Source organism: Balaenoptera acutorostrata, chromosome 19 (assembly GCF_949987535.1).
Source record: "Balaenoptera acutorostrata chromosome 19, mBalAcu1.1, whole genome shotgun sequence".
Taxonomy (NCBI): Eukaryota; Metazoa; Chordata; class Mammalia; order Artiodactyla; family Balaenopteridae; genus Balaenoptera; species Balaenoptera acutorostrata.
In genome coordinates this window covers 4,641,802-4,712,137 of record NC_080082.1, presented here as the reverse complement: position 1 = coordinate 4,712,137, position 70,336 = coordinate 4,641,802, and the positions used below count along the sequence as shown (strand labels likewise).

General features: G+C 48.1%; 3 protein-coding genes and 1 long non-coding RNA gene across 9 annotated transcripts in view; 2 read left to right on the top strand and 2 right to left on the bottom strand.

Moving 5' to 3' along the window:
* The window catches only part of ATP2C2 (ATPase secretory pathway Ca2+ transporting 2), an 80,263-nt gene extending 62,532 nt beyond the window's left edge, over positions 1–17,731 (top strand). The window contains exons 12-27 of the mRNA XM_057534404.1: positions 1,711–1,835; positions 1,984–2,081; positions 2,682–2,783; positions 3,954–4,043; positions 4,972–5,073; positions 6,850–7,006; positions 8,316–8,486; positions 9,272–9,369; positions 9,466–9,516; positions 11,060–11,226; positions 11,676–11,744; positions 11,822–11,938; positions 13,161–13,308; positions 15,599–15,697; positions 15,792–15,933; positions 17,406–17,731. Coding sequence (XP_057390387.1) covers positions 1,711–1,835; positions 1,984–2,081; positions 2,682–2,783; positions 3,954–4,043; positions 4,972–5,073; positions 6,850–7,006; positions 8,316–8,486; positions 9,272–9,369; positions 9,466–9,516; positions 11,060–11,226; positions 11,676–11,744; positions 11,822–11,938; positions 13,161–13,308; positions 15,599–15,697; positions 15,792–15,933; positions 17,406–17,524 — 1,855 coding nt within the window. The 3' untranslated portion in view covers positions 17,525–17,731. The remainder of the gene's footprint in view (positions 1–1,710; positions 1,836–1,983; positions 2,082–2,681; positions 2,784–3,953; positions 4,044–4,971; positions 5,074–6,849; positions 7,007–8,315; positions 8,487–9,271; positions 9,370–9,465; positions 9,517–11,059; positions 11,227–11,675; positions 11,745–11,821; positions 11,939–13,160; positions 13,309–15,598; positions 15,698–15,791; positions 15,934–17,405) is intronic.
* On the bottom strand, positions 14,731–28,472 carry LOC103008067 (uncharacterized). Of its 2 annotated transcripts, XR_451016.2 has the most exons (5): positions 18,412–28,472; positions 17,642–17,716; positions 16,716–16,834; positions 16,352–16,539; positions 14,731–16,066 (listed from the first exon to the last, which is right to left on the bottom strand). It is a non-coding gene; the product is annotated as an uncharacterized LOC103008067 (long non-coding RNA). The 2 variants fall into 2 exon arrangements; XR_009006106.1 differs by lacking the exon at positions 16,716–16,834 and having other exon boundaries at positions 18,412–28,446.
* A 3,181-nt stretch (positions 28,473–31,653) lies between these two features.
* On the bottom strand, positions 31,654–66,105 carry MEAK7 (MTOR associated protein, eak-7 homolog). Of its 5 annotated transcripts, none has more exons than XM_057534918.1 (10): positions 66,053–66,088; positions 62,366–62,400; positions 54,386–54,453; positions 52,853–53,030; positions 50,545–50,775; positions 50,038–50,182; positions 39,316–39,738; positions 34,808–34,926; positions 33,170–33,349; positions 31,654–32,699 (listed from the first exon to the last, which is right to left on the bottom strand). In XM_057534918.1, the coding sequence occupies exons 4-10, from the start codon at positions 53,003–53,005 to the stop codon at positions 32,586–32,588; spliced, it is 1,365 nt and encodes a 454-aa protein (XP_057390901.1). In that variant the 5' UTR covers positions 53,006–53,030; positions 54,386–54,453; positions 62,366–62,400; positions 66,053–66,088; the 3' UTR covers positions 31,654–32,585. The 5 variants fall into 5 exon arrangements, with proteins under 5 accessions (XP_057390901.1, XP_057390902.1, XP_057390900.1 ...); XM_057534919.1 differs by lacking the exon at positions 66,053–66,088 and adding an exon at positions 66,011–66,035; XM_057534917.1 differs by lacking the exon at positions 62,366–62,400 and having other exon boundaries at positions 66,053–66,105.
* Positions 54,119–54,609, top strand: LOC130705781 (c-Myc-binding protein-like). Its single transcript, XM_057534922.1, has one exon. The coding sequence runs from the start codon at positions 54,119–54,121 to the stop codon at positions 54,428–54,430; it is 312 nt and encodes a 103-aa protein (XP_057390905.1). The 3' UTR covers positions 54,431–54,609.
* Positions 66,106–70,336: the final 4,231 nt, after the last annotated feature.

Genomic DNA, 70,336 nt, shown 5'->3' with positions numbered 1-70,336 from the left:
GGTCATTTCACTTGTGACTTTGAAAGGATGGGGTTCTTCAGTTTTTAGCAGAAGAAAATCACTCAAAACCTCTCAGTCATAAGGTAGAAATGGCAGGAAAGCTGGTGAGGAAGAGATTCTCCAAAATAAATAGCATGAGAATCATTCTTTTAAAAACTTGATCCTACTTCCCTCTGCCTTGAGCGACATTCAAGTTGACCCAAGGTCTACTTGCTTTTCCTGGTCTATTGTAATCTTTATGAGTTTGCCAATTAATTTTTTATTATTATGAAAGCCTCCAGGCACACACAATGCCCTTCTCATGCCATGTAGGAGGAAAGTGCCCGTGAGAACCCTTTGCAAATGTTTGCTTAGCTGGCCTTGTCAGCCTGTGCCGTAAAACCAAGGAAGCCTTCTTGCTGTCACCGTAGAAACCGGGCACAGTCCCTTGACCAAATTCCGTCACCTTGGTTTATATAACTTACCGCTGAATGCTCCGTGGTCTCCAGGTGAAAGGCCGCCATTCATATACCGTATTTCTTTGATTCTGAGACACATTCTTTTTCACCTTCTACCTTCCCTGAAGTCAGACTGCTTCTCACAAGTGAGGTGATAAGAAAGCATCCCGGCACCGTTAATGGGCAGCATGTTTTTCCTTTCTGAGAGGTGCACAGGATAATGGTGCCCTTCCCAATCAGCAGCGCCTTAGATCTGATGAAATACGGTAGCCGCGCGTGGCTTCGGTTGAATGGTCATCCTCGGTGGCGGGGCTTTCTGATTAGTAACCAACCTACGTAGAGCGCTCACTATGTGCTAGGCCAGGGTGGGTCCGGGCTCTTGCACTTGCAATGTATTCACTCATTGCTGTGTGTTCACTCAGCAAATATTTACTGACTACCTGCGGGACCGTGCTGTGCAAAGGGTGAACCACGGTGGGGCGTGGCGTGGTAATGCTCACCCCACAGCTCTGCACAGTCTGCCCCCCACTCTCCAGCCTCCCCCATCGGCCTGAGGTCACTGGCAAGACACAGACCCTGCCCACAGGAAGGGGATCCTGTGCTCAGTCCCAATGCAGATTCCCAAGGGAGAAGCTCATTGGTTCAGCTCGAGTCACATGTTCTCCTCTAACCCAATCAACCTTGGCTGTGGGAGGGCAGGGCCACGTGGTACAGAAAGAGTTGGGGGGGGGTCCTAAGCAGATGAGCAGACAGCACAACAACCTGCTTAGGCAAAGGCGTCGCCGTGCCACTTCACCTCCCCCAACTTTTATTTCCTTGTCTGGTTTTCTCACAGGAAGTGTCTAAACCATTAGACCAATTTAAAGGAAAATTCAGGGGACCCAGGGAGGACCCTCTGAACCTAGTAATTCCACTTCCCACTTAGTGCCTGATTCCGGAAATTGCTTTCATAGGGCCCAAGACTTTTGTCTCTAATAGCTGACAACAATTTAAATGCAAAAGCACTTAAATAGGCAAAACAATGGACAGACTAATTCACACTAAAGTGTGGATGTCTGGTAGGAAAGCAGGGTTTTGCAGGGGGAAAGCTCAGAGCAGTGGATGCTGAAGAAGGAGGCAGGTGTGTCATGGGACTGGGAGCACAGAATAGAACAGAGAAGGTGGGGAAACCACGGACAAGCTTCACCGGGTAAACACGTTGCCAACGCCAGTTGGGATTCACGTCATCGTTAAGTGCGTGCTAGAGGTGATCCGCCTGGCCTTTTCGATCCAGCCTGGCTGTGGCCGCCATTCCCGAGGGTCTGCCCATCGTCGTCACAGTTACGCTGGTCCTGGGAGTGCTGCGGATGGCCAGGAAGCGGGTCATTGTGAAGAAGCTGCCGATCGTGGAGACTTTAGGTGAGGGAATCCAGCTGGTTGGATTCTTACAAATTGGACTGCATGGGCATTTCAGTGCCGTGATAATTCAACCTGGGTGTTTCCTAAGCCTGAGAGCTGGTGGTGACGACTTCTTGTTCCTATAAACTCTGGTGTCTTCTTGTGCCAGGTTGCTGCAACGTCATCTGTTCCGATAAGACGGGAACTCTGACTGCCAATGAAATGACTGTCACCCAACTTGTGACGTCTGACGGGCTCCACGCTGAGGTGAGCCCGTGTGAATTTATAAGGTTCAGGTCCAGGTTGTGCCCTGCCAGACCCCTTCCTTCCCAGAGAAAGCACACGGGATCTTCCAGAGAACAGTAAGGAAGAAACAAATATGGGTTATCGGACAATCTCCTTGCTACAAATAGCAGCGAGTAACGTGACGGATGGAAGGCACCACCCTCGGGTTGGCACGATGCTACACCCTTGTTTTTCACGTTGTCCGTGTTTCCTGTCATATCACAGCCACAGAGTAATCGCAGCAGAGATTACTGCAAAGGCTACGCTATTTGCCATCGGCTCTACAAGAAAGAGCTTGCCCGCCCCGGTTCTATAACATAAGCACCCTTGTATGCTAATACTTGGTTTTCATAACCATAATTTTTACTGGCTGAAGAATGCCCTGTTGCAGTTTACTGAAGCACGGCACTTGGTGAGGTATCTGATTAATACGTAATCCTGCAGGGGACATTTCATGCTTGAAGACGTGTTCGTGGTGGGACCGTGACCTTGGGAATGGATCCCCAGAAAGGGATATGGGTCAACCGGGGAAGCGTCTTTTTGCTTCCTAGTGACACCCCGTTTTTTGCCTTTGCCCTGTAGGTCAGTGGAGTTGGCTACAACGGCCAAGGGACTGTCTGTCTTTTACCCTCAAAGGAAGTCATTAAGCAGTTTTCCAACGTCTCAGTGGGGAAATTAGTGGAGGTAAGTGTCAAAAGCGCCACCGTGGAAGTAAACATGCATTTAAAACAGAGCTAATGGGGACTCTCTCCAGAAAGAGAGACAGCAGTTGGGCCAACTGGTTCTCGGTGATGACCGGGCCACGCCCCAGGGGTCAGGTTGTCACGGCGGCCCAGATACAGATGGAAATATGGGACGTAAGGGAAGAGCTGGGAGCCCCTTCCTCCCCCCTTGCTTGCTGGACAGGGAAGGGGCTCCGTGGATGTTGGGAAACAAGCACGGGATGAACGCTGCCTGCTGTGACCATCAGTACTTGTAATGTGAGCCATACCCATCCTCGCAGGAGCTCACGTCCCCTCCCCACGGGAAGTTTGACCACCATCCCCTCCGCGCAGGTCCCACCTCCACGGTGACAATTAACACAGCCCTGAGAGGGCCGTCCCATTATCTCAGTTGTGCAGATTAAGAAACGGGAGCTCGGGACTTCCCTGGCGGTCCAGTGGTTAAGACGCCGTGCTCCCAATGCAGGGGGCACAGGTTCGGTCCCTGGTTGGAGAACTAAGATACAGCATGCCGGCATGCACAGCACCGGCCAAAGAAAAAAAAGGAACGGGGGCTCAGAGAGGTAGCGTGAGTGCCCAAGGTCCCTCAGTGAGTGGGAGGGAGCCGGGATTCACCCCCGTGCTCTTTTTGTCCATTTGTTTCTACTTCTCTTTTTTCAGTTATTATTTTAAATTGAGATGTAGGTCGCACACCACAGAATTCACCCTTTTAAAGTGTACAGTTCAGTGGGTTTTAGTATACTCACAAGGTTGTGCAGCCATCACCGCTATCTAATTCCAGGACGCTCCGTCGCCCCAATCAGAAACCCCGTCCCCACTAGTGGGCACTGGCCATCACCCCACACGCGTGACCCCCCCAAGTCTGCCTGCCTTCCCACTGTAGTTCCTCATGACAGCTTTGTGACGACCAACATTCAGCAGAGTCAGTAAATATTAATCGTGTGGATTTTGAAGATCGGGGACTGATGTATTTTGAAGAGTAAACTTGTCCCTGGCCCTGACGCCAGCCCCAGCTCAGAAAATGGGTCCAGCGTTCAGGGCTGGACCTTTTCACGTGCCTGAGTAAGCCCGGGACCCCGGCGGGTGCAGCTCCAAATACTAACAAACGACCTTCGGAAACCTCTCCTTCCAGGCAGGCTGTGTCGCCAACAACGCCATCATCAGAAAAAACGCGATGATGGGGCAGCCAACGGAAGGCGCCTTGATGGCCCTGGCCATGAAGGTAGGAGGTCTGTGAGGTCTGCGTGGGGAATTCTTTCACTCGGAGCTACACTGGCAGCAGAATTCGAGGTCCTGTCTGCGTGAGGGAGGTCCTCACGTGGCCTTGTGCTCTTCTTAGAAGGACACCAGTCATACCGGCATGGGCTCCCCCTCGCCACCTCATCTGAACTTCGTTACACCTCCGAAGACCCTATTTCCAAATCAGATCCTGTTGGCAGGCACTGGGGAATTACACATTCCATATGTCTTTGAGGGACACAGTGCAACAGATGACACTCCCCTAAGGAGACTTTTTAGATGTTGTTTTCCCTAATCACTCCCCCCATGAGATTTTAATACCGCAGATATTACGGAAAGACCCAAACGAACTTTTTTGTCAGCCCAGTAGTATGCATCTGTTCCTGTACTGTATGGGTGTCTGTGCTTTATACATAAAAGGAGTAGATTTTTTTTCACCCCCTAAGAACCCATTTTCACCCCTTGGGGGGCAATGGGATGCACAGGTTAGGATTGGTTTACAACTGAGGAAACCAAGGCTCAGAGCTGTCAAGGAACTGGCCTGAAAGCCATCAAAGAGCGAGTGAATGTGAGGCCTGGCAGGGACCCCAGGTGGTGACCACAGGCACCCCACTTCCCAGGGCTCCTTTTGCCGCCTTTTCAAGTCTGAAACATTCGTCCCGGCAGAAACCGCACAGGTTCCAGCTAGAAGCTGTGGCAGAGGCCATCAGGCTCTGCCCCTGGGACAAGAGAAAAGAGATTTCTTTTCGGGTGGGACGTTTGAAAGCAAATGGCTTTTCTCTGTGAGCTAAACGCTTGGATTTCTCATCTGCCTGAGGTGGTTTGAATAATGAATAATTTAAATGGACTGAGCTTTGCGTAGAGATTGGTTTAGGATAACTCACTGAAAACGTCCCATTTTATTTTCCTAGATGGGCTTAAGTGATATTAAAGATTCATACATGCGAAAAAAAGAGATTCCATTCAGTTCGGAGCAGAAGTGGATGGCGGTCCAATGCAGCCCCAAGAATGAGGTGAGTGTGCCTCTCTGCCCCCTTTCCAGCAGAGCGAAGTGCAGACATCAGAAGAGTTTAAAGTTCCTGGCTACTTCTCTGAGCTTCCAAATAGGTGAAAATACAGTTGATGGCAGTTAAACCTTTGATTACGTTGGGTCCTCTTCTGAGATCGCCATCTGAGTCTCTGGTTCTCAAAGTGGGGTCCCTGAACCCGCAGGAGCATCACCTTGGAATTTGTTTGAAATGCAGATTCTCAGGCTCCACCCCCAGACCCACTGAATCAGAAATTCCAGGGCTGGGACCCAGTCATCTGTGTCTGCTGGGGATTCTGATGCAAGTTCACGTGCGAGACTCCCTGGCCTACAGCACAATGACTGAGTAATTACTACCGGAGGGACCGCATGTTCCTACCTATGACACTGACCCCGTTGCTAACTTAGGGTCCTTTTTTCGCATCCCTGTGCTGAGTTCTTTACACATATGATCTCATGTAACTGTCACCACGGGGGAACGAGCCGTCATCCCGAAGGGGGATCCAGGACACACACCCCAGCATCCACCGTAGACGGTGTAGACAGTGAGCTTGCACGTGTGCGCACACATAGGTTCTAGGCCACCAGGGGAACAGGTACCAAATTCTTACCGGCTGTGCCTGGGTGGGGACTCAGCCCACGTTTTCCCCCCACTTTTTTCTTTTTAAATTTTCTGTAGCTTTTCAGATTTTCTACAATGAAAAAACTTTTTTTTTTAAGAGATTTTTATTGCCTTCTACCTTTTTCTCCAAACTTTCTGCTCTTTCTGGAAGCTGTCACGTCTTGCCTATGCTGAGATTTCCCATCTCATTCACAGTGGCGGGTAGCTCGGCCAGCTTATCCCAGGTCTTTGCCATGAGTGGACAGGCATATAAATTCCAGGTGCTTAAGAGGGGTTTTGGATTTTTTTTTAATGTTTTAATACCTTCAAATCTTATTTTCCCCCCAAAGGCAATGGTAATATATTTTCATTGAAAAAAATTATAGAAATGTAACTTCAAAAATGGAAGCTCCCGACAATTCTGCCCCTCTTTTCTCCCTACCCACTCCCCGCCCACGCTAACACCCCTTCGCAGTCAGAGATAGAGTGTTCCAGATTCTACATGTGCAAATGCAACACGTGGGGTGGTAGTTTCAAAAGAAGGTCATGCCGTTTACAGTGTGTGTAATTTGCTCTTTTCCCTTAAATGATGTCTTGGCCAGCTTTCCGTGTCAGTTTGCACACGTTCATTCACTGCCCACCGTGAGCAGGAAGGCGCTGTGCTCGTGCCGGGGATTATAGTGTGACCCCACACTGACGAGGCACCTGGAGCTTACGGTCTAGGGGAGACGGAGCTGAACAAATACACAGGAAACGGGTCGGCTGCTCATTTGAGTTCATGAGCCAAGTTCACGGTGCCTGCTTGCTTGGAAGTCTCCCTGAAACAGACATCTAGTGGTCAGTCGCACACTTAAAGGCACAGCGCTGCCTGGGATATGACCAGTTGGTGAAACGTGTGGACGCTCTGAGTGACATTAACCAGGGAGCCCAATGTAGGGCAGGCCTGCTTTGGGTCAGAGATCGGCCTCACCCCTCTCTGGGCTGCAAGGTATTCCATCACGTGGATTTCCTGTAACTTCTCTAACCTGTCCTGTATTGGTGAACAGTGACGGTCTGGGATAAATAACCCTGCCGTGAACATCTCTGTGTGGATGAGGTGACGGTCACCAAGAGCTGAAGCAGCCAGTGTCAGCCGATTTTTTCCCTCTTGTCTTTTCCAAGGAGCAGGAAGACATCTACTTCATGAAGGGGGCCTTCGAGGAAGTGATTCGTTACTGTACCACGTACAACCATGGGGGTATCCCCCTGCCGCTGACGCCCCAGCAGCGAGCCTTCTGCCAGCAGGAGGAGAAGAGGATGGGGTCTCTCGGCCTGCGGGGTCAGTGCCTGTGGTCCCAGCCCCAAGCTCTAAGTTTGCACATAACACTGACTTCTCAAGTGTATTAACGCAGGGTCCCAAGTCAACGCAGTGATGGTCAGAGTGGTGTCAGGCAGGGTGCTAATGCAGGCAAAGCCAGGGTGGGCTCTCTTGGGCAGATGAAAGATAGGGCGCCCCCCACCCATCTCAGCTGCCAGATGACACCCATTATCCCAGACGCCGCTCATGTGTGCAAGAAGAGGTTCCGAGTTTTCTAAGACAGGTGAACGGGCCGCCCCTGAAACGATGATGTTCCCGATTGGTCGTCTTGCTCACAGCTCGCTGTCAGCAAAACCCAAAGCTCTTGTGAATTAATACGGACTTTTCATTCCGTGGCCATTTCCAATTTTCTGCACCAGGGCCAATGCCTTCCCCGATGGGCTGAACATTAAACCTCATGTTTCCCGTAGTGTCATATGTCAGCCTGTCCGTTTTCAGAGAAAATGTCTAAAAACACTCTGGAACACGTGTATTCCCTCAGGGGAAAGTGAGAAGCGTTGGCTTGCTGTATTGGTTTCAATTGCCCTAGTTTTCCCCTTCAGGGGACAGTAATTATAAACTGACCAGCCTGTAAGGGGAGGACATGTCAGGACAGAGCTGAGCTTAGCTGAGCAGGGCAGGGAGGGTCGCTTTGAGAAAGGGGGGGATGGTACCCACATCGCTGGCACAGCCCCCTGCGTCACTGGTACAGTGTCATGACTGAGGGGTCACAGCTGGAACTTGGCCATAGCTCCCCTCCAGTATCAGTAAGGTGACAAAGTAAGGTCAGTTCCCGCACCACCCCCTCTCAGAGCACCTGTCCCAGAGAGCCGGGTCTGGCTTCTGTGCCACTGACACAGAGCCCTCTGACCCGTGCTGCCTCCTGCACGTTTTTCTTGACCTTGATGGCTGTTGCCCCGAGTCTGCTGGCAATGACAGAGGAGGGCAGAGCAATGAGAGATAGGCCGTCAGAAATGCGCGCTTATGTGCCAGCCCGCAGGTGTTCTCGTGGCCACTCCCCTTGGGGGCTGCACCGCCAGTGGACAGAGGTCCGTCTCCCGCTGGGCAAGTTGTTGCTGCTTGCCCTGCTCTCCATCGTGGGTGAGCCGTCGGGAGCCGCTGCCCTGCATGGGCCTGACGACCACCGGGAAGATCGTCCCTTCCCTTTGCGGTCCAGGGACTTAGTGCCCAAGCCCCTCGCGGATATAAGAGGGTCTGGGACACGGTGGGGCTGGGGCTGACTGGGGATGAAAATCTTCTCAACCTTCTGTGGGTCTTGCTCTGTCCGCAGTGCTGGCCCTGGCTTCTGGGCCCGAGCTGGGGAAGCTGACGTTCCTGGGTCTCATCGGAATCATCGACCCTCCGAGGGCCGGCGTGGAGGAGGCGGTCCACGTTCTCTCTGATTCGGGCTTGTCCGTGAAAATGATAACGGGAGACGCTCTGGAGACGGCCTTGGCGATAGGTAACCAGGGAATGGGGTGGAGGGTGAGGGTCGCCACCCGTGCTTACTCCTCGAGGGACCTGGTCAGGAGAGCTCGCACCTACCTTCCACGTGCTTGGAAGAGATTCTGAGGTTCGAGGACCAGCATCCCACCTTCCGAGTGGGTGTTTGTCTCTAAAATGTTGGCAGGTTCTCCTAAAGAGGAAGAGACCTCGTGTGCACTGAGAACATTCTCTGTCCTGGGGCCTTCCATCCATGATCTCACCTCATCTCCACAGGCAGCGTCATTGCCAGTGCACACTTCCAGTCTGGCTTCTGCCAGTAGCGGTGTCCCCTTGGCAAATCATTGAGCCACTCTGACCCTCGGGCTTTTCATCAGCAGAGGGCTAGCCACCTTCCTCCTCCTCCTCTTTTTATTACTGTTAGCAGGGTTGCCACACCTTGGTTTTCTCCCCCCCTCTGTCTTGAGGCAGCCTGACACCATGGAAAGATCACAGACTCTGGAATCAGACAGAAAGAACCATGTCAGGTCCAGTATTAGCACTTACTAGCCCTATGGCCTTGGGAAAGTCACCGCTCTCTCAGTTTCCTCATCTTTAGAGTGGGGATAAGAGGCCTTTGTTGCCAGTTCATTCTGTGGATGGAATTAAGGTCAGATACCATAGCAGGTGCTCTCTAATTGGGGCCACCGTGGTTTTGTTTCTCCCTGTGGCCAAGGCGGGGCCTGATGTCAGGTAGGTGGAGTGAGGGGCAAGTGCAGGGACCACAGTCTCAGGCCCTCAGAAGGGACTGTCCACACCTTGCAGGAAGAAACATCGGCCTGTGCAACGGGAAGCTGAGCGCCATGTCCGGGGAAGAGGTGGAAAGTGCCGAGCAGGGCGCGCTGGCCGAGCGCGTCGGGAAGGTGGGGTCCTCCCGAGGCTTGCCGCCGAGGGGCGTGGGGTGAAGGTGCCACCTCCTCATTCACTGATGCTCGGCCCTCTCCCGTCTCCGTATCCAGGTGTCTGTCTTCTTCAGGACCAGCCCAAAGCACAAACTCAAAATCATCAAGGTCAGTTGTGTGCCTCTCTGGTCCCTCAGGGCACAGCCCAGGGCGGTGGCGGCTCTGCTCACAAGGTGGTCCAGGGCCCGGCGGTGGCCGCCTCCTCTGCACTGGCCTCTGGGGAGGGGAGAACTGGGGGCCCCGTGCCACGTGTACCAAAAGCGGGGAGCGGGAATTGGGTGGTGCCAAGGGAGAAACGCAGAGGCCAGCCTTCGTTAGTCGGGTGCTCCTTGGCATATTCCTGTTATTTAACTCCAGGCCTTAGTTTCCTCATCTGTAAAATGGGGATAATGTGAATGACAGAATGACACCAGCTAATTCACAAGGCAGGAGAGGATGAAACGAAGCCAGGGGACTTCCCTGGCGGTCCAGTGATTAAGGCTCCACGCTTCCAATGCAGCGGGTGCGGGTTCAATCCCTGGTCGGGGAACTAAGATCCCACATGCTGCACGGCGTGGCCAAAAAAAAAAAAAAAAAAAAAAGAAACGAAGCTGGGCCAGTGAAGCCCTTGGCAGTTGCCTGGCCCACCGCAGGTGCCTTCTGATGGTGCATCAAAAACGAAAGTGCTAGAACGAGAGACTCCTGTGTGGTTTTCCTGCACACGGATGCTTTGAAAAGTTGCTCTTTAACACTTGTGTTTTTCTTTTGTGTTATTTTGGGGTTTTTTAGTTCTACAGAGTAAATCTCTGTGCCAGTCATTCCTCAAAGAAAATATTAATACTTATTGGGTACCACATGGATTCAGGGGACGAGTTGATTATTATTTGTTAATGGTTGTTGACTGAAAAAAAAAAAGCACACCGTGAGAGTTGTGAGTTAAGTTTTACTGGGGGCAAAATGAGGACTACAGCTGGGGAGACGGCGTCTCAGCTCTGAGGAACCACTCCGAAGGTGTGGGGGTGGGATGTGTATGTGAGTTCCGTGAAGGGGGTACTGCAGTCATGCACACATTTTGGCAGAAGGTTGCCCCTGGCCACGAGGAGCAGATGTCTCCGTTAGTGACTTTAGTGCTTTTCTAGGTATGAAAAGTTGTAAGAATCTGGGCTCATAAAATCTGCTCCTGAAAACAGCTAACTATCTGAAGGCTTGTTCTGCCAGTTTTTCCTTCATTCCTGATCTCCGCCCTGAACTCCTTTCAGGGGGTGTGGAAGGTCAGCGGCTGCAGTGGCCAATGACTTCATCCTTGTAGAACCAGATGGCAAGTGACAGTTTTTAGGTGGCATGGTGACGGATGACACATTCATGCCTTCGCTCTGGGCCGGACACTGTCCCCTCTGTGTTCTTAGTTTAGGGCTCACAACAGTCCTGATAAGGAGGGACCGTGTTCCCACTTTGCAGATAGAGAAGCTGAGGTTAGGTTCAGGGCTTGCCCAGTGCCCACAGCTCATATGGGGGCAACTGGGATTCAGACCCGGGCCAGCTGACCCCAGTGCCCTCTAGAGAGGGGCCTTTGCCATGAACCACTCAGTGTGAGAGGCGGGGCAGGAGGAGGGAAGGATCTGGAAGGAAGGTCCTCAGGCTGCAGGCCTCCACTGGCCTCCTCTTTCCAAAGGCTTTGCAGGAGTCGGGGGCGATCGTGGCCATGACAGGGGACGGGGTGAACGACGCGGTCGCCCTGAAGTCAGCGGACATCGGGATTGCCATGGGGCAGACAGGGACGGACGTCAGCAAGGAGGCCGCCAACATGATCCTGGTGGACGATGACTTCTCAGCCATCATGTAAGCTGCTCTTTAGGTGTTCTTTTAGTGGCAAAAAGGCCTGGGGTGGCAGCCCCCTGCTCTGCTGTGGTGGACATACACGGTGTCCCCAGGCCCACCCCCCCTCATGGAAAGCAGGGCCACGGGGGCCCCTTCTCCTTGCTGGATCACCGAGGGGCCGGCAGGAGGCACTTCGGGAGCCTTGGGTGAGGGCTGGGGTCCCAGGGCTCAGACGACAGAATGGTCTACGGTCTTTGGACAGAAGGGCGATCGTGGCGTGGGGACCAGTCCCCAGCGGCTGATGGCACCTGTCAGGACATCAGCACCCTCTACTGGTGATTCCCTGAGAATGCCAGCAAGGAGAAACGTGACCTCTGGTGACACCGTCGCTTCCTTTAGCAGGTGACGGAGCTGGCTGACCCTTCTCGTCTGGCCCTCTTTGTGCATAAATGCTTTCTCCTCTCTTGCAGGAATGCGGTGGAGGAAGGCAAGGGGATTTTTCATAACATCAAGAACTTTGTCCGATTTCAGCTGAGCACGTAAGTCGAGGCCAGCGTCCCCCCCGTGTGCCAGGTCTGGGAGCAGCTGGTGACAGTGCCCTGTGTGTGCCCTGCAGGAGCATCTCGGCCTTGAGCCTCATCACTCTGTCCACCGTGTGCAACCTGCCCAGCCCCCTCAACGCCATGCAGATCCTGTGGATCAACATCATCATGGATGGGCCGCCGGCACAGAGGTAAGGCAGCGGGCTGGCGGGAGCGTGCAGGGGAGACGGCGAGGGGAGTGCACCAAGCGCAGGAGGAGGCGTCTGGTGGGCGGGCAGGGGGACAACGAACTTTCTGCTCCTCTGCCTGGAATGCTCCCCCTGAGCTACCTGCATGGCTCGAGCCCTCTCTTCATTCGGGTCACTGCCTCCGAGAAGTCCTCCCTGATTTCTCTAGCAGCAGCCTCCTCCCAACCAGTCACCTTAACCTGCTTTATTTTTGCCTAGAGGGGAACATATTTCCTTGTTTATCTGATCGGAATCCATCTCCCCTTTAGAATGTCAGCTTCCTGGGGGCAAGGTTTTTGCTTTGTTCCCTGCAGGATCCCCGACTCCTACAATGGTGCCTGGCACACACTAGGTGCCCAGGACGTTATTGGCTGGATGAATGAGGAGGGAGCGTGAGGCTAACAGAATGAATGATGCAGGAGGAAGGATGGGCTCTGGAGGCAGGGGGGCCGGTGTGCGCAAGCGAGGCACTTCCCTGTGTGTGAGCACATAGTGGGTGTTGCTCTTGGTGCAGCTGAATTGTTAGTTATTAATCTAATCACCACCGGTGACGGCTTTGCTCCCCGCCACGCCCAGCGAGAGGGCCACCTCTTATACGTGCTCTCCCTGGGAACGGGGCCGCGAGCAAAGCTGGACCCCAGCCGTATCCGCCCAGCGTGGGCATCCCCAGCCAGCTCCCTCCTTGGTGCTCCACACCATCCACTGCGGGCCTGGCCCCGATCGCGCTGCCTTGGAGTTGGCTGAAGGCAGGTCCCCTCAGTTGCTGGGGGGCTCTTTAGTGGGCGGGGCCTGGATCCCATTTCCCCAGGCCAGCTGGGACGAGGCCAGGCCCGAGCTGGGGGCGGGGGTCTCCGAGGTGACGGGGAACGACCGGGCACCATTCAGGACCACGTGGTTGGCCACAGGCATGGTCTTCTGTCACCGCACTCATGGCTGGGGATGCGGGAGGGCGGCGGAGCTGCCGGGCTGCCGGTGGGGTCCAGGCTGGGGCGGCGGGCCCCCAGGAAGGAGCAGAGGACGTGAGGCAGGAGGGGCCGGGGACAACCTGGAGGCACTGCCCATGCCCGTCCAGGCCTTCGATGTGGACCTTTGTGTGTTACTTCGCCGGGTGGCCTCGCGCATTTAACCACTGCACGTCTCTTCAGTGGTTTATTTCAAAGCGTCCGGTTTTTTTTGTTCCGAGCAGCTTGGGGGTAGAGCCGGTCGACAGGGACACCCTCAGGCAGCCACCACGGAACATCAAGGACGTGATACTCGGCAGAGCCCTCATCCTGAAGATCCTCCTGTCGGCCGCCACCATCATCAGTGGGACCCTCTTCATCTTCTGGAAAGAGGTGGGGGAGTCCTCACGGGCTTGGCCAGCGGGTCTGCGTGGTGGCAGACGCGGGGCGGGGGTGTGGTCCTGGCCCCCGGGGCGCAGGCGCCGTGGCTGGGGGAGACACACATCCACGTGCAGGGGAGGGCGGGGAGGGATTGGGAGACGACTGCAGAGGTGGGACCGGGCGGAGGGGACGTGAGGCCTCACAGGCAGAGAAAAGGCGGCAGATTCCTTCCTAAATGGGACACAGTGCCTCTCCTGCTTTCTATTATCCCCAGGAAACAATGTGACATCTACTAAAAAACTCCTGTCTTATTCCCAGGAGGTGACTATTTGGGAGATTTTTTATTTAATTTTTATTTTATATTGGGGTAGAGTTGATTTGCAATGTTGTGTTAGTTTCAGGTGTACAGCCAAGTGATTCAGGTATACATATACATGTATCCATTCTTTTTCAGAATTTTTTTCCTTATAGGTTATTACAGAATACTGAGTTCCCTGTGCTACACAGTAGGTCCTTGTTGATTATTTACATGTAGTAGTAGTGTGTATAAATTAATCCCAAACTCCCAATCTATCTTCCCTGCCAACAATTCCCCTTTAGTAACCGTAAGTTTGTTTTCAAAGTCTGTGAGTCTCTGTTTTGTAAATAAGTTCATTTGTATCATTTTTTTTTTTTTTAGATTCCACATATAAGTGATATCATATGGTATTTGTCTCTGTCTGGCTTACTTCACTTAGTATGATAATCTCCAGGTCCATCCATGTTGCTGCAAATGGCATTATTTCATTCTTTGTTTATGGCTGAGTAATATTCCATTGTATATATGTGCCACATCTTCTTTATGCATTCCTCTGTTGATGGACGTTAAGGCTGCTTCCATGTCTTGGCTTTTGTGAGTAGTGCTGCTGTGAACATAGGGGTGCAGGTATCTTTCTTTTAGAATTATAGCTTTGTCTGGGTAATTCTATTTTTAGTTTTTTAAGGAACCTCCATACTATTCTCCATAGTGGCTGCATCAATTTACATTCCCACCAACAGTTCAAGAGGGTTCCCTTTTCTCCACACCCTCTCCAGCATTTATTGTTTGTAGGCTTTTTTTTTTTTTTTTTTTAATTCTACTTTTTTTTTTTTTTTTAATCTATTTATTTATTTATTTATGGCTGTGTTGGGTCTTCGTTTCTGTGCGAGGGCTTTCTCCAGTTGCGGCAAGCGGGGGCCACTCCTCATCGCGGTGCGCGGGTCTCTCACCATCGCGGCCCCTCTTGTTGCGGAGCACAGGCTCCAGACGCGCAGGCTCAGTAATTGTGGCTCACGGGCCCAGCCGCTCCGCGGCATGTGGGATCTTCCCAGACCAGGGCTCGAACCCGCGTCCCCCGCATTAGCAGGCAGACTCTCAACCACTGCGCCACCAGGGAAGCCCCTGTTTGTAGGCTTTTTGATGATGGCCCTTCTGACCTGTGTGAGGTGATACCTCATTGTAGTTTTGATTTGCATTTCTCTAATAATTAGTGATGTTGAGCAGCTTTTTACGTGCTTTTTGGCCATCTGTATGTCCTCTTTGGAGAAATGTCTATTTAGGTCTTCTGCCCATTTTTTGACTGGGTTGTTTTGTTGATATTGAGCTGTATGAGCTGTTTGTATATTTTGGAGATTAAGCCCTTGTCAGTTGCCTCATTTGCAAATATTTTCTCCCATTCTGTGGGTTGTCTTTGTTTTTATTTTCATTACTCTAGGAGGTGGATCAAAGAAGATATTTCTCTGATTTATGTCAGAGTGTTCTGCCTATGTTTTCCTCTAGGGGTTTGATAGTGTCTGGCCTTACATTTAGGTCTTTAATCCATCTGGAGTTTATTTTTGTGGATGGTGTTAGGGAGTGTTCTAATTTCATTCTTTTACATGTAGCTGTCCAGTTTTCCCAGCACCACTTATTGAAGAGGCCGTCTGTTCTCACTGTAGGGGATCTTATTATGGGTCACCTTTCCATGGCCTGCAGGTTCAGGCAGCCCCTGTGCTGAGACGGCCAGTGAGCTGGAGAGAGAATTAGGCGGGTGACCGTCCAGGCGTTTAAACCCCAGCTCGCCCATGTGCGGGAGGGGGGATGGGGCGCCGGACACCCCCCAGATCTCAGTTTTTCTCAGGGGTGTCCCCCACGCCACCCCCGCGGAGCAGCTGGGCTCTTTCTTGCATCCTCAACGGCCCGGAAGGTGGGAGAAGCACAGATCTGTCTGTTCTGACACAGGGGTCCTGAGGGCGGGGTCCCCGCCCCCCCTGCACCTTCTCACCCGGTGCACTCGTGTTCCAGATGCCCGAAGACAAGGCAAGCACCCCACGCACCACGACCATGACCTTCACCTGTTTCGTGCTCTTCGACCTCTTCAACGCCTTGACCTGCCGCTCCCAGGTGAGGCCCCGCTGCCCCCGGCAGCACCGGCTCATGCTTTCCTGGCCCTAGTCTCGGGGCGGCTCCTGTGCCCCAACTGTGCCCTTCTCCGCAGACCAAGCTGATATTCGAGATCGGCTTCCTCAGGAACCGCACGTTCCTCTACTCCGTGCTCGGGTCTGTCCTGGGGCAGCTGGCGGTGATATACCTGCCGCCCCTGCAGAAGGTCTTCCAGACGGAGAACCTGGGGGCGCTCGGTGAGTGGGAGGGGTCACCCGGGACCGCAGCCGTCCTCGCCGCACGCGCGGGGCAGCTGCAGACCTTTCCGGGGCGTGAAGTCCGCGCATGGGGCCATCCTGTCTGCAAAGGACTGGGCTCGTTCCTGGACATCTGCACGGGGTAGGAGGGGGCGACGTGATGGGGGGAGTGGAGAAGGCGGGAAACACGGGCGTACCTGCTAGGAGTCAGGGGAGGGCACAGGGGTCTCAACATCCCGGCCCACCCCGCCTCCCTGCCCCAGAGCGAGGGGCTCAGAGCAGGTACGGTGAGGCCCAGGGGCGGCGCCAGGATCGACCACAGTCTGGGCTCAAGCCTGTGACGTGCTGCCCCAGCTTAGGAGTGAGTTTACCCGGTTGGGGGTTTTAACAGGGCCTGTGTCACTGGGACCCCACTTACCTGGAGGTAGGAGTGGGCCAGCTGGCAGTTCCTGCTGAAAGGGCCACACGCCATGACCACAGCTCTCTGGGCCCCAAGCACACATGCCACGTGGGGGAGCCCGGGGACTCCCCTGCGTCTTCAGCAGGCTTCTGGCAGATCCACGGTCTCTCTTCGGAAGGTGCGCCGGGTGGCTTGGCCTCCTGTGCCTGAAACGGTGGTGACAGGGACCGAAGTGGGAGGAGGCGGCCTGGAGAGCTGCAGGGAGGGCACCAGGGTGACCGCCGACCCAGCTCTCCATCGGCAATCCCACACCCCACCGGGGAGCTGAGGGTAAGGGGGCTGGTGAGGTAGCCCCCAAGGTAGAGCACCGGGTGGGACGCACCCCAGGATCATGAAACGGTCAGCAGCATCCGAGGTGGTGGAGACAAGGGCACTGAAACCCTTTGGGCAAGACTGGGAACCCTCAGCTTTTTCTTCCCCAAAATCTAAAGAGCAGGGCCCCTGTGGGTACGGAGAAAAGAAAAAAACCTAAAAATGTTTTCTTACAGATGTTTCCATGCACTGGGAATTCAGGAAGCTTACCGAGTCTAAAGAAAGTGCAGGGCCTGCGCCGGGCACCATGTCTGTCACGAATCGTTGACAGCAGGGAGCCAAGAAAAGGCTCAGGGGGAGAATTCAGGGGTCAACCCTCCAGAACGAGCCGGAGGGGGGCTGGACTTGGAGCCCGAGCCGTGGTCGGGGGCGTCCGCCCCAGGAAGGGTCTCCTTACAGCGGAAGCTTGCATCATGCCCGCCCCCCAGCTCTGAGCCGCCTGCAAAGACCAGCTGGTCCTTGTGGAGCTGGCGCTGCAGGGTTTTGGATGCTGGGCTGGGGAAATCTCTGTCCCATCAGGGGAGTGGAAAGTCTGGTCCTCAGCTCCCGGGTCCTGGCCCCTCACCTCTGTAACTGAGAACGAACCAAGCACGGGCAACAGCACTCCGCAGCCCCCTGGGCTCCAGTGCTGGGCAGCACGGGGCTGGGGACTAGAGGGGCCAGCTTGCGCTGACCTTTTTCTCTCTTCCCCTGTTGGCAGATCTATTGCTTTTAACCGGATTGGCCTCCTCCGTGTTTGTTTTGTCAGAGCTCTTCAAACTATGTGAAAAATTCTGCTCCACAGCCAAGAAAGCCCAGATCCACCAGGAAGATGTGTAGTGGACCCCGACCCATGTAAAATCCCCTAAATCTATATTTTTATGTGACTGTGGCCCTCCCCCTGCCCCGCCTCTTCCGAGAGGTGCTTTCAGGACACCATGGCGTCAGGTCACTCACCTGGCTATTCCTGGGAAACCGGCCGGGAGCTTGGGCCCAGCCTTGCATCCATCCACCACTCTGTCCCGCCAGGCCCTGGGACAAACAAACAGTGAAGCACCTGCACAGAAACACCTCACTATTTATTAAATCACAATGATTTTTATTAACCACGTCTGGTTACGTATTTGTGCCCTAGCTTGGTGCCCTGCAGCCCCTGGTAGGGTGGGAAGACGGGGGCGGGGGTGGGGGAGAGGGCAGGACCCAGGCTTCTGGTCACACTGAGGCCCCATCTCCTCATCCATAAAAGGGGGGCTTCGGGTATTTTTAAGTGCGGTGCCTGGGGCCTGATGAGTATTTTGATGGATTTAATCAGCCCTTTCCTACACGTGGCCAGGTGGGAAACGCACAACCTCATGTTCATGACCACGTATGTGGCGAGAGGCAGTCACATCCTGAGCAGCCTAAACAAAGGCCTCAGCTTTTGAGGCTGAACAGGACGTGGCCTTTCCCTCCAGAATCAGGAACCAGAATATGTCCCCCCAGCCTGAGGCTTGTTTCCCACTGGCCCCAAGACTGTTCTTAACACGTGTCCGCCCTTCCAGCTGAAAGATGGCAGAGCAGGGAGGTCTGTGGCCAGGCAAAAACAACCACGGAGAACCAGAAATGCAACTCCATCTTCCATGAAATTAGGCCACAGCTATAACCCCCCCGACGCAGGGTTTTCCAGAGAAATCGAACCAACAGGATGGCGAGGAGAGAAGGACGTTTGTGTTAAGGAGTTGGCTTACGTGATTGTCAGGGCCAGGGAGTCTGACATTTCTAGGGCTGGCCGACAGGCTGGAGACTCAGGAAGGAGTTGTTGGTATTGCAGGGCTCGGGTCTGGGTTCCTTTCTTCTCGGGGACCTCAGTCTTCTAGCCTTCAACTGATTGGACGAGGCCCGTCCACATGATGGTCATCTGCTTCATTCAGAGTCTACTAGTTTAAATGTTAATCACATCTAAAAAATCCCAGAGACATCTAGGCACCATGGCCTAGCCCAACTGACACACAAAAGTGAATCATTACACCCAGCCACAGGAGCTGTGAGACAGGCTGCCCCAGGTGGTAACACCAGGCCAGACAGGGCGAAGAAGGTCAAAGTGGACCCCTGAAGCTCCCAGGCAAAGCCCACATTCCTCCAAAGTAAGATTCACAGCCTCACTAGGTTCCTTGGCCCCAAGTGACACCAGAGCTAAATGAGGAGACACACACATAAGCCATCCCCACACGAAGAGGGAGGGGGCTGGCTGGGGAAGACCCGTTTGGGGCAGGGGTGATACCTGCCCACAGCTACCAACCTTTAGCAACTGCCTAGACGTAAAGGCCAAATAACGTCACACACACACAGCCTGCTACCGGGCTCCTCTCTGAGTCAGGGACACTCCCTGCTGCTCCCTCCCTTTTCAGGATTCTTCAGCAAATTGCTGGCCCAAACAATAGGTTTCTCATTAAAAAAATAATAAAAAAAATAACTGGGGTCGATTGATACTTGCAATAGAAACAACAAAAAAGTATTCTTAACCCTTATACCATACAGAACAAGCCAGGATAAACTGCAAATGTAAAAGGTAAAACAGTAAAGCTTTTGGAAGAAAAAATAGGGATAGGTAAATTTTTACCAAATAAGACACAAAGAGCTAGCCACTAAGTGTTATATATACTGGATCGATTGGACTACATGCAAGTGAAGACCCTCTTCTCATCAAGGATATAATAGAACAGGACGGTTAAGCAGCTTAGCTCCATTTATTTTTATAGAACTCCACCCATCAACAGCAGGGGGCCGTTCACCAAAAAAAAAACAGTAAAGAAAGAGCAGAGGGGCTTCCCTGGTGCCGCAGTGGTTGAGAATCTGCCTGCCAATGCAGGGGACACGGGTTCGAGCCCTGGTCTGGGAGGATCCCACATGCCACGGAGCAACTAGGCCCGTGAGCCACAATTACTGAGCCTGCGCGTCTGGAGCCTGTGCTCCGCAACAAGAGAGGCCGCGATAGTGAGAGGCCCGCGCACCGCGATGAAGAGTGGCCCCCGCTTGCCACAACTGGAGAAAGCCCTCGCACAGAAACGAAGACCCAACACAGCCATAAATAAATAAATAATAAATAAACAAAGTAAACAATGCGTTAAAAAAAAGAAAACAATGAAGTCAAAGGCAAAAATAGAAAAAAAAAAAAAGCCAGTTCTTTGGAAAAAAAAAGTGTCAGTCTTGCTAGAGGTTCATCAAAGGAAAAAGAAGATACAAACTACCAATATTAGGAATGAGAGATGGTACATCATACAGATCCCTCAAGATATTCCAAAAATGAACACTAAGAACAGCTTTATGCACTTAAACTCAACAAGTTAGATGAAATAAACCAATTCCTTGAAAACCACAAACTACTAAAACTCACTGAAGATGAAATAATACATAATCTCAGTAGTTGTATAACTAACAAAGACACTGAAGTTATCATTAAAACCATCCCCCCAAAAGGAAATCACCAAAGCCAGATGGTTTCACTGGTAAATTTTACTACACGTTTAAAGAAGTAACAATCCTGGCACAATCCCTTCCAGGAAATAAGAGGAGGGAACACTTCTCAACTCATTTTATGAAGCCAACATTACCCTGATATCAAAACCATACAAACACAGTACCATAGACCAACATCCCTCATGAACACAGAGACAAGAATCCTCAATGAAATATTAGCAAATTGGATCCAGCCATATATAAGGAGTACAAGACACCATGAGCAAGTGGGGTTAATCCAAGGATGAAAAGCTAGGTCAATATTCAATAATCAATGCAATCCACCATATTAATAGTCTAGAGAAGGAAAATGACATGGTCATATCAATTGAAGCAGGAAAAGCATTCATAATATTCAAACCCCATTCAGGATAAAAACTCAATGAACTAGGAATAGAAGGAAACTTCTTGAACCAAATGAAAAGTATCTAGAAAAAATAAAAAACAAAAAACCCTGTAGTCAACATCATACTTAATGATGAAAGACTGAATGCTTTCCCCATAACATTAAGAGCAAAGCAAAGATGTCCAGCCTCACCACTCCTATTCAGCATAATACTGGAATTCCTAGTCAGTGCAATATGGCAAGAAAAGAAAATTAAAAGGCACTGGAAAAGAGATTTAAAAGGGGAAAATAAAACTGTCCCTATTCACATGACACTGTGTACGTAGAAACTCGCAAGGAATCTAAACACAAAAACCTTTCCAGAACCAGTGAGTCTAGGGAAGCCACAGATACAAGGTTAACAAACAAAAAATCACTGGTATTTCTATATACTAGCACTGAACAATTGGAAACTGAAATTTTAAACGTAATACACCATTTACAATGAAGCAAATTGAAATACTTAAGTATAAACTAACAAAACATGTTTAGGATCTGTTTGTGTGCTGCAAACTACAAAATGCCAATGAGAGAAATCAGAGAAAACCTAAAAAAATGGGGAGACATACTGTGTTCATGCCTTGGAAGGCTCAATATAGTAAAGATATCAGTTCTCCATAAATTGGTCTATAGATTTAACACAATTTCTATCAAAATCTCAGCAGGATCTTTTTTTAAGACATAGACAATCTTATTCTAAAATTTATATGAAAGGACAAAGGAACTATAAAATAGCTAAAACAATTCTGAAAAAGAGGCAAAAAGTTGGAAGAAACATACTTCCTGGTTTTAAGACTTACTATATAGCTACAGTAATCAAGACAGGGCAACACTGGTAAAGTAATAGATGCACAGATCAATGTCAGAATAGAGACCAAAAACAGTCCCACAGAAGTATAGCCAATTTATTTTTGACAAAAAGCCAACAGCAATTCAAGGGAGAAAAAATATTCATTTCAACAAATGGCGCTGGAACAACTGGACATCCATAGCAAAAAAGAACCTCTTACACTTTCTACAAAAATTAACCGAAAATGGGCAATAGACCAAACCATAGAAGAAACCAAAAGAGAAAATCTTTGGAATTGAGGATTAGGCAAAGAATTCTTAGACATGACACCAAAAGTACTATCTATAAAAGAAAAGAAAAATTGATAAATTGAATCTCACAAATTTAAAAAATTTTACTCATGAAAGTTACAGTTAAGAGAATTTTTTAGAACCTACACACTGAAAGAAAAACATTTTCAAATCACATATCTAACAAAGGACTTGGAGCCAGAATATTTTTTAAATCTCAAAACTTAACAGTTAAATTTTAGAAAAAGGGCAGAAATCTTGAACTGAGTCTTCACTAAAGAGGACACACCCATGGTAAATAAGCACAAGAAAAGATGTTCAACATCATTAACCAGTAGGGAAAGGCAACCTTAACCCACAATGAGATACACTACACACCTATTAAAGTGGCTAAAATAAAATACTGACAATACTAAGTGATGACAAGGATGCAAAGCATCTGGAACTCTTACATGTTGCTGATAAATGCTACATGTAAATGCTACATGTAAATGCTACAGCCTCTCTGGAGAACTTGGCAACATCCTGTAAACTTTAGCATACACCTAGCACATGACCCGTCAATCCTACTCCCAGGTATTGATCCTAAAGATGACTTATCACACAAAAATCTGTGCATGAAAGTTCATGGCAGGTTTATTTACAAGAGCCAAATCTTAGAAATAACCCAAATGTCCTTAAGAGGGTGAATAGATAAAGAAACTGGTACAACCATACACTGGAATTCTCCCCAGCAATGAGAAGGAACATACACAGAACAACTTGGATGGATCTCATGGGTATTATGCTGAGTGACAGTATCCAGTCTTAAAAGGTTACATACTAAATGGTTCCATTTACATAGATCCCCAAGGTGACAAAATTATAATGATGGAAAATGGATTTGAGGTTGCTAAGGGTAGGATTAAGAGGGTGTGACTGCAGAGGGAGAACCTGAAGGAGTTTGGGGGTGATGGGACAGTTGTGTATCCCAATTGTAGTGGTTTCACTGATCTACACATGTAATAAAATTTCATATAACTTGTGGCAGGGGTCCCCAAGACTACCCTCCGGCTCAGTGATTCTCTAGAAGGACTCACCGGAAGAGGACAACCAGAGGCTCTGTGTTTTGAACCCTCCCAGATTCTTCCCTTTGTCTGGTCCTCATTTGTATCCTTTCCCTGTAATAAATATGACCATCAGTATGATAGGTTTCCATGAGTTTTGTTTTTTTTTTTTAGCAAATTATCCAACCTGAGGGTGGTTTGGGGAATTCCCTGAACTTGCAATTGGTTTCAGAAGTCTTGGGTAGACTTTGCCATCTGGAGGACTGTGCCCTTAACTTCAAGTAGGCCTCAAATCAGGTACTATGGAAAAACTGGTGAAATTCACATAAGGTTTGAGCTGTTTAGTTCATAGTATTGCATTAACTCTGATTTCCTGGTTTTGATTATTTGGTCTGTGGTTATTTAAGATGTTTTCATTGGGGGAAACTGGGTGATGGGTACACAGGAGATCTCTGCACTATTTTTACAACTTCTATGTCAATCTAAAATTATTTCAAAATAAAGTTCAAGGAAAAAAAAAAGACTCAAAAAAATTGAGCAAAAATATACCAGGCAAATACAGACAACAACTCACGCAACAGGGGTGACACTACTAATTGTCAGATGAGATTTTAAAAATCCAGGCCAAAAGCATTCAGTGAGACAAAGAAGGGAATTTAATAAGACATAACCACCACCGAAAATCTAATAGGCCTGGGTATGTACCAACACAACATCCAAATTCATAGAGCACAGTAGAGAAAATTTAGGAAAAACACAGAAACTTCACTAGGAGACTCTTAACTGACCACAAGCAAGGAAATTGATCTCAAAAAGTAGATACAGGTGACCTCGCTCATCACTAACCTGCCATGTAAGGACACCACTGAAACCTCGATTGATTCCAGGAAGTAGATGTGATACAGTCAACCTCTCTAATCACTGTTCAACAAAACCACAAAAGAAGCTGTGGAGGGGGCTTCCCTGGTGGCGCAGTGGTTGAGAATCCGCCTGCCAATGCAGGGGACACGGGTTCGAGCCCTGGTCTGGGAAGATCCCACATGCCGCGGAGCAACTAGGCCCGTGAGCCACAACTACTGAGCCTGCGTGACTGGAGCCTGTGCTCCGCAACAAGAGAGGCCGCGATAGTGAGAGGCCCACGCACTGCGATGAAGAGTGGCCCGTGCTTGCCACAACTAGAGAAAGCCCTCGCACAGAAACGAAGATCCAACACAGCCAAAAATAAATAAATGAATGAATGAATGAATGAAGCTGTGGAGAAATTCTCTAGCATACCAAAATTGTAAAACTCGTGGGCCCAAGAGAAAATCAAAATGGAACTGCAGAAAACCTGGAAGCTCATCACACACACGCCAATCAGAATCTGTAAATGCAATGATCACGCCGCAATGTAAAGCAGAGCTCATAGAAAAAAAGTAGTAGCCCCATATAGTCTCATTTACTCTCTCTTTTTATTCAGTCATTTAATAATCAACTCAAAAAAATGAAAATGAAAAATAAACATAAAAAAGCAGCAAAAATAATATAAAAACAATATTAACTACAAAACAAAATTGGTAGAACCTAATCTAGGAAAAAAAAATGAAAGGAAAACACAGAAAAAAATCTACAACTACGAAAAATTTCAAATATTTCAGTCAATCTATGTAAATTAATTTGAAGACTTAAATGATGTGGAAAATTTACTAAGAAATATAAAAAATCAACAAAACTGATCCGAGCAGAGATTTCAGACAACCCAAATGATTAAAAAAAAAAAAAAAAAAGGATAAGGTTATCAATAGTTAACCCCTTCCCCCCACCACCAAACCAAGAAATACCAGATGAATTCTACCCAAACTTTAAGGAACTCCTTTCATTTGCATTTTCTAGAACCTGGAAGAAAGAAAGATTCTAAATTATTTTTGTAAGGCCAGCACAATTTTAAAGTGTGACTTACATAAAATCTGACCAAAACAAAACAAGAAACCACAGACCAACTCATTTATATACACTGCCACAAAAACACTAAACATGTGCCAACTGAATGAACACATTAAGAGTGACAGTTTCAGGCACAAAGATGGGGACTTCCCTGGTGGCACAGTGGTTAATAATCCACCTGCCAATGCAGGAGACACGGGTTCAAGCCCTGGTCCAGGAAGATCCCACATGCCACAGAGCAACTAAGCCCGTGCACCACTACTACTGAGCCTGCGCTCTAGAGCCCGCGAGCCACAACTACTGAAGCCCATCCTCTGCAACAAGAGAAGCCACCACAATGAGAAGTCTGCACACTGTAACTAAGAGTAGCCCCCGCTCACTGCAACTAGAGAAAGCCCACACACAGCAATGAAGACCCAATGCAGCCATAAATTAATTAATTAATTAATTAATTTAAAAAAAAATTTTTTTTAAAAGCACAAAGATGGCTCAGTATTTGGAACCTTAATATTTGGAAGAATTTGGTATTTCTTATTAATAACTCTGAAGAAAAACATGGATGCTAAAAAAACAGCTTTTTATAAAATTGAACATCTACTCTTGACACTCTTAATAACAAATATAAATGGGTACTTTCTTTGCATGAAAAGTGTATACTTATATATATACAAAACATCTCAAAACAAAAGCCAGCATCACACTTACTGTATAAAAGACTAGATGCATTTCCATTCAAGTCAGGAATAAGAAGGATGCATCGTTATTGTTAAAATTCGGAAAGTATTTGCTGATACAATTAATCAAGAGGAAGAAATGAAAGGTCTAGAAAGCAGGTAGGGAAATTATCCTTATTTCCAGGTATGCCATCATAATAGCTGCAATCAACACAGTGTACATCTTAAACTATACAATCTTATGTGTCAATTATATCTCAATAAAGCTGGGGGGGAAAAAAATCACACAAGCCAAAAGGTAACAGAAAGATGCTTTAAAGTACCAGGGGAAAAATGTCAAAATATCTTAAAAAAAAAAAAAAAAAAAAGCAAAAACAATCCTTCAAAAAAAAAGGCAAGGACTTCCCTGGTGGCGCAGTGCTTAAGAACCCACCTGCCAATGCAAGGGACACGGGTTTGATCCCTGGTCCGGGAAGATCCCACATGTCACAGAGCAACTAAGCCCGCACACCACAACTACTGAGCCCACGCATCACAACTACTGAAGCCCATGTGCCCTAGAGCCCGCACACCACAACTACTGAGCCCGCATGCCTAGAGCCCATGCTCCACAACAAGAGAAGCCGCCGCAATGAGAAGCCCACATCAAAGAGTAGCCCCCACTCGCAGCAACTAGAGAAAGCCGTGCGCAGCAACGAAAACCCAATGCAGCCAAAAAAAAATAAAGGCAAAAATTTTTTTCAGACAAAAAGAATCATAATAGCTGCAAACTCCCAGAGAATTCATAGATAATCAGAAACAATGAACAGCAGTGGTTCTGTGTGAGGTCCCCAGACCAGCCTCAGCAGCAGCACCTGGGAATTTATAAGCAATGTAAATTCTCTAGTCCCTCCCCAGAACTACTGAATCAAACTCTGGGAGTGGAGGTCCCCAGTCTGTAGTTTAAGAAGCCCTCTAGGTGATTCTGATGCAGGCTCAAGGTCGAGAACCACTGGATAAGAGAATTCAGCAAGGTAACGGGGTACCACACTATGCAGAAAAACCAAGAGCTTTCCAAAGTTCAAAGAATCATCAGTTGGTGTTGTGGGGGGAGGGGGGAAGTCCACTCACAGTGCCAGCAATGACAACAAAAATTTACATAGCAAACTGAGATGTTCCTGTTCTTGGATAGGAAGAATCAGCATTAGCCAATGTCAGTTCTGCCTACGTTCATCAATATTTAATGCCATCTTGAAAATACTATCCAAAAAAAAGAAAAAGAAAATACTATCAAACTTCTTAGAAGTAGTCAAAGTGCTACCAAAGATCAGACAAAATAAGCAGGCAAGCATTTGAAGGAAAAACAAAACAAAACAAACAAAAATACCCAGTAGTAATAAAGGAATAGCTCTTACATCTTTTTATCATAAAACTCTGATAATTAAAACATGAGACAGAGACCTTCAGTGAGAAAGTAGCATTTTAAGTCAGTGGGAAAGAGACACACCATTTAATATAAAATGTACTGGAGGGCTTCCCTGGTGGCGCAGTGGTTGAGAATCTGCCTGCCAATGCAGGGGACATGGGTTCAAGCCCTGGTCTGGGAAGATCCCACATGCCGCAGAGCAACTAGGCCCGTGAGCCACAATTACTGAGCCTGCGCATCTGGAGCCTGTGCTCCACAACAAGAGAGGCCGCGATAGTGAAAGGCCCGCGCAGCGCAATGAAGAGTGGTCTCCACTTGCTGCAACTAGAGAAAGCCCTCGCACAGAAACAAAGACCCAACACAGCCAAAAATAAATAAATAAATAAAAATTTTAAAAAACTGTACTGGAATTCATTTGGGGGTAAGATAGAGGTATATTTTAAAATACAGTTTGAGCCAAAGCAATCTTGAGAAAGAAAAACAGAACTGGAGGAATCAGGCCCCAAGACTTCAGACTATACTTCAAAGCTACAGTAATCAAAACAGTATGGTACTGGCACAAAAAACAGAAATGTAGATCAATGGAACAGGATAGAAAGCCCATGCATCTATGGTGAATTAATCTATGACAAAAGAGGCAAAACTATACAATGGAGAAAAGACAGTCTCTTCAATAAGTGGTGCTGGGAAAACTGGACAGCTACATGTAAAAGAATGAAATTAGAACATTCTCTAACACCATACACAAAAATAAACTCAAAATGGATTAAAGACCTAAATGTAATACCGGATACTATAAAACTCTTAGAGGAAAACATAGGCAGGACACTCTTTGACATAAATCACAGCAATATCTTTTTTGATCTGTCTCCTAGAGTAATAGAAATAAAAACAAAAATAAACAAATGAGACCTAATTAAACTCAAAAGCTTTTGCATAGCAAAGGAAACCATAAACAAAATGAAAAGACAACCCACAGAATGGGAGAAAATATTTGCAAACGAAGCAACCGACAAGGGCTTAATCTCCAACATACAAACAGCTCATGAAGCTCAATATCAAAAAAATGAACAACCCAATCAAAAAATGGGCAGAAGACCTAAATAGACATTTCTCCAAAGAAGACATACAGATGGCCAACAGGCACACGAAAAGATGCTCAACATTGCTAATTATTAGAGAAATGCAAATCAAAACTACAATGAGGTACCACCTCACACAGGTCAGAATGGCCATCATCAAAAAGCCTACAAACAATAAATGCTGGAGAGGGTATAGAGAAAAGAGAACCTTCTTACACTGTTGGTGGGAATGTAAACTGGTAGAGCTACTATGGAGAACAGTATGGAGGTTCCTTAAAAAACTAAAAATAGACTTGCTATATGATCCAACAATCCCACTACTGGGCATATATCGGGGAAAACCATGGTTCGGAAGGATACATGCACCCCAATGTTCATTGCAGCACTATTTACAGAAGCCAAGACATGGAAGCCACCTAAATGTCCATCGACAGAGGAATGGATAAAGAAGATGTGGTACATACATACAATGGAATATTACTCAGCCATTAAAAAAAAAGAAATAATGCCATTTGGAGCAACATGGATGGACCTGGTGACTATCATACTAAGTGAAGTAAGCCAGACAGAGAAAGACAAATATCATATGATATCACTTATATGAGGAATCTTTAAAAAATGATACAAATGAATTTATTTACAAAACAGAAACAGACTCACAGACTTTGAAAACAAACTTATGGTTGCCAAAGGGGAAAGGCAGTGGGGGGGATAAACTGGAAGTTTAGGATTGACATGTACACACTACTATATGTAAAATAGATAACCAACAAGGACCTACTGTACAGCACAGGGAACTCTACTCAATATTCTATAATAACATAAATGTGAAAAGAAGTTGGAAAAGAACAGATATATGTATATGTATAACCGAATCACTTTGCTGTACACCTGAAACTAACACAACATTGTAAATCAACTATAGTTCAATATAAAATAAAAAAATTTTAAAAAGAGAATCAAAAAAACAAATAAAAAATTAAAATACATTTTGAATGAATCAAAGATTCAGAAGTATAAATGGAAAGCACAGTAGTAGTAGAAGAAAACATGGTATTTCTTTTTGTTTAATCTCAGAGTGGAGAAAAACTTCCTAAGCAAACCACAGATCTCAGAAGCTGGCAAATATGATGACATCAAATGCAAAATTTATGTACGGAAAAATAAAGGCAGACAAACCAGAAAAAACATTTACCACACGTGGCCAATGCCATTTTGCTTAATTCAAAAGAGCACTCTTGGAATTCCCTGGTGGCGCAGTGGTTAAGAATCCGCCTGCCAATGCAGGGGACACGGGTTCAAGCCCTGGTCTGGGAAGATCCCACATGCCGTGGGGCAACTAAGCCCGTGCACCACAACTACTGAGCCTGCGCTCTAGAGCCCGCAAGCCACAACTACACAGCCCACGTGCCACAACTACTGAAGCCCGCACGCCTAGAGCCCATGCTCTGCAACAAGAGAAGCCACCGCAACAAGAAGCCCGCACACTGCAACGAAGAGTAGCCCCCGCTCGCCACAACTAGAGAAAGCCTGCGCGTGAAGCAATGAAGACCCAACGTAGCCAAAAATAAGTAAGTAAATAAATAAAGTTTATTAAAAAAAAAAAAAAAGAGCACTCTTGCAAACCAACAATACCCACACCCTAGGAAACCAGGTGAGGGATAGGACACACACCATTCTTGAGAAATGAAGCTCTTCACTGTCATTCATAAGAGAAATAGAAAAAGAAATTACAGTTTTCAAGCATCAGGTAAACAAAAACTAAATTTTAATATGGTATTGGTGAAAACATGGCAAACAGGCATTCCAGGTCTCAAAAGTATAAATCTAGCTTGAAAGAGGTTCATTTATTAATATCCAAATAAAAAAGCATGTACCTTTTGATCCAGCAATTCAGCTTCGAAGAGTTTATCCGCCAGACAAAACCACACCAAGATGTATATAAACGATATTCCTTCCAGTAACAATTCGCTACAAACAGACCGTTCCCCAGCCGGGGATGGCTGAACACCAGAAAGGATGGGGCCCCCATCTCATGGGACATTACACAGACAGTGAGAATAAATGGGTACATACAGAGCAATTTCCGCCCAAAAAAAGGGTGAGGGACAGACCAGCGTGTACAACACATTACCTCTTGGGAACAAAATGCTAGAGCGGAGGCAGGAGGAAGGCTTAGCTTTCAAGTTACATCCTTTTGTACTTTGACCTTTTTTGTTGTGTATGCATAAGCTAATTCTTTAATTAAAAAAAAAAAATATGGTGGGTCTATCCACAGATGAATGGATAAAGAATATGTGGTGTGCATATATATACATACATATGAATATGTGGTTTATGTGTACATATATATATATAATGGAATATTACTCAGCCATAAAAAAGAATGAAATTTTGCCATTTGCAGCAACATGGATGGACTTGGAGGGCATTAGGCTAAATGAAGTAAGTCAGACAGAGAAGGACAAATACTGTCTGATATCACTTATATGTGAAATCTAAAAAATACAACAAACTAGTGAATAAAACAAAAAAGAAGCAGACTCACAAATACAGAGACCAAACTAGTGGTTACCAGTGGGGAGGGGCAATATGGCGGGGGAGGGGAAATTATGGGATTATGTAAGATCATGTGTGTGAAACCTTTTAAAATTGTAAAGCACTGGAGAATTTAAAGACTCTTTCATTCAATAAAAGAAAAAAATTTCCAGAAAAAAACATAGTGGGGAAAAAAGTAACCGCCATGCTGTACCATGAACAGCGCTTTTTCACCCCTTCCTTCCAGCGCCTATCAGGGGCCCTTATGTGTCTTCACCTCCAGGAAGACCGCTAGCCCTTACAACCTGAATTCTTATTCCCATTTTATCAAAGAACAAACCCATCACATGTTAAGACTAGCATCACGGGTTTCTCAGGCCCAGGAGGAGCGTGGTTCCTCGGGTCCTGTGGCCCCGGGCACGGCTGACACCCAACTGGTCTGTGTGCTCCGGACCACACGTGCTGGGGAATCCCACGGCTGCCCCACACCCCCTGCGAGGGCCGAACACCCCAGGTTACCAAGCGCCTGGGCTGGGCGCCCAGCTCCCCTCGTGGATGTGTGCTGTCTTAGGAAACCGTCAGGCCCCCAGCTATGACCTGCACTCTTGTTAGAAGAGGCACGAGGCAGAAAACAGGCCGGCAGACACATCCAGCCTCTCTGACAGCCACAGAGAGAGGCGGCAGTAAGCGGTCTTCAACGGACCTTTTATTAGTGAGGTATTATTTCACTGCATTTTTCTAAAAAAATATTCTGTAACACACTGAAGACTCGGGGCCTAATTCTTCAGATTACGGTAAGGATATTTGAGGATCCTAATATCCTGATCTGCTTCCCATCAATTAAGAAGTCACAAGATGTACCTGAGAAGCCATTAAAAACTGGCTTTGTATAAGGAAAATCAATCATGACCGAGTGTGCATGTCACTGTCTGAGCACGCACTTCTCTTCCGAAGGCCTTCCGCTCAGGGCTCAGTGCAAAGTTTGATGAGCCTCCCAGTAGAAAATGCAGAACCTGTAAAATGCAAACAGCTCGGTTTACTATGGCTTATAATTGGGGGCAACTCAATAACAAGGCAGCATTTTCGTCAGATCTGCAGAAGGGCAATGTGTAGCAAAGGAGAAAGTTCCGCTGAGCGGGATTCTCAGTGTGTCCGGAGATTCTTCAGGCCGCCTCCGAGGGATGCAGGGACTGCAAGGGACACAGCAGCTCTGCCTGAGGTCCAGCCCACCAACATCTTTGCTAGCACTTTAGGATCACTGTTTGTTTAAAGCAAGTCCACGCTGTCAAAGTACCCAACATCCCCTCGGGAAGCAGCACCGGGGGGGGGGGGGGGGGGGGGGTGATGCTGGGAGGTCAGGAGCCCGGGCCAGTCCTCTCAAGTTACTCACCACTAATTCCTGCGACAGGCCATACGTGTTTTAACAGGACTCTTAGCCTCAGGGCCCCGAATGTCCCCACGTTTAAATTAGTAAGAGAACCACAACTTTGCTTCTCTGTAGACCTCCTGGTTTTCCCATTTGCTCATAGCAGAGATTCACTTAACTCATCACTGACCGGGGGATTTTTGCAGAAACTAACGCCTGTGGATGGCGATTTGTTATGTAAATGAATACTGAAACGTCTCCGGTCAATGATGTTTGGGTAACAAAAGACGTATTAATACGCCTCTGGTCAGTAATGCGTTAAAAACAGCTGAGAAAGGCAGATACTGAACCTTACTGAAGACCCGTGTCACTGTTGTCTTCAAAATCTCCAACTATTACCCCCATTAGTACACTCTTGTGCTTTTTTTTTTTCCCCCCAAAATACAGAAATTCCACGTCAGAGGAAGCTGTTCCCCAAAGCGTCGAGATCCCCATCCGAGCACCTATGCCCTTTACCAGTCGAAATGGGACATCGAGGCTTTTAACTGGGAGGCCTGAGCAGAGGCCAAGTGACCCTCAGTGAGTGGACCCCCCCCCCGCCCCCACAGCAAGAACTCAAATCTCCAACCACTGCTAATTCCAGCCGGCCTCAAACATCTCAGCATCGTCTTTGGATTTCATCTGTACAAAACGAGCAAAGTCTAAGAATCGAGTTGGTAATTGGACACTCAGGATTTCGGGGGAGACACACCCAGCAATCGACATACGGCATCAGAGGACGTGTACTCTGTTTCAATTAGGCACCTCCAGGACCACCTAGACGTGACCAGCACGCTCTGGGCTAAAGTAAAGCACAGTCTGCAGGCCATGCTCCAGCTCCAGGAAGGCCCGTGCTGGGGGCTCCTCCTCACTGGTCATCAGGCACCTCCCGGAGCCCTTCGCTGTGGCGAATCCGCCCACTGACTTCCAGCAGGGCCCGGGCCGCGGGGTCCACGTCCAGAACGCTCTTAGTGTTCTTGGCCTTGGGAAGAAGGGAAGGATGGGTGGGTACAGTGACCAAACTAGGCAGTGACGTCCTGCTGCTGTCAAGTTTATCAGAGGGGAATTTCCTACTGTTGCCACAAGGGAAATGTGGTAGAGGCTCTTCCCCGAGCCCCACTGAGTCCCCCCGCCCCGGGATGCCATTGTTGGGAGGTGACGAGGCGCAGGGGCCCCAATGGCGACTCATCGTCGAACCCCGGAACTAGAAGGAACCCTAGACCCTCCTCATCTTGCAGACAAGCCCCCACCCCCCCGGGATCCCACCTCCCTGGGGTGTTTTTCTCTACTAAACCTCCACAGACCCCAGACAGGATCCTCTGCTCTGCTGTACACCCCCTGGCATCCCTCTGGCCAGCAACGGCTGCTGGAAACAAATTGGAATAAACCACCTCCAGATGGAGGAGTAAAAGGGACAAAGCCGAGAAAGGGGAGAAACGCCCCCATGCTCACCAGCTGTGTCACCGAAGCATCTCCTACCGCCCACACCTCCATCTTCTCGAACCGGAAGTCCTCCTGGGCTGAGAGCTGAGGGCTGTTGTATGTGGTGCACGTGGGCTTGGCCTTGCTGTGTCCTTTCCCGAAATCGACATCGATCCACAGGCCAAAATAATTGTGCTGCCCTCCCATGCCCTGCGGAGGGAGGGGCATAGCACCGCCTCTGTCTGGAGCGTCAGACACCTGAAGCCCACCCCAGCCGTCACGCCACCAGGGCGTATGAGAAGTGAACGCAATTTTCTTCCTTTTTTTTTTTTTTTTTTAACTGTGAAATACATATTCACAGACTGATACAATTTAAGCATCCCATGACAAGTTCCTAGAACACTCATCAAGGTGTCCTGACTCCTACCCCATGGCCCTTTCTCCCGGGGCTACACTGGCAGGAAACACAAGTGACAACAGAGGACAAAAGAATACAGGCCCTCAGGCCTAGAGACCCCAATCAGTAAAATAAGGGGAGAGGTCTACACAGCGCTTCCCAGACAGGGATGTTAATCCTCACCCGGCCCAGGGCTGGGTGCTCGAGCAGGAAGGTCTTTCACTCAGCACAGCAGTGGGGGAAAGGAGGAAGCAGCCCCGGGACGGCGGGAACCACTCCGCACACTGCTGGCTCTGAGCAAGCGGCCGATGGGAACAGACTGCTGTTCAACCTCTCAGATCCCTTTCTCTAGCTGCCCTCTCCACCAGCGCCTCCCCCACCGCCCACCCCCCCACCGGCCCGGGGAGCCTGGAGCTAACGCTGAGCAAGAGACTGGGGCAGGAAACGCAGCTAACCTCGGGGCTGCTTCTCCCATCGGGCCGATTACTGACCACCACCGGGACCCACTGGGGGCTGCTCCTGAGGCCAAGGCCCTCGCCCCTGTCATCACCAAACTGTCCTTTCTGAAAGGCGTCCGGGGTCATCAGGTGGCCCCCTGGGAACCTCCGAGTGAGCCTGGGAAGGAGCACGGGGCCCTCTCCACACCGACAAGATGCACCAGCCTCCCCGGCCCTTGGCTTTGCAGACACAGGGCTGGAATTTCCCGAGAGGGGCTTTTTGTTACGAAGCAGGGGAAAGAAATAGGCTGGTGCTGCCAGGAGACACATTTCTCACCCAAGCTAAGCATCTGTGCGGGCGCCCGTCCCCGCGCCTCACCCCAGCCCTGTCCCCACCACCGCCCCCGGCCTTCCCCCGCGTCCTCTTCTTCCTGTGGCCGAGTCCCGGCTGGACCACAGAGCAGACAACCCCCAGTGGGTCCAAAGGGTCTGGGGAGCCCAGCCCCGGCCCCGCGCCCGGGTCGTGCCCCAGGCAGGGCAGCATCTCCAGCCACGAAGGCCACAGACCAACCCTCTGATGGCCAGGAAAACCGGCTGACTCCGTCATTTGCACACAAACCCCGGAAATGCCCCAACAGGGGCCCCTTTTCTCCACGAGAGAAATTCTGTCCTCGTTGTCGCTCATCGCATCACCACCCTGAGACTCGGGCAGAACGAACTGACCGCGTACGGCTGCCCTGACGCAGGGCGGAGTGTCCCCGGGCACGTTGGGGTCAGTGCCATCGGGATGGACATCACCACGGGGGGACGTGCCCTGCCCTCCCGAGTCCTTACCAGTCCATTCGGGATGGTCTGCTGCCCTTGATTCAGGTACATGTAGTGGTCGTTGTAGCCCGTGCAGGTGTACACGGCCATGCGGGGGGAGATGGAGAACAGGAAGCACCTGTCATCCCCTGAAATTGATCAGAGCAAAAAGAAGCAAGATCACCCATCGGAGCTGGGCGCAGGGAAAAGCAGGAAACGGAAACAGAAACGGGCCCTGGCTCAGCTGGCTGAGCAGGAAGAGCCTCACTGGGGTCCTCAGCGTGCGCGGGGCTCCTGCGCATCGGGGGCGGGGCCGGCGGACCAGCGGGCGGATCCCGGACCCCGCGGCCGCCCGGGACCGTGGGATGAGCTGCGGGTGCAGGGTGAGAGTGACCATTAGAAAGGAATGTGACATCTGCCTGCTGGGGACACCTGTTAGCGCTCGCCCGGGGAGATGGGAGCCCTGCCCCCACCGCCCCAGAGTCAGAAAGAGCAGCCTCGTCTCAACTGAGGAGCAAGGGGCCGGCGGTCACTCCAGGCACTGGCTGGGCACTCACACGGCCCCAGGTAGGCACGTCATCCAGAGGGGAGGGGGCAGGGTACCTGCAGACACAGCTGCCCACAGGGAGGGGAGGGGAGAGGACACGCAGGGAAAGGTGACCCTCTACCTTTGCCCGGGCACAGGAGTGGGCATGCCACCACTCAGAGAAGGTACCGGTCAAAATCCTGGAAATGAACGGCTTCCTCCATCTCAGAGACCCCTCCCCGCCCTGATGCACTCACTAGGCAGGGAACGGAGGCTGCGCCTCACCAAGGGAGCTCCCGGCTAGGCGAGAGCCAAACCAGGGACGCTCCCCACAGCTGAGACCGTGGCCGGAAGGACTGCCCCTTCACGGTGACAGCGTGAGGGCACCTGACACAGGACCGAGCTCAGGTACTTGGGGGTCAGGCCATTCCTCAGGTGGGAAGGTGGGAAGGAAGCTCCAGGAAGCAGACAGGGAGCCCGAATGTGGAGGGCACACAGGAAGGGGGCTTTGAGCCCCAGAGGGGCCTTGGGGAGGAGAGCCCGCGGCCACAGATGGGCCTGAGACCTGCAGAGTCAGGACCAGTGACGCTCGGGCCTCCGATCAAGATGGACCCCAGGGGGCCTCTGCGGGGACTTAGCTCCCCCGAAGTCGGGAAGGACGTCCTGAGGTGGAGACGGCTGGGTGAGAGCCACTCCACAGAGGAGGAACCCCGCGGGGACACGGCAGGGCATGGGGGGGAACAGCAGGGCCCTCGGCTGTAGCGCAGGGTGTGAGCCCCGGTGGGGGAAAGGGGGAGGTGAGCCCGGGGAGGTCACCGGGACCAGGTGGCACAGGGCTCCCCTCCAGGCTAAAGACTCCGGCTTGAGTCCATGTGCCTCAGAAGGTTGGGTTTAGCCTCAAGGAACTGCCTGGTCCCACCTGTGGCCCCAGGCACTGGGCCTAAGCATCACTTTGCCTTGCCATCCGAAGGCTGCCTTCCAACCAACATTTACTGCGTCCCGGATGCTAAGTGAGGTGATGGGGCCACGGAGCGTGGGCCCCTTTGCTACAGCGGACCCCACTCTAGTCCATCCCGGGGTCTGTGCCCAGAGAGAAGGGCCCCGTGGGGAAGATGGCCCTCGAGGGTGCAGGGCAAGGACCAAGGAGTCACATGACCCGTAAAAGCATCAGCCCCACAGAGGGGCTCCTCACCCAGCTCTCACAGTGACACCACCACCCAGCGCCCAGTGGGTTACAAGCTGCCATTCCTGTGGTTCTGGGGAACGGAGGCCCAGAGAGGGTAAGCAACTTGCCCAGGACAGAGCCGGACTCAGCCCAGAGCTGCGGGCCTGCAGCTGCCCCACGAGGGACAGAGGCGAAAACGAAGTGACCCAGCGGCTGTCACATCATATCGAGGCTCAAATACTCGAAGTGACTGTTTCCCGGGACAAATGGACAGGAACGCCCTGAACTTGACTAGAATCTGTGATGCTAGGCCGCCCCCTGCTGGAATTCCGTCCTCATGCTTCAGAACAGAATGAGTTCAAGTTTGAAAACTTGGTAATCGCATTTTTCCACCTTTCTTCAAGAAGATGAATTCTGCTTGTTAATAAAACATGAAGACGCAGCAGAGCTGACCTGGAGTTAACACTAAAGGAGCTGGAAGAAGCGGAAGTTCCGTCTATAATAATGATTCTCAGGGTTTTTCCACATCCTCCAACCACACAGAGACCCAGCCCGTCACCCCCACCCAGAGCCCCTCCCCGTGACACCGTGACAGAGAGACGTGGGTGTGTGGAAGCCCAGACCTGAGCCTGGGGTCCCCAGAAGGGCCGCCTTCCAGGGTCGGCCCTCGGCTGGCGTCCGGGAAGGTGGATTTGGGGAGGGTCCCCCCCCTCCCAGGACTGATGACCGGCTCCCTGCGCCTAAGCCGTGTGAACAGACAGGGGGGTTGGGGCCGGACGCCTGCTGTCCTCCTGCAAGTCTGGGATTTGGGTGCGTGTCAGGCAGAGGGTGCTCGTGTGAACGGCCCCCCAAATAAAGACCCCGCGCGCTGAAGCTCTAACGCGTCCCTGACGGACAGCACTGCACACGTGCTGTCACAGCTCGCGGCTGGGGGAATTCAGCGCGTCCTGTGCGACCCCACGAAAGAGGACGCTGGAGCCTGGTCCCCCTGGACTTCACCCCCCCAACCCCTACCCAGTCCCTGGGCTGATCGTGCTCTGCAGCCCCTCACTGTAGTAGATCAGCTGTGACGACAGCTCTGTGCTGAGTCCCCGAGTCCTCCCAGCGACCCACTGACACGTGGGTGGTCTTAGGGACCCTGACATGGTGGGGAAGGGCTGGTAGCAACAGCTGGATTAAAGATCTAGAACAATCTAAAACCTAGAGAAAACCAAATCCTGGCGACAACAGGATCTCAGGGATGAAGGCACCCAGCCTTCACACCATGATCCCTTCCACCCACCCCGGACAAGGGCCACCCCACCACTGCTAAAACCTCTCCCGTAATGGCACCTCTGCACCTGGACACGGCTCCCCAACCAGCAGAAGCTTCCCTGGTGCAAGGAGGATGGGAACAATTCCAGAAGCGTGCAGTCCCATAGAGGACCGCAGGGAGTAGCTGGCACTCGTGTGGTCGGGAAGGCTTCCTGAAGGAGGTGACCCTGGACTGAGTCCCGACAAGGAGCTGACTGTGCCAACAGGTGGAAGAGGGAGAAAAAGCAGCATGTGCCAAGTCCTGAGATGAGAGCGCAGCCTGTTCTGGAAACTTCGGGTAATTCAGTGAGACGGAGCCCAGAGCACAGGGCACAGTAGAGGTCGTGAGGCTGGAGATAAAGGATTCACCATTCTGAGCGCACTGGGGGTCTGTCCAAGGGTCTCCAGGGGACAAGCACCACGGCAGGTGGGCTGGGATGTGGCAAATGAACTGGACGGGTGAGACCAGGAGCCGAGGGCCAGGCAGAAGGCACCTGCAGCGACGCAGGTGAGAGTGGGGTGGAGAGAAGGGGGAGCGGGGACGCAGGTGGCGTGGATGCAGCTGACAGCTGTCTGGCTACGATGTGCAGCCCCCATCCCAGAGGAGCACGTGGCCTTTCTCCCCCGTATCTCGCATCTCAGGACCCTGGGTTCTCCCTTCCACTGACCCAGCCAGGGAGGGTGTTAGCCTCGCCCCCTCACCGGGAGGGACCCTCCCCGGAACTGCGTCGGCCAGGCTGCCCCATTTAGCTGACGGGAGTGAGGACAGGCCTGTATCTGGCTGCTCAGAGCCACCGGGAAAAGCCCTCCATCTCACAGCTGTTGGCCCCCAGGAGACCTTCTGAGAACACAGACTCGGGCAGCCCGGGGCAGGTCCCAGGGGACACACAGTGACATCAATCCTGGGAAGACAGGTTCACCTCTGAGTACGAGAACAGCCCACTGCCAGGAGATGAGCGTTTTCAAAAAGAGTCCTTTAAGAGCGTTTATCAGAGTAGTTCTTTGAGGAGGGGAAGTATCTCATCAGGGCCTCTCATCCAGGGCATTCAAGGTCTAGCAAAGAGCTTCCAATCTCCAGCAAAATCACAAAACCGAAAAACTACGGGCAGAAGCAGCAAAGCAGACCCACACAGGGGGTTCCAGGAAAGGAAGACGGTCCCCCGAGAAAACACACCCCACCTGCAAGAGCCGGTATCTCCCAGTCCCCTACGCAGCACCTACGGCCCAGCCTCGCCCGTGGTCAGGACCTGGCATCGCTTAATGATGCTGATCTGCTGTTTCCTCACCTGAAATCCAGAGGTGAGGACAGCTGTCCTGCTTACCTGACCCTGCAGCCAGAATCTATAAAGAAATCCACGAAGTTAAACCATCGTAAAGAAACACCACGTTTCACTCTCCTCCCAAACACGTCTAAGCAAAACACTCACGGGAGGAGATGGAAGAAACCTGCACATCCGCTGGCGGGGCTCGGAGGTCTCCACACAGCAGCCGTCCGACCGGAACTTGTAACGAGCACTGGTGCTACCACGTGGGGTTCTGGTGGCCAAGACTTACCTTGAAACTGAGGTTTGACCTCCCAGGAGCAGGAAGCAAAGCCACCGAACACGTGGCCGTCACGGTCCTCGAGCAGCACCACGCAGGGCCCCCAGTGTGCGATGCACCCACAGAGCTGGGCGAAGCTGTGCCCGTGGAGCTCGGATGAGAAGAGCAGGCGCCAGCGGTGCCGCTGCTCCCTGGGCAGGTGGCAGTTGATGTAGATGACGGACAGGACATCCAGGACGCTCGCAAACTCCCGCTCCTGGTCGACTTGGCGCTCGGGCACCAGGGTGGCCAGATCGAGGGACGAGCACAGGAGGCGAAAGCCTTGCTGGATGACCACGCTCAGGAACGTGGCCACGAGGGGGGCCCTGAACACCCAGTCCTCAACCGTGGTTCGGTCACAGTCTAGCCGCTGAGGCCCCAGAAGCTTCTCACCGTCTAGCGGAGGAGAAAACGGTGTTAGTGGGCAATGACGTCGCCCTTTATCTACTTACCTAAACCTGCTCTGTGCAGCGGGGGAGGCATGCGCGGTTCGTCTGCATCGAGATGCACAGCAAGTGTAAAAGGCACACCCCATTTCAAAGGCTTGGCGTGAAAAAGAAAAAGAACGTAAAATATCTCACTTTTTTTTACATTGATTGCCAATGTGAAAGTATATTTTGGACAAATTCTTAAAATTAATTTTGCTTGTTCCTTTTCGGTATTTCCATGCGGTTACTGAAATATGTAAAATTTCACATGTGGTTGGCTTTGGAGTTCATGTTCTGTCTCTGTCGGACAGGGCTCATCTAAACAATTCAACATCGACACTCTTATCTTTTCTCTCTGCTCCAAGCTGCATTTCAGAGACACAGGAGACAGCTACACCCTCACCCCAGGGCCCCGAGACTCCCCAGCAATCCCTCCTGAGAGGGCTACACCAAAAGCCACTAGTCCTAACAAAATCATTTGGAAAGGATTTAGAAAGTGTGCTGTCCTCCAGCTATGGCAGGGTAGTGGTTGATTACTTCCTGGGCACCCCTCTAGTTTATCTGGGGAGAACAGGTTTCATTAACTACAAGTTATACTTAATTGTTTCTGACCAGCAGCCATCATTCTGATTTCCATCTCTTACCTACTAAGAACAGAGGTGACATGGAGGTGATACCAAAAGACAAGCTATTGGTACTTCATTCATATATATAGATATACATATATATATACACACATACATATATGTGTATATATATATCTATATATACGTATATACATATATATAAAAAACAGTATTATACAGTATGTCATTATTCTTTCCAAGTTCCAAATACCTCACTTAATTTTTCAAACTGTGTTTAAAAATCCAGCTTTATAATAAAACAGTAACACTTTTATAAAACAAATCTACTTTGCAAAGAGATTCACCACAAGATATTTTTAAATCCCAAGTAAGTTTAATTATATACTGTTTCTCAGCCAACAATAGCAGAATATATATTCTTCTCAAGTGTACCTGGAATATTCTCCAGAACAGAACATATGTTAGGCCATAAAACATGCCTCAATAAATTGAAAAGAACTGAAATCATGTAATGTATGTTCTTCAACCACAATGTAATGAAATTACAAATCAGTAACAAGGCAATTTGGGAATTTCACAAACACATAGAAATTAAAGAATATACCTCTAAACAACCAACAGGCCAAAGAAGAAATCATGAGGGAAGTTAGAAAATACTGAGATGGGGACTTCCCTGGTGGCGCAGTGGATAAGACCCCACGCTCCCAATTCAGGGGACACGGGTTTGATCTCTGGTCAGGGAACTAGATCCCACATGCATGCCACAACTAAGAGTTCGCATGCCACAACTAAGGAGCCGGTGAGCCGCAACTAAGGAGCCCGCCTGCCACAACTAAGACCTGGAACGACCACATAAATAAATAAATAAATATTTTTTGGAAAGAAACTACTGAGATGAATGAAAACAAAAACACAATATACCAAAACTTATGGGATTCAGCTAAAGCAGTGCTTAGAGGGATATTTATAGTCATAAATGCCTATATGAAAAAGAAGAGAGATCTCAAATCAATAACCTAACCTTCTAACTTGAGAAATGAGAAAAAGAAAATCAAACTAGCGATCAGAATCAAGATGGTCAGTAGTAGGACATGGAACCCACCTCTTCCCACAAAAACATCAGGAATACATCTATGAATGGAACAATGCTCTCAGAAAACTAGCAGAAGACCTCAAACACCTCAAAGGACAAGAAAGATCTCCATGTAACTGGGTAGGACAAAGGAAAAAAAAAAAAATAAAGGAAGTGGGATGAGACCTGTGCCCCTGGGGGAGTGGAGCTGAAGCAGAGGAGAGGTTCCCACACCCAGGGAAGCCTCACCGGTGGGGAGATAAGCCGGGACAGAAAGGGAGCTTCAGAGGCTTGGAGGAGAGCACAGCAACCAGTTAGTGGCAGGCAGGACAGAGAGAGACCTACACGGACGGTTGTGCCACTGCCCTGTGTGCCCCAGCCTGAGACGCGCGTCCACTGGTATGGGTGGGGGCTGGGTGCTGTAACACGGGGTTTAGAGGACAGACCCAGGGAGAGGACTGCTGTTGGCTGTGCGGAGACAGCCTGAAGGGGCGGGAGCGTGGGGCGCAGCAACCAGGAGTGTTTGCGGAAGAACCCCGGGCCGCCGCGGAAGCGAAGCACCATTGTTAAGCGGCCTGCCAAGGAAGAGGCGGGGCTGCCATCGCAGCCTCTTTCCCCACCCGCCGGCTCCTGCCTATGCAGCCTCCAGGACAGGCTCCCGCCCAGGCAGGCTCACACACCCCGGCCACCCCGGTCCCCTCCTGCCTGGGCAGGCTCGTGTGCCCCAACCGCTGCCCTGGTGCCCCCAGAAGCAGACACCAGTGGGTTGCCCATGCGCAGAGGTGGGGCTGAAATCACAGCGGAGGCCCACGGGCCGTGTGACTTAGGAAGCAGAGCTGAAATCTCTCCCCACGGCTGCGTGAACCTTGGATTTATACCTCCACGGCCGACTTTGCAAATTCAGTGCCTGTGGAACATCCAAACGGACAAGTGGTGCTCCCACAGCTGGGACGGGTCTGGCCTTAGCAATTGTGGGCTTTGTGGGCACGTACATGCAGGGGCTGGGCTGGGCTGGGCCAGGGTCTGAGCTGCATCCATAGCTCCCACAGTGGGTCCAGGTGTGTAACTACTGCAGTCCTGGGACCTGACTTCAGTGGATCTGCGCTGGTGGCCTTGTGAAAACAAAGCCTGAGAGGCCCCAGGGCTGACTGCCGGCACACCCACAGTTGAGGTGGGGCTGAGGGCAGTGCCAACAACGGTGCACTTTGTGAGCCTGCACAGGGGGTGAAAGGTGACACACTCACAGGTGAACAGCTCCAGCAGAGTAATACTCAGTGGCTCCTCTCCCAGTGGGAGCGCTCCAATCCCGCCTATTCTTGCACTGCAGATCAGAAACGCAGCTCAGAAACAGAGCTAGGGGCTTCTACACCAACAACTAGAGAGCAGACCTTGCCCTGGACAGAGCAGTGATAACCACAGAGGGAAGAGGGGTCCCCACTCACTGTCCAGTGCAGGCTCTGGTCACCACAACACCAGTCGCACCTCCTATCAAGGGGATAACAGCCAGCACACACTGAGGAAAGAGGCAGCAGGCATCCATACTAAAAACAGTCCTTGCACCAAAAAAATATTAAATCCATGCAGGCTACACAGGGACACTCCCACATAAAAATAGCCCTCCAAGACCACAGTAGATAATTGTTTCTCCTAAACTCACAGAGCAAGAGAAATATAAGTAAAATGAAGAAGGAGAGGGACCACTCCCAATTAAAATATCGAGAGAATTCCCCTGAAAGAACAAACATGAAACAGGCCTCTTCAAAAAGGAGATAATGAAAATACTGAAGGAATTAAGAAAGGCTATTGATAGAAATGCAGATTACTGTAAAAAGTCCATCGACAGATGAATGGATAAAGAAGATGTGGCACATATATACAATGGAATATTACTCAGCCATAAAAAGAAATGAAATGGAGGTATTTGTAATGAGGTGGATGGAGTTAGAGTCTGTCATACAGAGTGAAGTAAGTCAGAAAGAGAAAAACAAATACAGTATGCTAACACATATATACGGAATCTAAGGGAAAAAAAAAAAAAAAGGCCATGAAGAACCTAGTGGCAAGACGGGAATAAAGACACAGACCTACTAGAGAATGGACTTGGGGATATGGGGAGGGGGTGGGGTGAGATGTGACAGGGTAAGAGAGTGTCATGGACATATATACACTACCAAATGTAAAATAGATAACTAGTGGGAAGCAGCCGCATAGCACAGGGAGATCAGCTCGGTGCTTTGTGACCACCTAGAGGGGTGGGATGGGGAGGGTGGGAGGGAGGGAGATGCAAGAGGGAAGAGAAATGGGAACATATTGTATATGTATAACTGATTCACTCTGTTATAAAGCAGAAGCTAACACACCATTGTAAGGCAATTATACTTCAATAAAGATGTTTAAAAAAAAACATTTATGAGAAAAACAAAAACAAAAAAACAAAAAACAAAAAAAAAAAGGAACTAGAAACTATAATGAGGAGTCAAGAAACATTTGAAGATTCATTTGCTGAGACGAAAGCAGAACCAAAGGCTACGAATAGCAGAATAAATAATGCAGAAGAACGAATAAGTGACCTGGAAGATAGAGTAAAGGAAATCACCCAATCAGGACATCAGACAGAACGTCAAGTGAAAAAAATGAAAGCAATGTAAGAGACCTATGGGAGAATATAAAGCATGCCAATCTACACATAATAGGTATCCTAGAAGGAGAAGAAAGAGAAAAGGGGATCGAAAATGTATTTGAAGAAATTATGGCTTAAAACTTCCCAAAGCTAAAGAAGGAAACAGATATCCAGATACAGGAAACACAGAGGGTCCTGAACAAGATAAACCCAAAAAGACCTATACCAAGACATATTATAATAAAAATGTCAAAAGTTAAACATAAAACGAGGATTCTAAAGGTAGCAAGGGAAAAACACAGAGTTAATGACAAGGGAACCCCCATAAGGCTATCAGATGATTTCTCTACAGAAACATCGCAGGCCAGAAGGGAGTGGCAAGATATATTCAAAGTCCTGAAAGGGAAGTATCTGCAACCTAGGACACTCTACCTGGCAAGATTATCATTTAGAATAGAAGGAGAAAAAAAGAATTTCTCAGACAAGCAAAAACTAAAAAAATACAGCAATATTAAACCTATCCTAAAAGAAATATTGAAAGGTCTTCTCTAAACAGAAAAGTAGTAAGAATCTATAGGAAAGAGAAGATCACAATTATTTTTCTAGAATGTGTTTGAGCCTAAGTGACTACCAGTCTAAAGCAAGTAGATAAAGGAAGGGGTTAACATACCTGAAAAACAGGGCAACCACAAATCAAAAACATACAATAGATTCACAAAAATCAAAAAGAAAAAACTATAAGCATAATACAAAAGAAAAGCATCAAACCACAAAAGGAAAAACAAAAAGAAAAAGGGACAAAAGAATATAAAATCAACAGGAAAACAAGGTTTAAAATGGCAATAAATATATATCTATCAAAAATTACCTTAGTACTTCCCTGGTGGCGCAGTGGTTAAGAATCCGCCCGCCAATGCGGGGGACACGGGTTCGAGCCCTGGTCCGGGAAGATCCCACGTGCCGTGGAGCAACTAAGCCCATGCGCCACAACTACTGAGCCTACATTCTAGAGCCTGTGAGCCACAACTATGGAGCCTGCATGCCACAACTACTGAAGCCTGCGCTCCTAGAGCCCGTGCTCTGCCACAAGAGAAGCCACCGCAATGAGAAGCCTGGGCACTGCAATGAAGAGTAGCACCCGCTCACCGCAACTAGAGAAAGCCCGCGCACAGCAAGAAAGATCCAACACAGCCTAAATAAATAAATTAATTAATTAAAAAAAAAAATTACCTTAATGTCAATGGACTAAACGCTCCCATCAAAAGACACAGAGTGGTAGATTGGATAAAAAACCAAGAGTCTACAATATGCTGCCTACAAGAGACCCACTTTAGGGCAAAGGACACACGTGTATTAAAAGTGAGGGGATGGAGAAAGATACTGCATGCAAACAGAAATGAAAAGAAAGCAGGGGTCGCAATACTCATATCAGACAAAACAGACTTTAAAACAAAGGCTATAAAGAAAGATAAAGAAGGACACTATATAATAATAAAAGGATCAATACAAGGAGAGGATATTACATTTGTCAACATATATGCACCCAATATAGGAGCACCCAAATACAGATAACAAATACTAACAGACATAAAGGGAGAAATTGACAGGAATATAGTAATAGTAGGAGACTTTAACACCCCTCTCACATCAATGAACAGAGCTTTGAGACTGAAAATCAATAAGGCAACAGAGGTCCCAAATGATACATTAGAACAGTTAGACTTAATTGATATCTTCAGGACATCACATCTAAAAAAAAATACATTCTTTTCAAGTGAACACAGAACATTTTCTAGGATTGACCACACACTTGGGCACAAAACAAGCCTCAACAAATTTAAGAGTATAGAAATTATTTCAAGCATCTTTTCTGACCACAACGGCATGAAACTAAAAATCAACCACAGAAAAAGAAATGAGAAAAAAACAATTACATAGAGACTAAACATGCTACTAAAAAACCAATGGGTCAGGCTTCCCTGGTGGTGCAGTGGTTAAGAATCTGCCTGCCAATGCAGGGGACACGGGTTCGAGCCCTGGTCCAGGAAGATCCCACATGCTGCAGAGCAGCTAAGCCTGTGCACCACAACTACTGAGCCTGCACTCTAGAGCCCACAAGCCACAACTACTGAGCCCACGTGCCACAACTGAAGCCCACGAGCCTAGAGCCCTGCTCCGCAACAAGAGAAGCCACCATAATGAGAAGCCCGCACACCGCAACGAAGAGTAGCCCCCACTCACCGCAACTAGAGAAAGCCCACATGCAGCAACGAAGACCCAACACAGCCAAAAATAAAAATAAAAAAATAATAATAAAAAAAAAACCAATGGGTCAATGATGAAATCAAAGAAGAAATTAAAAAATACCTTGAGCAAATGACAATGAAAACACAACCATACAAGAACTATGGGATGTAGCAAAAGCAGTTCTTAGAGGGTAGTTCATAGTGATTCAGGCCTTCTTTAAGAAACAAATATCTCAAATAAACAACCTAACACACTACCTAAAAAAATTAGAAAAAAGAACAAACAAAACCTAAAGGAAAAGATAATAAAGCAAAGGAAAGATAATAAAGATCAGAAAGGAAATAAATAAAAGAGAGATTAAAAAACAAGCAAAAATATCAATAAAACAAGAGCTGTTTCTTTGAAAGGGTAAACAAAATTGACAAACCTTTGGCCAGGCTTACCAAAAAGAAAAGAGAGAAGATCCAAATAAAATAAGAAATGAAAGAAGAGAAATCACAACAGATACCACAGAAATACAAAAAACCATGAGAAAATACTATGAACAATTATATGCCAACAAATTTGACAACCTCCAAGAAATGGACAACTTCCTACAAACATACAGCCCACCAAAACTGAATCATGAAAAAAGAGACAACTTAAACAGACCAATCACTAGAAAAGAAATCAAATCTGTTAAAAAAAAAAAAAAAAAAAGCAAACAAAACAAAACCTGCCTAAAATAAAATTCCAGGACCATATGGCTTCACAGGCAAATTCTACCAAACATACAAAGAAGAACTTATACTGATCTTTCTCAAATTCTTCCAAAAGACTGAAGAGGAAGGAACACTCCCAAAGACATTCTATGAAGACACCGTCACCCTGTTACCAAAAGCAGACAAAGACACTACCAAAAAAGATAATTACAGGCCAATATCTTTGATGAATATAGATGCAAAAATTTTCAACGAATTATTAGCAAACCGAATCCAACAACACATAAAAAAGGTCATACACCACAACCAAGTTGGATTCATCCCAGGATCACCAGGATGGTTCAACATATTCAAATCAATCTACATGATATACCACATCAACAAAAGAAAGGACAAAAACTACATGATCATCTTAATAGATGCATAAAAAGCATATGATGAAATTCAACACCCATTCATGATAAAAGCCCTTACAAAATAGGGTATAGAGGGAACGTATCTCAACATAATAAAAGCTATTTATGACAAACCCACAGCCAACATAACACTCAATGGTGAAAAACCAAAAGCCTTCCTGCTAAAATCTGGAACAAGACAAGGGTGCCCACTCTCACCACTTCTCTTCAACATAGCATTGGAAATCCTAGCCACAGCAATCAGACAAGAAATAGAAATAAAAGGTATTCAACTTGGTAGGGCAGAGGTAAAATTATCATTATACACAGATGACATGATAATATATATAGAAAACCCTCAAGACTCCACACAAAAACTAATAGAACTGATAAACGAATCCAACAAGGTAGCAGGATACAAGATTAACATAAAGAAATCAATTGCATTTCTTTACACTAACAATGAAATACCAGAAAGGGAATGTAAACAAATAATCCCTTTTAAAATCACACCAAAAAAAAAAAAACTTAGGAATAAACCTCACCAAGGAGGTGAAAGACTTATATGCTGAAAACTATAAAACCTTAATAAAGGAAATTAAAGACGATTTAAAGAGGACTTCCCTGGTGGCGCAGTGGTTGAGAGTATGCCTGCCAATGCAGGGGACATCGGTTTGAGCCCTGGTCCAGGAAGATCCCACATGCCGCAGAGCAACTAAGCCTGTGTGCCACAACTACTGAGCCTGCGCTCTAGAGCCCACAAGCCACAACTACTGAGCCCGCAGGCCACAACTACTGAGCCCACGTGCCTAGAGCCTGTGCTCTGCAACAAGAGAAGCCACCACAATGAGAAGCCCATGCACCACAATGAAGAGCAGCCCCTGCTTGCCGCAACTAGAGAAAGACCGTGTGCAGCAACAAAGACCCAACACAGCCATAAATTAATTAATTAATTAATTATTTTTAAAAAGATGATTCAAAGAAATGGAAAGATATCCCATGCTCTTGGATTGGAAGAATATTGTTTAAATGGCCATACTACCCAAAGCAATCTATAGGTATAATGCAATACCTATGAAATTACCCATGACATTTTGCACAGAAATAGAACAAATAATAATAAAATTTATATGGAATCATAAAAGACCCAGAATTGTCAAAGCAATCCTGAGGAAAAAGAGCAAAGCTGGAGACCTAACCCTACCAGACTTCAGACAATATTACCAAGTTATAGTAATCAAAACAACATGATATTGGCACAAAAACAGGCATATAGATCAATGGAACAGAAGAGAGAGCCCAGAAATAAGCCCACACACCTATGGTCAATTAATCTTCAACAAAGGAGGCAAGAATATACAATGGAGAAAAGACAGTCTCTTCAGCAAGTGGTGTTGGGAAAGCTGGACAGCTGCATTTTAAATCAATGAAGTTAGAATACACCCTCTCACCATACACAAAAATAAACTCAAAATTACTTAAAGACCTAAATATAAGACAAGACACCATAAAACTCCTAGAAGAGAACATAGGCAAAACATTCTGTGACATAAATCATACCAATGTTTTCTTAGGTCAGGCTCCCAGGGCAATAGAAATAAAAGCCAAAATAAACAAATGGTACCTAATCAAACTTAAAAGCTTTTGCACAGCAAAGGAAACCATAAACAAAACAAAAAGACAACCTACAGACTGGGAGAAAATATTTGCAAATGATGTGACCAACAAGGGCTTAATTTCCAAAATATACAAATGGCTCGTACAACTCAACGACAAAAAAAACCCCAAACAATCCAATCCAAAAATGGGCAGAAGACGTAAATAGACATTTCTCCAAAGAAGACATACAGATGGCCAAGAGGCACATGAAGAGATGCTCAAGATCCCTGGTGGTCCAGTGGTTAAGAATCCGTCTTGCAATGCAGGGGACTCTGGTTCAATCCCTGGTCAGGGAACTAAGAACCCACATGCCATGGGGCAACTAAGCCCGCGTGCCACAACTACTGAGCCCATGTGCCACAACTAGAGAGAAGCCCGCACACTGCAATGAAAGATCCTGCGGGCTGCAACTAAGACCTGATGCAGCCAAAAATATATAAATATTTTTTTAAAAAAGAGTAAGAATGTATATATTCATATATATATATAACTGAGTCACTTTGCTGTACAGCAGAAATTGACATAGCATTGTAAATCAACTATACTTCAATAAATTGTTTTTTAAAAAAAGGAAAGAAAACCAAACTAAATGTAAAAGAAGCAGAAGAAAGGAAATAAAAGACTTGGATGAAGATAAATGAAACAGAGATTAGACAACAGAGAAAACCCATAAAACCAAAAGTTGGCTCTTTGAAAATAACAAAAAGTGAACAAACCATTAGCTAGACTGACCAAGAAAAAAGGAGAAGAATCAAATGGCTAACATCGGAAATGAAAGTGGGGACATCACTACTGACCCTGCAGAAATAAGGATTATAAGGAAATACTATGAACGACTGCCCACGATTAAATAATCTAAATAGTCCTCCAGAGTTGGAAGACTCACATCTGCTGGTTTCAAAACTTTAGTACAAGCCTACAGTCATGGAGATGGCGTGGTACCACTCTACAAGGCCAAGGTCTAAGGACTAAGGCAGGGCACTTGCCTTGAAGCTTCATCTCGGAGCACAGCTGAGCAGCCAGCACCTGCACCCTGGAAAGGGAACCTGGGGCTTGCTTCTGAGTCCAGCCTCTCAGCTCCTGTCTGTAGTTTAGCACGTGTGCCACAGAGCCAACCAGATCCTCTGTAAACTTGGAGACCACAATTTTACCATTAATCGCATTTCTGTTGTGACCTATGACCAACATCACATCAACATGGGGAAGGGCGTCTCATCTCTTTAAGGCCAACTGTGATGGACCACAATACGGAACAGATCATGTAACTTGGGTAGTTACTCATTTTTCTAATGATACCTTTGGCTGGTCTAGATTGCCAGTGCCTTTTTGTCCAGGAGTTCTGACCTCAACCAGTGATGTGGTCTAGGTACCTGCCCCCCGCCAGGGTGGACTTGTGCACAATGCCTCCATCAGCTGCTTAATCGTCCTAGGTCCCCCACCAAAGGACACCAAGGCTGCTTGGGATGGCTGCGAAGGGCCTGATGGCCTCTTACCTTTTGGACCTCTCTTGCTTTCACGGGACCTTCTGTGGCAGAAATCATTTTCCAGATCACGAGACTCTTCTCCTCGGCATTTCCTTTCAAAAGGTGGGACATGGACACTGTGAACTGCTCCTGGGAGATGCGCTCACTGGGCCCCTTGGTCTTCCCGGTCACGTCCACCCTCTGCATGCCCTCAAACAGCCTGGTGACCATCTCTGCGGGAAGAGCTTCCCCCACGTGGCTCTGCGGGGACAGGTAGGTGAAAAGGTCAGACAGGGTGCCAGTCAAATGAGGCAGGATGATGGAAAAACAGCTAAGGGAGAAAGACCAACCACTGCCACCAGCACATAACCTTCCTAGATCCCCAAATGCACCATCTCTCCCCGCCTAAGGGCATCATGACACCCCAGGACCCACACACCTGACGCATCCTGGCTTGTGGCTCAGCTTGGCCATCAGACTCTTCCATCATCTGTTCCCATCCTGCCCTCCAGACTTCCCAGTCTCCCCAGACTGGCCGTGTCATTCCTGCCTCTGGCCATCGTCTGCTCTTCACTCTGCTTACATCATCTCCTCAATTCTAGATTCTAGTAGCTGTCATTCGCATGTCTAACTTTATTTACATATGGAACATACGGTCTGTGTAGTGCTAAATTGGTCTCCTCTATATTATGGACTTCCAAATATATTAGCTAGCTTTATCAATCCAAGTTCTTTGTGCTCAATATGCATTGGAAAGGGGGGGGGAGGATAAATTGGGAGATTGGGAGTGACATATACATACTACCATATATAAAATAGATAACTAATAAGGTCCTACTGTATAGCACAGGGAACTCTACTCAATACTCTGTAATGACCTATATGGGAATAGAAGCTAAAAAAGAGTGGATATATGTATATGTATAACTGATTCACTTTGCTGTATAGCAGAAACTAACACAACACTGTAAATCAACTACACTCCAATAAAAATTTTTAAAAATTAATAAAATCTAGTTCTTGGGACTTCCCTGGTGGTCCAGTGGTTAAGACTCCACGCTGCCAATGCAGGGGGCATGGGTTCAATCTCTGGTCAGGGAACTAAGATCCCACATGCCACGCGGCACGGCCAAAAGATTAAAAAAAAAAAAATCTAGTTCTTAATTGTCTTGCCAGTAACATTCTGTAAATATCCTTTTCTCTTTTTTTTATTTTTATTTTTTATTTAATTTTATTTTTAGCTGCATTGGGTCTTCGTTGCTGCACACGGGCTTTCTCTAGTTGCGGCGCGTGGGGGCTACTCTTCGTTGCAGTGAGTTCCTCTCACTGTGGTGGCTTCTCTTGTGGAGCACAGGCTCTAGGCCCACGGGCTTCAGTAGTTGTGCCACGTGGGCTCAGTAGTTGTGGCTCGTGAGCTGCAGAACACAGGCTCAGTAGTTGTGGCGCACGGGTTTAGCTGCTCTGCGGCATGTGGGATCTTCCTGGACCAGGGCTCAAACCCGTGTCCCCTGTACTGGCAGGTGGATTCTTAACCACTGCACCACCAGGGAAGCCCCACCCTATTTATCTTGATAAACACCTGTGAATGCTGTCACCAACTCAGCAGTTAAGTCCCTAAGTGGCCTGTCTTGTTCTGTCTACTCCAGCTTAGTGGGTGACCCAGCAGACTGGGGTGCTTTTGGTCTAGTGGAGATACACACATGATACACACACACACACACACAGCTGTGACCCCAATCCTCCCTGGCCTGTTTCCTCAACTATAAGGTGAGTATGTTGGGGTGGGCCGATGAGGTCTCTTCGCTGCTGTCTCGCTCTGAGCACCCAAACCACCCAAACGCGTGGCTAAGAGCCCCATGGAACGGGGCCAACAGATGGGTAAATGGGCAGTTCTCACTCGCTGTCAGGTGAACCTTGACTCTGAAACTTCGTTATTTTGTTAGGAAAACCACAAAACTCCTAGGACGTCAAACACTTATGAATCCTAAAGGCCAAGGTGGACTTGAAACTTTGCAGTTACTGGACCCACAAATACAGCTAAGGGCAGCCTGTCACTCGTCTGGAGGGAAACCGGGGACAGTGGTTCAAGAGACAGCAAGAGGCCAGCCCCTCTAGTCAACCTCAAGCGGGAAAAGTCCCCAAAACACTGTGATACGAAGGCTGAGCAGAGCAGCTGCAACACGGACCACAGAAGCCACAAAGCTGAAAATAGGTACTATCTGTCCCTTTCCAGAAGACACATCCCTCAGTGTTCCCACACCTGTCCTACAGGAACAGACAGCCATTTTGGTCTGACCCCTCTCCAAACTAAACAGGGACTTCTGACTGTTACTCTTGCCTTCAGTGCCTGCAGAGAGAAGGATCTGGGCGAGGTACTGGAGCCGAGTTCCTCTGACGACAGAGAATCAAACAATCTGTCAATCTCGGCCTGCTCCTCAGGAAGAAACCGCGAGGAGAAACTCTGCCCCGGGTGGCTCTTGCTATTCCCCATCTGTCCTTGTAGCTGGCAGGATTCTCTGCAGAAGGAAAGTTCACACCCAGTTAGGAGGGAAATCAAAATGTAATAATCATAGAAAATAAACATCGATAATTATATGGTCAAGGTAATCAATATTGACCTACTTGCAAAATGCAGCTACAACACATCAGAGCTATGTAATGTTGTTTCAGTGTGGTAGAAATTAATGGTCAACACAAAGTGGGAAAACCCAATTCTAATTCCTCTCACTGCCTGAGGCCTGCTCATAACTGCCAACCAACAGTCTGGATTTCTTTATTCGAAAACAGTTTCTAAGCTAATGTAACTAAAATGTAGAAAAAACAGGATTTCAATCTAAATATTCATTTTTTAAAAGTCTGAGTTGAAAAAATAATCTATAAAACTGGATGATCACACATATTTAAATAAAATCAACACCCTGCAAATATCACCTACAGAGCAGATGTGCTATTAGACATGTTTTTCCCTTTGTGATCCTGGCTCCACCTGGCTGGCTGTATGGTCTTGGGCAAGCAACCAAAACTCTCTGTGCCCCAGTTTCCTCGTTTGTAAAATGGGAATAATCACAGCCCACCCTCAGATGGCTGTGATCATGGTTGGCCAAAGCTGTGAGATCAGGACTTCCCTAGTGGTGCAGTGGTTAAGAATCTGCCTGCCAATGCAGGGGACACAGGTTCAAGCCCTGGTACAGGAAGATCCCACATGCCGCGGAGCAACTAAGACCATGCACCGCAACTACTGAGCCTGCGCTCTAGAGCCCACGAGCCACAACTACTGAGCCCGCATGCCACAACTACTGAAGCCCATGCACCTAGAGCCCACGCTCCACAAAAAGAGAAGCCACCGCAATGAGAAGCCCGCAGACCACAACGAACAGCAGCCCCTGCTCGCCGCTACTGGAGAAAGCCCACATGCAGCGACAAAGACCCAACGCAGGCAAAAATAAATAAATAAAATTAATTTATTAAAAAATAAATAAGTAGCATACAAAGGAATTCCCATAACATTATCAGCTGATTTTTCAGCAGAAACTCTGCAGGCCAGGCTGCTCCGAGCCCGCCCGCCACGGTCTCCAGCGCCAGCTACACTGCTGCCGCTGTCACTATGGCCCATTACAAAGCCGCCGACTCGAAGCGCGAGCAGTTCCGGAGGTACTTGGAGAAGTCGAGGGTGCTGGACACGCTGACCAAGGTTTTGGTAGCCTTGTATGAAGAACCAGAGAAACCTAATAGTGCTTTGGATTTTTTAAAGCATCACTTAGGAGCTGCTACCCCAGAAAATCCAGAAATAGAGCTGCTTTGCCTAGAATTGGCAGAAATGAAAGAGAAATATGAAGCTATTGTAGAAGAAAATAAAAAACTGAAAACAAACCTTGCTCAGTATGAACCACCTCAGGAGGAGAAGCGTGCTGAATAGGATTCTTCTCAGTTGAAAAGACACTGAAAAATGGTTTCGTATGACTTGAATAGTTTGTATAGTATATAATCTTTTCCGAACAGATGCTATAGCACTCTTTTAATATGTTAAATTCACCTATCACACTTTAACTGTTATAAACACATATACTTAGAATCACCAATAAAAACTCAATATAACTTTCTTCGGGTCTTAAAAGCAGGAGAATCAAAAGGGAATCCTGAAAAAAAATCTAAACACAGCCATCTAATTCATTACCTTAAAAGACATTCTGTTTATTAGTCTGACTAGGAATGATGGTACTGGTTGTATTTTAGCCGAGGAAGTTTAGCATGGAGCTATTCCTTGGTTTAGTTCAGGATATGAACACAGGTACAGTCATTCTTTAAAATGAAGATGACAGTGTTGTTTATATTTTCTGTAGGCAGCTGGAGAGATCTGTGTGACATAAGATACTGTTGCATGGGGTCTCATGAATCTTCTGCTCTTGTTTATATAATGTGGAACAAATGACTCTTCTTTGCCACCACTTTGCCTTAGATAACTGTGTGTGTGCCAGTGTGAACTCTGACACCACGTTTCCTTCTATGCAATCATGCCCTATCTGATAATGTTGCCTTGCTTTGCTATGTGCTTCCGTGGGTCCCAGTTGCACATTGGCCTTTCTGTGTTGTTCTTCAACTTGCTATAATAGCAGTTATCCTGATTGTAATCTATATAACTTTAAAGAGAATCACACTGTTCCCCTGCCTTACTTGTTGCTTAGCTGAACACAGAACAGAGGCAATATAAAATTCTGGGTTCACGCACAAGCTGGGACAAGAAGGGGAATGAGCCATATATCATGGAAAATTATAGTTTGTGGGTATAATTATATAGTGCCTTTTTCCCCTCAAAGTATTTTACTAGCCTTGAATTCATTTTATCTTCATTATCCCTGTGAAGTAGGTAGGCAAGTATGAGGGGAGGTGGGGTGCTGAATTTTTAGGCCAAAGACTGATATGAATACAAATTATTTACTAATTGTAGAACCTTGGGCACATCAGTTAATTGCTCTGAGATTCACTTTCCTCATCTGTTAAATGGGAATAATATCTGTGCTGCCTACCTCACAGGATTGTTGTGAGGGTCAAATGGAATGTATGTGAAAGATTTGTAAATGGTAAAGCACTATATTCTTGTTAAAAAGAAAAAAAAAAAGAAAAAAAGAAACTCTGCAGGCCAGAAGGGAGTGGCAGGATATACTTAAAGTGATGAAAGAGAAAAACCTACAACCAAGATTACCCAGCAAGGATCTCATTCAGATTCAATGAAGAAATCAAAAGCTTTTCAGACAAGCAAAAGCTAAGAGAATTCAGCACCACCAAACCAGCTTTACAACAAATGCTAAAGAAACTTCTCTAAGTGGGAAACACAGAGAAGAAAAAGATCTACAAAAACAAACCCAAAACAATTAAGAAAATGGTAATAGCAACATACATATCGATAATAACCTTGAGTGTAAATGGATTAGATGCCCCAACCAAAAGATACAGACTGGCTGAATGGATACAAAAACAAGACCCATCTATATGCTGTCTACAAGAGACCCACTTCAGACTTAGCAACACATACAGACCGAAGGTGAAGGGATGGAAAAGGATATTCCTTGCAAATGGAAATCAAAAGAAAACTGGAGAAGCACTACTCGTATCCAATAAAATAGACTTTAAAATAAAGACTGTTACAAGAGATAAGGAGGGACACTACATAATGATCAAAGGATCAATCCAAGAAGAAGATATAACAATTATAAATGTTTATGCACCCAACATAGGAGCACCACAATACGTAAGGCAAATGCTAACAACCATGAAAGCAGAAATCAACAGTAACACAATAATAGTGGGGGACTTTAACACGTCACTTACACCAATGGACAGATCATCCAAACAGAAAATAAACAAGGAAACACAATCTTTAAATGACACAATAGACCAGATAGATTTAACTGATATTTAAAGAACATTCTACCCAAAAGTGGCAGAATACACTTTCTTCTCAAGTGCACATGGAACATTCTCCAGGATAGATCACATCTTGGGTCACAAATCAAGCCTCAGAAAATTTAAGAAAATTGAAATCGTATCAAGCATCTTTCCTGACCACAACGCTATGAGACTGGAAATCAATTACAGGAAAAAACCTGTAAAAAACACAAATACATGGAGACTAAACAGTGCGCTACTAAACAACCGAGAGATCACTGAAGAAATCAAAGAAGAAATAAAAAAATACAAAGGAACAAATGACAATGAAAACACGACGACCCAAAATCTATGGGACACAGCAAAACCAGTTCTAAGAGAGAAGTCTATAGCAATTCAATCTCACCTCAAGAAACAAGAAAAATCTCAAATAAACAATCTAACCCTACACATAAAACAACTAGAGAAAGAAGAACAAAGAAAACCCAAAGTCAGTAGAAGGAAAGAAATCATAAAAATCAGAGGAGAAATAAATGAAATAGAAACAAAGAAAACAATAGCAAAGATCAATAAAACTAAAAGCTGGTTCTTTGAGAAGGTAAACAAAATTGATAAACCCTTAGCCAGACTCATCAGAAAAAAAGGGAGAGGACACAAATCAATAAACTTTGAAATGAAAAAGGAGAAATCACAATTGATACTGCAGAAATACAAAGGATTATAAGAGATTACTACAAAGAACTATATGCCAATAAAATGGACAACCACGAAGAAATGGACAAATTCTTGGAAAGGTACAATTTTCCAAGACTGAACCAGGAAGAATTAGAAAATATATCCTAAAAAATATAAATATTTTTTGATAAAAAATATACCTATCACAAGAAATGAAATTGAAACTGTAATTAAAAATCTTCCAACAAACAAAGGTCCAGGACTAGATGGCTTCAGAGGCAAATTCTATCAAACATTTATTTATTTATTTATTTATTTTTAATTTATTAATTAATTTATTTATTTTTGGCTGTGTTGGGTCTTTGTTGCTGCCCGTGGGCTTTCTCTAGTTGCGGCGAGCGGGGGCTACTCTTCGTTGCGGTGCGCGGGCTTCTCATTCTGGTGGCTTCTCTTGTTGTGGAGCACGGGCTCTAGGAGCACGGGCTTCAGTAGTTGTGGCTTGCAGGCTCTAAGAGCGCAGGCTCAGTAGTTGTGGCACACGGGCTTAGTTGCTCCATGGCATGTGGGATCTTCCCAGACCAGGGCTCGAAGCCGTGTCTCCTGCATTGGCAGGCGGATTCTCAACCACTGCGCCACCAGGGAAGCCCTAACAAACATTTAGAGAAGAGCTAACACCTAACCCTTCTCAAACTCTTCCCAAAAATTGCAGAGGGAGAAACACTCCCAAATTCATTCTATGAAGCCACCTTCACCCTGATACCAAAATTAGGAAAAGATATCACAAAAAAAGAAAATTATAGGCCAATATCACTGATGAACACAGATGCAAAAGTCCTGAACAAAATACTAGCAAACAGAATCCAACAACACATTAAAACGATCATACACTATGATTAAGTGGGATTTATCCTAGAGATGCAAAGATTCTTCAATATATGCAAATCAATCAATGTGATATACCACATTAACAAATTAAGGAATAAAAACCATATGATAATCTCAACAGATGCAGAAAAGGTTTTTGACAAAATTCAACACCCATTTATGATAAAAACTCTCCAGAAAATGGGCATAGAGGGAACCTACCTCAACATAATAAAGGCCGTATATGACAGACCCACAGCAAGCATCAAACTCAATGATGAAAAACTGAAAGCATTTCCTCTAAGATCAGGAACAACACAAGGATGTCCACTCTCTCCACTCTTATCCAACATAGTTTTGGAAGTTCTAGCCACGGCAATCAGAGAAGAAAAAGAAATAAAAGGAATATAAATTGGAAAAGAAGAAGTAAAACTGTCACTGTTTGCAGATGACATGATACTATACATAGAAAATCCTAAAGATGCCACCAGAAAACTACTAGAAATAATCAATGAATTTGGTAAGGTTGCAAGATACAAAATTAATGCACAGAAATCTCTGGCATTCCTATATACCAACAATGAAAAATCAGAAAGAGAAATTAGGGAAACAATCCCATTTACCATCTCAACAAAAAGAATAAAATACATCGGAATAAACCTGCCTAAAGAGGCAAAAGATTTGTACTCAGAAAACTATAAAACACTGATGAAAGAAATCAAAGATGACATAAACAGATGGAGAAATATACCATGTTCTTGGATTGAAAGAATCAATATTGTGAAAATGACTATACTACCCAAAGCAATCTACAGATTCAATGCAATCCCTATCAAACTACCAATAGCGTTCTTCACAGAATTAGAATGCCATTACAATTCGTATGGAAACACAAAAGACCCCGAATAGCCAAAGCAATATTGAGAAAGAAAAATGGAGTTGGAAGGATCAGGCTCCCCGACTTCAAACTATACCACAAAGCTACAGTAATCAAGACAGTATGGTACTGGCACAAAAACAGAAATATAGATCAATGGTACAGGACAGAATGCCCAGAGATAAACCCACGCACATATGGGCACCTAATTTACGACAAAGGAGGCAAGAACATACAATGGAGAAAAGACAGCCTCTTCAATAAGTGGTGCAGGGAAAGTTGGACAGCTACATATAAAAGAATGAAATACACTCCCTACCATCATACACAAAAATAAACTCCAAATGGATTAAAGACCTAAAAGTAAGGCCAGACACTATAAAACTCTTAGAGGAAAACATAGGAAAAACACTCTTTGACATAAACCACAGCAAGATAATTTTTGACCCACCTCCTAGAGAAACAGAAATAAAAACAAAAATAAACAAATCGGACTTAATTAAACTTAAAATCTTTTACACAGCAAAGAAAACCATAAACAAGACAAAAAGACAACCTTCAGAATGGGAGAAAATATTTGCAAATGAAACAACAGACAAAGGATTAATCTCCAAATATACAAACAGCTCATGGAGCTCAATATCAAAAAAACAAACAATCCAATTAAAAAATGGATGGAAGACCTAAATAGACATTTCACCAAGGAAGACATACAGATGGCCAAGAGGTACATGAAAAGATGCTCAACGTCACTAATTATTAGAGAAATGCAAATCAAAACTACAATGAGGTATCACCTCATGCTGGTCAGAATGGCTATTAACAAAAAATTTAGAAACAATAAATGATGGAAAAGGGAACCCTCCTGCACTGTTGGTGGGAATGTAAATTGATACAACCACTATGGAAAACAGTATGCAGGTTCCTTAAAACACTAAAAATCGAACTACCATATGACCCAGCAATCCCACTACTGGGCATATACCCTGAGAAAACCATGATTCAAAAAGAGACATGTACCACAATGTTCATTGCAGCCCTATTTATAATAGCCAGGACATGGAAGCAACCAAAGTGTCCATCGACAGATGAATGGATAAAGAAGATGTGGCACATAGATACAATGCAATATTAGCCATAAAAAGAAACAAAATTGAGATATTTGTAGTAAGGTGGATGGACCTAAAGTCTGTCATAGAGTGAAGTAAGTCAGAAAGAGAAAAACAAATACTGTATTCTAATGCGTATATATGGAATCTAAAAAAAAAAAAAAAATGGTACTGATGAACCTAGTTGCATGGTAGGAATAAAGAGGTAGACATAGAGAATGGACTTGAGGACACGGGGTGGGAGAGGGAAGCTGGGGCAAAGTGAGAGTAGCACTGACATATATACACTACCGAATGTACAATAGTTAGCTAGTGGGAAGCAGCCGCAAAGCACAGGGAGATCAGCTCTGTGCTTTGCGATGACCTAGAGGGGTGGGATAGGGAGGGTGGGAGGGAGGCTCAAGAGGGAGGGGATATGGGGACATATGTATGCATATGGCTGATTCACTTTGGTGTACAACAGAAACTAACACAGTATTGTAAAGCAATTATACTCCAATAAAGATCTATTTATAAAAACAAAAGATAAAAAAAATAAAGGAAACTCCAGGTACCAAAAAAAAAAAAGTGAACAATTCAGTGGCATTTGGGACACTCACAACATTGTGAGACCACCACCTTTATCTAGTTTTAAAACATTTCCATCACCCCAAAAGACACCCCACACCCATTAGCGGTTATTCCCCATCCCCGATCCCTCAGCCCCTGGCAACCACTAATGCGCTTTCTCTGTGGATTTGCCTCTTTCGAACATTTCATGTAAATGAAATCATGCAGTACATGGTCTTTGGGGTCTGGCTTTTTTCAGTCAGCATAATGTTTTAAAATTTCATCTGCATCGTAGCAATGATCAGTACTTCATTCCATTTTATGGGTGAATAATATTTATGGTAGATGGAGATACCGTCTTTGGTTTATCCATCCATCTGGTGATGGACATTTGGGCTGCTTCTATCCTCTGGGTGTTGTGAACATATGTGTACACGTACTTATTTGAGTCCCTGCTTTCAAATTTGGGGGTGGCAGGTACTATACCTAGGAATGGAATTGCTGGGTTATATAATCTGATGTTCACTTTTTGAGGAATTGCCAAACTATTTTCTGTTTTACATTCCCAGCAGGAAAGCATGAGGGTTCCAATTTCTCCATATCCTCTCTGACATTCCTGCTATTTTTCCATCTTTTTAATCCAGCCATTCTGGCAGGGGTGCCCATCTGCCCCAAACAGGAAGCCTCCAGCAGAGGGCTCCTTGGACGGGAGCTGTAGCGCACTTGCAAAGGCTGCTGGAAATGGGTGCTTGTGCAGCCGAGTTTGGGGCTATCACTCACGGGCCACCTGATCTAAATGCTTCCAATTCTCAAGTGTTTCAGCAGCCTAAGAGCCAAGAAGGAAAACTTCCGGCCCTGGGCTCAAGGTCCAGCCTGCGTGAGCCTTTCTTCATGTCTAAGATACAGCGAGCGGCACCAGCGGGTGCCTGGTCCCCTCCAGGGGGCACAGCCCAGGCGGCCATGCCAAGGCAGACCCGTCCTGTTCGTCAACTTTTCTAAGAGCCCCAAGAAACAACCCGATCACGGAGGACTTGATGAGGAGACGAGCCATCATCATTTGATTTTTAAATACCCGCCACTTCCGGAAGAGAGTAGGAAAGAGTGCCAAGCAAAGGCAGAAAGAAGGTACCAACATCACTGACTCTGCAGTTAACTTAATATATTCTGCCAACTGCAAAGCAGTGCTCTTAGTATTAAGTGTCTGAAAGCAAGGCCGAAGAGAAATCACAATAGAGAATAGGTCGATGCCCCCTGGCTAAAGACAAGCAGGAGTGCGCGTGTGGTCAGAGCTGCATTTCCAACCCAAGGCAGCGAGGAAGCATGGGGGGCTCGGTGAGAGCGTGAAGGGGGTGCTTTCTTGGAAGGCTCAAAGGAGGGGCGGGTGCCATTCAGTGACTGGGTAGCTTAATCCTTCTCACCGAGGATGCAGGAGGGACAGAGAAGGGCTAGGGTAACAATTACGAAGGACGCTGCATCGTTCTGTTGACCAGAAAGCAGGCTGCAGGTTATTTTGGGACCCCGCACAGTGACCTGATCTCTCTACACAGCGTGATTTTGCTTTCACTTGGTTCCACCCCAGCTTTACTTCCATTAGCGATAAATCACGATGGCTTTAGTCAAAAGTATCTTTAGATTCATACCCTTCCAACCAGGGAAATTCAAGATTCTCTCAAAATCTGTGTTAATTTATCAAGTCACCAAAAGACCTGTCACACAACTCTCCCTGCGTCCCTACCTTGTTATCCTGCTGAAATCCTGGAAATGGTAAATGAATTAAAATGTACCCTAGTGAAATCTATTTCGTTCTCAGGGTCTTCCTAGCAAAGATCACCACGCTTTTTCACTTCATCTAGAAAACCTTAAGGTTTGTGACATGAGAAGGCCCCTGACTCACCTAAACTCTGGAAGAGATGACGGCCTTCTGAACACCTGGGGGGAAAGGTTTTTGAGATGTCAGCACAGCTTCATGTCAGAGCTGGACCCTCCAGGCCGGCTGACAGCCGTGCCCACCCAGGTGGGCTCCCAAGGCCGACCTGGCGGATGCGTGTGGTCCCCTCGGAACGTCAGACGCCAGTCTTTGTGGACAGCTCCCTTCTGCCCGTTGTCTGGCTCAGAGGACCCTCACGTCCACTTCTGCACCCCTCACCATCTACTCAGCCTCAGGTTCCAAGACTACCCGGCATTCTTGACTTTCCTAGAACCGACTGTTGCCTTAACTGACATGGACACAGGTCCCTCCTTACTCACTCTGCTTGCGCTGCACCCACACCTGCATGCCTGACTCACCCACCGTAGAATCTGAATGCCATTAAAGAGACTGCCGCACGGCCACCTGGCCAGCACCTGAGCCAGCCTGGCATGCGCAGGCACGGGGACGCGCCGGTCCAACGGCTGTGCTGTTCCCCACCCACCCCTCGTGTGGACGGCCTGTTCTCTCACCACCTCGTGAGATCCCGTGTGCTAACTCCAGGAGGTCGGCCTTGCCTGGGTCCCTCACGTTCGGGCCCCACGGGACTCACTCCCAGACCCCAGGCACTCAGGGCCCCTTGGATCAGTGCCACTCACTCCACCACCCGTGACCAGTCCCCTGCCCACCTCTGTACCCCATGGCCCACCAGGCCTGGGCCACCAGGGAGAGCTGACAGCAAGGACAGGGGCTCCATCTAAATGCTGCACCTCAAACTTCCCACATCCTGGGAAAGCATCCTTCCTTCTCAAAACCAAGGAATCGCTCTACCGGGGGATACCAGCCTCTTTCAGGGGGACGTCTGGGGCTAAAAGGCTGCCAACATGTAAACGCCTCTCCTCAGACATTCCCAGATGTTCCATGACTGAGCAATCAGTGCGGCCAGGGGCAGTGCCACTGAGAGGTCATGGGCCTGCCCCCTCCAGCACACCGGCCTTCCTGACATCAGCACATGCATCTAATTCCTTCAACAGATAACTAACTCAGCGTCTCCTAGGCCAGGTCCCATCAGAGGGAGAGGAGACAGAAGCCTCAGAAAGGCCCAGGGCCTGCAGGAGCGTTCCGTCCAGCAAATGCTGCGGGGATCGGCAGGGATGGGGCGAGAGTGGAAAAACTCCCAAAGGACATGTTCCGGCTGGGTTTTCTGGCACCCACAGGTGGTTCGCCCAGGAAGCAGGGACGGTGCACACAAAGGTGCAGGGTGAAACCGACATCGTCCAGGAGAGGTCTGGTGGGCAGAGGGGGCCAGAGGGGGCTACAGCGCAAGGTGGCTTCGTCTGCCTCCACCCAGCCCCCTCCTCTGTCCCACCGGAAACAGGCTCCTGCACTGTTGTCTGGAAACAGCAGCCTGGCCTCCTCAGGGTCCAAATGCCTGCGAGAAAGGACCAGAGCTGGGCGAGGCGCCCACAGGGAGGAGCGGAGGGCAGAAATGCACAGGAAAGGTGCGGCCCGTCGGCATGCGGTAGGCTCAGGGCGGCACCTGGAAGAGATGCCAGGGAAGGCCCAGAAGCAGGGCAGCTGGCAACACTGGTTTTTCCTCCAGGAGGAGGGAGAACTGCTACACCCTCAAGCAGTAGCCACAAGCCTGGAGTCAACAAGAGGTGGAAGGAAGGGCAGCCTCTCACACCATGCCCCGGGCCCCCGGCCCACCATTCTCGGTGTCCGCAGGGCACTGGTAAGAGGACACATCTTTAGACAGCTCCAAGGACACCCCGCTCCTGTTAAAGAGCTCCCACAAGGCAGGAGGACGTAATGGCAGTGGTACAGCGTCCCCAAGTTCATCCAGCCTGGACTCCATCGTTTAATCAGGCCTGAAATCTCTTTAATCAACTTTGGGGAGGAACTGAAGGCCTTTGATGCGTCCTTACTTCTCCCCAGATGCATATTCCTGAACTTTCTTTCAGTCCCTGGCAATGGTTTCCTCACGGGACTGTCCTGGGTGCACCTCGATATGTGCCACGGGCTTTTTTTTCCGGGCAAGCTGTGCATAAAACAACCCAACGCTGGCCTGGGTCTCCTGCAGGTTCACGTATATCACGTTCTCTTTCAAGAGGACGCGCCTCAGGGTTCCTTTAAGATTGCTAACCCCAGTGGTTCTCAGCTGGGGGCGGTTTTGTCTGCCGGGGGACAGCTGGCAATGATGTCTGGTTGTCACAACCAGGGAGAGGGGTGCTGCTGGCATCTAGTGGATACCAACCAGGGGAGCTGCTAAATACCCTACAACGCACAGGACAGCCCCCCTGAACAAAGAGGTCCCTGGCCCCAAACGTCAGTAGGACTGAGAATGAGAAACTGGCTTCCGAAGATGCAGGGCCATGGGGCAGAGCGGGAGTGTGGGCACTAAAGTGTGCTGGTATCCAGATGGTGTAAGCAAAAGATGCACAGATCCGAGTTCAAGTTCTGACACTGGTTGGTGCTACGACTGAGGGCAAGTTATGAAGCCTTTTCCAACACTAGTAAAACAGGGAAAGTGCCACCAGCCCTGTAATGAGGGGGAAAGGATTAAATGAGGCAACATAGGGCATTTATCAATAATTCGGCTTTCTGGAGGCCAGAGAAGGAGACACATGAGCCCAAGGCAACAGAAGGTTTCTTGCCTTGGAACAAGACAAACAGCCCAGCTTGGAAGGAACAAACTCCCCAGTGCTAGGGAGGGAGCCAGGAGCTGTTTTTCTGCCGAATGGGCCGCAGTTCCTGCTGGCATCCTAGCATGGCTCAGGCACCTCTTTTCAGTGCCTCTCTGAGCCTCTCTGACGGCTCCTGTCCTCGAGGGACACCCTGGACTCTCCACCTCCAAGGGGCCGCTGTCCTGGGAGCAGCAATCTGGCCCTCAGTACGCCCCTTCTGGGAAGACTCCCACTGCCTCATCTGCTTCAAGCTTTGTTTACATCCCAGAACCAGCAGCCCTTCTGCGAAGGGTCAGCTTGAGCCTGGGCCAGCCGCCAGCTGTGCTGGCCAGAAGGGGACCTGTCCCGCTCCTGCCCTATGCTGGCTTCCCTCCCTCCAGGGAGCCCCAGTGTCTCATCTGCAGGGTGTTAGCCTAGGAGCACTTTCTTCTCTCCCCTCTGCCCTGAATTTAGCCATCAGCTCCACTCTCCGGGGACAAAGTGAGTAGGCTGTGGTCAGAAGAGAGACCACCCCAGCCCAGCACACACTCCAGTACAGCGCCCCCGCCTCGCCTCCTCCCGCCGATGCTCCCAGTTCTTCCTGCGTCTCTACAGCTCGCTCTCTCTCGCTTTCCCTTCCGACAGCTGGCCTCCACCCTGAGAACCCTCGGGTAAGAATCTGCCGGAACCCTCTGATCTCAACCACACGACAAGCAGACTGTGAGGAGTGATTCTGTGCTCCAACTGACCACGCGGGGAGACTCTTCCTCCCGCGCAGCTGTCCCCCCCCACCACTCCCCACCCCGCCGCAGGGCAGAAAGGCACGGGCTGCCAGGGAGGGGCAGGGCCCCGGTCCACTCTGGCACCATCCGTTCCCAGGACCAGGGTCATCGCCCCCATCAGGCTGCTCCCCAAGGCCTCCTGACCAACGACCTTCCCCCACCCACACCCCCACCCTTCCGCTCACCGAGGCCCTCGCCCTCCGCCCCAGAGCCGACCCCCGACCTACCTTTCCGCTTGCAGTCCACAAGTTTTCCTCTAGAGCGCTCACCCCGTTGCCAGGCGACGGCGCTGACGGAAGGCTACTTGCCCCAATCGCAGAAGCGGAAGTCTAGGGGGCGGAGCCTTATAACGAATTCAGCCAATGGATATGCACCTCATGGGGAGTGGGCAGGCGCAGGCGGGTGAGGGCGGGGCGGTGGGCGGGGCCGGCTGCAGGAAGGAAGGAGGCGGGATTCCTGGGGCGCCGCTGGGGGAGGAGCTGGAAAAGACGCTGGAGGCGGACCTGGGAAAGAGAGTGGCTGAGGATTCATGGGAGGAGCCAGGGAGGAGCACCTGGGGAGGGAGGGGTTGTTTGGCCTCGGGTAAACTAGCTGGGCCTTGGGAGCACGGGGTGTGGCCGGGATGAGGACGGAGCTGGGACAGAGGAGAGCGAGCCTAAGGGAGACCCAGCGAGAGACGAGAGAGGCAGGTGACCCAGCCGCGGGACCCTCCACTACTGAGGCCTCCATGGATTAAGACCCAGGCCACCTTCCTCTGGCACCCCTCTCCCTCCCCCAACTAATCTGGGCGCAGCCTCGCATCCCAGGGCCCGGGCTCCTGCCTACCCCCGACCCCCGCTTCTGCCCCTCCGCAGCCCAGCCCCTCTCTCTTCCTGGGAGCCCTCACTTCTGTCTGCGTTCTCTGACTCCGTCCTTTCCAGTGGCGTTTAAACGTTCTTAAGTCTGTCCAGTCTTGATAAATAAACTCACCTTGACCCTCAGGCCTTCTCCAGCTTCTCCCACCCCATCGCCAATCCCTCGGCCCCAGCTTCACTCCAAAATGTCTCAGGACTGTTGTCCGGATTTATTCACCTTTCATTCGTTCCCCAAACCACTGAAACCTGGCCCCAGGGGCTCTGTCACTAAATCCATGGGGCACTTTCAGTCCTTACATGCAGGGGCTCCCAGTCAGCATTCCTGCCTTATTAAAACTCTCCTTCCTGGGCATCTAGGTCACTCAGCCCTGGCTTTTCTCCCCTCCCTCCCTGGTAGTTTTCACTCTACGCATCCTCCCTGAGATTAATTCCTTCCTCCTGACTGTCTTCCCGGTGACTTCACTTCCCACCTGTCTGCTCTGCTGACCCCCAAACCTGCACGTCCAGCTGGTGGTCTAGACTGCACTCTGACCCCTAACGCCCATCAGGCTGCATCTCAAACTCAGCCCAGCCAAACCCAAACTCTTCCCTCCAAAACTGCATCTCCTATTTACTTCCTTCCTGACGGCCGGCCACCACCTTCCAGGCCCAAGTCAGAGAACTGGAACCATCCTGGATGCTTCCTCCTCCTTTTCTCTCCATGTTCCATTACTTACTAAATGTGTTTTACCTCCAAGATCTGGCCTGCATCCACCCACTTCCCTCCATGTCCCCAGGGCCCCCTGTCTGGGCCAGACCCCAATAACAGCCTCCTTCCCTCCTCCAACCCATCTCCCAGCCAGAGCCAATGGAACAGTTAGCACAGAAATCCTTAACCTGCCCCCAAGACTGAGAAATGGCATCACAGGATCAAGCAGAGAAACAGACACAGATAAAACCAGCTGCTGGGTTTTGCTGTCCTCAAGTTCACGAGGAACAACATTTCTCAAGGACACTCAGCTGCAGCTGTAAAGTGTCATAACAACCCCCTTTTTTGTGTAGTGACTGTTTTACTCAAAAAGAATTCTGAACTGTAAAATCATAGATGAGCAGAAACTTGGCTGTTTGAAATTCTATCACTCAGAATGAAACTTCCTGCTCCTGCCTGAGAATTTAAGTCAACTTTGACTGAGAAGCAGCCTGGATTTCCAACCCAGGTGCAGATCCAGATAAGTGGTTTCTGGACATGATGGTCCACTTGCCCTCCTAACTTTGTGGTTCCCAAGGGAACGGGAACCGAGTCCACACTGCAGCCCAGACCGGATGCTGGCCGCTTCCCACACAGCCCTGTTTTGCCGTGAGCCTGTTGAAACGCTGCTTCTTTTAAGTTTCACCCAAACCCCACCTTTCCACAAAGTCCTATGAAAACTCTCTTTGCCTTTGTCAGTTTGAGCTGCCCAGGGTTCCCAGTGCACTGGGTGAAGAGGCCTGATTTGTCAGACCGCAGGGTTGATCTTGGTGGTCTTGGGCCTGTGGGGCTAGGACAGCTGTAAGGTCCAAAGGGCAAGGGCAGTGCTGGTCACAGGTCCCCAGATTGTATTGAGCACCTACTACATACATGCCAGGCGTGGTGATACAGCAGTGAGCATTACAGTCTCCGCCCTCAGTCCTCTAGTCCTTTATCATTCAGTTCCACCTGCTGAATGAGTGGGGAGGAGCATGATTAAATTGAGGGGAGGGGATGGTTGGGGGGTTTCTGGCTGTGGAGGAGAGGCTGGGGAAGGTAAGAGGGAGAAAAACCAGGATGGTGAGAAGCTATGGTGGGAAAATAGATGGGATATTAAAAAATACACAGAGACTTCAAGGCTTAAAAGGAATTCAGAGCTGGAGAGCAGTATGGAGGTTCCTTAAAAAACTAAAAATAGAGTTGCCATGTGATCCAGCAATCCCACTCCTGGGCATATATCCATAGAAAACTATAATTCGAGAAGATACATGCATGCCTACGTTCATAATGGCACTATTTACAATAGCCAAGACATGGAAGCAACCTAAGTGTCCATCAACAGAGGAATGGATAAAGAAGATGTAGTGTATGTATATACGTATATGTACATATACAATGGAATTTACTAAGCCACAAAAAAGAATGAAATAATGCGATTTGCAGCAACATGGATGGACCTAGAGATTATCATACTAAGTGAAGTAAGCCAGACAGAGAAAGACAAATATCATATGATATTGCTTATATGTGGAATCTAAAAAAAAAAAAAAAAAAAAGTACAAATGAACTTATTTACAAAACAGAAATAGACACACAGACATAGAAAACAAACTTATGGTTACCAAAGGGGAAGGGAGGGGAGGGATAAATTAGGAGTTTGGGATTAACAGATATATACCACTATATATAAAATAGAAAACCAACAAGGACCTTCTATATAGCACAGGGAACTATACTCAATGTTTTGTAATAATCTATAAGGGAAAAGAATCTGAAAAAGAATATATATATATGTATAACTGAATCACTTTGCTGTACACCTGAAACTAACACGACATTTTAATCAACTGTACTTCAATTAAAAAAAAAAAAAAAAGAAAAAGAACTCAGAGGCCATCTGAACATTTTCCTTTTTCATGTCAAGGGACTACTGCCTTCCAGACTCTTTCTGTTCACCCTCGTCCCCGCCCTTCCTGCCAATCGGGTGCTTACTGGCCAGAGCCCCTTCTTGCCTGCTGCCTGGGGCCTGCCTGGACGCTTCCGGCCCGCAGGGCACAGGCCCTCGTGGAGAGATGGGTCTGAGCACCGAGGCTGTCCCATGGGAGCAAAGAGCTCCGCAGCCCAGGCGCCCTCACCCTCCTGGACACAAGGGAGTAACCCCAGCTCTTCGTCTCCGCTCGCTCAGGTTTCTGCCGCCTGCAGCCAAGGGGGTGGAAGGATTAGATCCCCTGTACTTAGGCGCGCAAACCTCTTGAGTATACTTTCAGGAATGTCCAAGGTGGTGGCATTCTGTGCAAAAAGGCAATTTCCCAGAGGCCGGAGCACGCCCAGGGCAGGGGGCCAGGGGGCTATGGTGGTCCCAGGTGCAGGCAGTGGGGGGGCAGCAGGGGCCCCCCGGCTGTAGAGATACCGACGATAAAACCAACTAAAAGTCGGTCGCTTTTTATCCCCAAGCGCCAGCAATTCTAAGCAACATCAGGCGATATCATTCTCCTCCGTGAAAAAGCCTTTTATTGGGCTAAGCACGAAACCAGGGGTTGGCAAACTTTTTTCTGTCAAGGGCCCGACAGTAAATATTTTTGATTTTTCAAGCCATACCATCTCTGTCACAGCTACTCACAGCTCTTGTGGCACCAAAACAGCCACAGGCAATAGAAAAGCTGTTGGACATGGCTGTTTATGTCACACATTTATGGACACAGAAATGTGAACTTCACATAATTTTCACACATCATAAAATATTATTCTTCTGATTTTGTTTCCAACTGTTTAAACTGCAAAAGTCATTCTTAGCTCACTGGCTGTATAAAAGCAGACAGTGGGGCTTCCCTGGTGGCACAGTGGTTGAGAGTCTGCCTGCCGGTGCAGGGGACACGGGTTCGAGCCCTGGTCTGGGAGGATCCCACATGCCACGGAGCGGCTGGGTCCATGAGCCACAGTTGCTGAGCCTG

What these genes read in the sequence shown, in the direction of transcription:
- MEAK7 (XM_057534917.1), bottom strand. Translation starts at nt 53,005, where the DNA reads ATGGGGAATAGCAAGAGCCACCCGGGGCAGAGTTTCTCCTCGCGGTTT. An exon ending in CTCCGAGATGAAGCTTCAAG is followed by an intron (nt 39,739 to 50,037) that starts GCAAGTGCCCTG and finishes CTCCTCCGCTAG; the next exon opens with ACGGTGAGAAGCTTCTGGGG. An exon ending in ATGCTTCGGTGACACAGCTG is followed by an intron (nt 32,700 to 33,169) that starts GTGAGCATGGGG and finishes CTTCTTCCCAAG; the next exon opens with GCCAAGAACACTAAGAGCGT.
- LOC130705781 (XM_057534922.1), top strand. Translation starts at nt 54,119, where the DNA reads ATGGCCCATTACAAAGCCGCCGACTCGAAGCGCGAGCAGTTCCGGAGG.